Genomic DNA, 70,868 nt, shown 5'->3' with positions numbered 1-70,868 from the left:
GTCATGTTGCTTAGAGAGCTGAGCATGGCACTAACATTGCTGGGGTCAAGGGTGCGATTGCTAATAGGGCCACCACTGCACCCAGGGGTGCGGCTGCACCCAGGCCCGCGACAGTGGGGGGGCTCATCACAGGCTCTCTAAATACAAAATGGACCCCCTGGCATTCAGATGTGAATTACTGACAAATTCATTATTTAATTTATTAATAATTGTATATTTACTGTAAAGTGTAATTGTGTAAAATTAGTGCTCATTATTCACTAAATTTAATTGCATTCAGTCCATTCTGTGATGTGGCCTGGTTGGGGTACAGGGGGTTAGTGGGGGGTTACTGCATGGATAAAAGAACATGCTGACTTTTGTCAAAGTCTGTGATCAATGTTCACTTCTATGTTTTTTGTAGTATTAAGGCTGCTGCAGTGCATTTGAAATGTAAAACCAGATCACAATCTTAAATTATCAAAGACGTAATTTAAAAAATATTTCTTTAAGTATTTTCAGGTGTATTTGAACATGTAATCCATTGGGCTTAATTTATAATTATCAATTCTGGGATAGGCTCCAGCCCCTCACCCCACCCCCCGTGACCCTGAATAGGAATAAGCAGGTATGAAAAATTAATTAATGTAATGTAATTTAATTGCTAATAAATACTACAGTTCATTTGCATTTTCTAAAGATAAAATCCAAGTTATTGTCTTTTTTTCTTTGTTTTTTTTATGGCTAGCTTATTAGCATTGGTACTGTCCTTTTGGAGTGAGAGCTGTCTTCACATTCTTGGCATTAAGTCAAGCTTCTACAAGCCAGCATCAGACTCTGACAAGGATATCAAGGTGCAGCCGAGGTCTGGAGGGTGTCCAGTTTGGTGACATGAGGGTGGCATGTCTGCTGTTTGCAGATGATGTTATATCCTTTTTGCCTCATCGAACACAAAAAGTGTCATGTCCCATTCAGGCCCCAAGAGGAGGAGTTCAGGCATTCACAAGTGGGCCTAAAAGGGATGCTGAGATTGATCACTGGTTAGGTGCAGCAGTTGTAGTAATGTTGGCATTGTATAAGACAGTGGTGGTAGAGAAAGAGCTGAACCACAAAGCAAAGCTCTCACTTTACCGGTCAGTCTTTGTTCCGACCCTCGTCTATGGTCACAAGATTTAAGTAGTAACCGAAATAATGAGACTGTGGATACAAGCAGCTGAAATGAGGTTTCTGTGCAGGGCGGCTGGGCTCATTCTCCATAACAGGGTGAGGAGCTCAGCTAATAAGAAGTCTAGGAGGACCTCAGAGTCAAGCCACTGCTCTGAAGCATTAAGAGGAGCTAGTTGATGTGGTTTGGAAACCTACAGCTCCCAGCTGACCTGGGAGTGCCTTGGGATTCTGGGACATCTGGGCTGCTCCACTTGTTGCCACTGTGACCCTGACCTGGATAAGCGGCTAGAAAATGGATGGATGGATGAATGGATGGTTGGATGTAGTGTAAACTTCTGAAAGCTGCTGCTGCTCTTCTCCTCCTGCCAGTGTGCCAAAAGTGCACTCTGAATGCTCAAAGGGAGTGATGCTTTGTAAAGTACGAATAGGAATACTGACAGCTGGAACAGCCTGGTGCCAGAGTACGCTCTGATGCTCAGAGCCAATTTATGGACACACACAGCAATTAAATGCTTGCTTTGCACTAATGGCCGTGCATGGAAAAAAAAGCATCGACACCATCCCAGGAAGGTGTCAAGCTATGGGCACATTATACATTGGATAGGCTAAGGCCGGCAATAGGGTGAGTGTAGCGTACTTATGGTTTATTTTGATCTGATCTATTTTGAGTTTCATTCCAAAAAATACAACATCCACTTAATGTAAAAAATGTTGCTTGAAGTTCATCATTAAATTTTTCACTTACAGAGATGATTCCATTGTTAAAATAACTATGGTACACTAACATTATATTCTGAGTTGTACTTTGATGCTAAAAATGTGTTTGTTAGAATAGGCTGTGTGTTGCCTTTCAAATGGTGGCTATCAGTAGGAGATTAAAAAAAAACTGTGCTGCTTGTGTTGCCAGTTCCTGACTTGTTTGTATTTCAAGGCAGTGGTGTGCAGAGGAAAGGTCAGGGGTGTAATTGCACCTGCCCCTTTTGTTTGTCGTGACCAAGTCTCCCTTCCTGACTGAGCAGATAAAACTATTTTGTTTTCAACCAAGGGAACTCTACTGTCACGTTTTGCCAGGGACAGCCTTCAGAAAGAAACACAGCACAAGTCTTTTACTTGAGAAGCTGTGTGGAGGCCTATATGTGGGAAGGATGCTGGAGGGTGCCTGGGAGCGTTTGCCCTTTTAAAATAATGTTACAGACAGAAGGTGCGTCGTGACTGGTCTTACTATTCACTGGTCTCATTTTTCATTCACTCCAAAGTATAACCACTGTTGTCTCATTTGGGTATTTCTAGAGCTTCATCAAGACAATATAACCTTTATAGCCCCAATCTTTTCTTGGGAAGGCTAAGTCACATTTGAGCTACACACATCTAGATTATCAAAGATTGTAGTTTTATCACCAAATACATTCCAAATACATTTAAAGCTTAAATTAATTATCATGCAGCCCTTATCAGTCCAGATCAGCTCTGTCAATCAATTTCAGATTGACAATTGAGCCTTTAATTGTTTCCTTAAGATGTTAATACATTACAAATATGTTGCAAAACAAATCAACAAATCTACATGAGAACACAGAGCCAATGATTACACATTATCATGATTATATTCCTATTATAATCATATCTATGACTAAACAGCAAAGTTAGAACAAAGATAAATAACAACTCTTTAATTGTAATGTTATTTTAAAAATCATGGAATACACTAGAGGACCATACAAGATGCACAAGATGTACCCTCACCAAGTTCACTGATGCCACTGCTTCACTAGTCACAGCTACTCATCAAATATATATGATTGCATTTAGAAGTCTACATTATTCAGATTGTAATAATTCTGATAAAGCCATTGTAAGGGGCTGAGGAGAATCATGGTGATGGTCTGCTACATTCCCGCCCATTGGCTCCATCCAATGCTGACTGGCAGAACTACAGTGCAGGCAGCTCCAGCCTCAGGCCACACACCTCGGGCAAGTTAGGCTTATTAGCTGGAGCTCAACAGAGACAAAAGGCGGCTGCCCTCAGTGTGTAGATGGCTGTGGCAGGAGAATAACTGTGTGGATGTTGGATAGCAGGGGTGCCACTAGGAATTAACTGAAAGTCCCCCTTTTACTTGGGGTCCCCTGAAAGTGGTCCTCTTTTTCTCACCACTAGAGGAGCTCCTGCTGGGTAGATTGAGATGGAAGGGAAGGACATGACTGGAAAAAAGAAGGGGGAAAGCATAGCAAGAGTCTCCCCATTAACGCCAATTAAAATTCCTGTCTCTCCCCATTAATGCCCAATTAAAATTCATGTTTTCTGTCTCCTCCTCCTGAAGCGGTCATAATTGTTTCTGTATTCTGAAAATAAATCCAACATCTTTGTCTCTTTGTCTTGTTGTTTTTGAGAAACAAATTGCATGGCCATCAAAATCCACTTGTCTTAAGCCACTTAAAGTTTGAAAGCTGCTTGCATGCTTTGTCATATTTTCCCACGCTGTTTTTAGAGAGTTTTGTGTATTTTTAGTGCAGAGAGATGCACAGTGAATCTGGTATTTTCAACTTTTGGTATTTTTGCCTACATTAAAGAGATAAAAACTCACACAGTGTTACCAGACGATTGCTAACATTAGCTTGCTAGCTATTGTTTTGTATTTTTAACATCACAACAATCAATCCAATATAATTCCTGACCTGTTAGCATTTTGTGACCCTGGATCAAGTCACTTTTTATTTATTTTTTTTATCATTGTGCAGTGGTTGGACACCAGAAAAAGAAACAAATCTCAATTACTATGGGGTGCCACATGTGACAAAAATATATATATATTTTCAGGTGAAACTTTTCCATTATTTAAACAAAATATAAAATATCTCACATTTAAGCCAACATTAATTTATTTTCTTAGATTTATGACTATTGTGAATTTACTTTATTATGATACTTTTAATTAAATTAGTTAAATATGTTATAACAAAACAAAATATTTGATGAACATATTAACCATTTCACAACATTTATTAACCATATGGAAATGTTCTTAAATTTAATAAATGTTTGATTTTTTTCCCCAATATTTAACAAATGTGTAAAAAGGTTTTTCCACATTAAATAAATGTTTGATTTTTTACCCCAATGTTTAACAAATGTGTGAAAAGTTTTTCCACATTTAATAAATTAATAAATTGGATTATTTTCAACATTTAGCAAATGTGTATTTTTTTTTTCACATTTCATAAATTAAATGTTTTTTCTTCATTTAAAATATGTGTGAAAAGGTTTTACATATTTATTAAATGTCTGAATTATTTCTATTTTAATAGATAAGTAGTCTAGTTGCATTATCATGCAATTATTATTATTATGAACTAATTTAAATAAACACAGACACATTGACAGTGTTTGAGGTGGCACCCGTCCGCTGCCCCAGGACTTCCCATGCTGCTTCTATAGTGTCAGTTAGCACCCACATCTTCCTCTAACACCATGAATCACGAAAGGGCGGACTCTGCTGCTTGTGGTGATGCTGGCCATGGGCTGAACGCCAGCACAACATCACAGCCAGTGTTCAAGTAGTTTCCCAATCATATGTTTGGTCAAACAGCTCAAGCATTCAATCCAACTTTGTCAGTACATAGAGTCAGACAGGAAAACTAGCTGTCCCGCATTGTGCCAGCTATAAAGGATATGGTGTGATAACTCCCTCTACTGTTGCCAAGGTTACAGTTTTACAGTTTTCTAGTGTCCATCACTAGAGATGTATGTGTGTATTTTTATTAGCCAATTTATTAATGTTTTAAACATTGCAAACGTACGGAGCCCCTAAGGGGACATGGGCAAAAAAAAAAAATCTTTAAGTTTTTGGTGCGCACAGAAAACTATCTGGTGCACACCAGAAACTTTCTCTAACTATCTGGTAATAATTCAGACATTTAATAAATATATAAAACCTTTTCACACATTTGTTAAATTTTGAGAAAAAATCTACATTTATCAAATGTGAAAAAATAATTTACACATTTGTTAAATATTGGAAAAGAATGGAACATTTGTTAAATGTAACAAAATTTCCAAGTTTAGTATTTCAAATGGTTCAGATATTTATCAGATATTCTATTTTGCTATAACATATTTAAGTATCATAAATTCAGAAAAGTAATACATTTTAGAAAATTAATTTTGGCTTAATTTCTGATATTTAGCTTAAATAATGGAAAATATGCACCTTGTGTTAGATGTTTAATTGAAACTAAAAGTATGTGATGATAGACTCAGAGTCAGAGGTGAGAGTGGGCTTCTTAATGTTAGAGAACCCAATCCCTTCCCCTCCCCAGCAACTCTATTTTCTATCTACAGTATACTTTTGAACTGGACTGGAACTCTATTGAGTCCCAGCCCCTAACTCCTAATCCAGAGAGGGACCAGACATGGTCTAAAATGCCAGGTTTTTTGTTTGTTTCTTGTCCAGTTTCTTTTCTGTTCTTTTCGCAATAAAAGCTTCTGGCCATTAATCAGTGGATGCCTACATCTCTCACCATCACGTGTTTGATCATTGTTCAACCACTCTACTTTTCCCATTTGCACATTAGCCCATTAGCTTCACTGGTTCAGTGAAGAGAGGCCAAAGTGAGACCTACATTTGGTGTTAGTTCAAAGACGAGCAGCAGCATTTTTGACCAATTATAGTCGAGCCTCAGAAGCTTGGCTGAGGCAAGTGAATAAAGCATTGCAGTAGTCCAGGCGCGATGACACATAAGCATGAATAATTTTCTCTGTCTTGAAAAAACAGAGCAGGCCTCATTTTGGCAGCCTTTCTCAGCTAAAAAAGCATAATGAACTAGCTTTTTGTATGTTGCTCAAAATTCAAAAGTGGGTCAAAATATGGCAAAGTTAAAAAATGTCATGCTGTTAAGGGTCTAGTAGCTACTTCACGGACATTAGAGTTTTCTTGATGCACATCCACCCATAGTGAGCTTTTAGTGACAGCCTCAATACATCTTTGTTTTAATTACTGTTTCAATTACTGTGATTGGCTATTCACTCAAAGTGATGCTATACATCAAATTTGGTCAGATTTAAATGGAAATCTGGTAGCCTTTAAATATAAATCCCAACAGTGGTGCCAAGTATCATAATGGATGTTGAATACATCTTTGAGTTATAAGCCATTACATATATATATATATACTGTATATATATATATGTGTGTGTGTGTGTTTAGTAATTGCTTAACCAGGAGAAAGTGTACCAGATTAAATGAAATCTAGAATTATTATTGTGATCATTGTTGTCCAGAGCACATGCATTAGTAGCATAGCTTTCATTAAGACAATCTTTAGAATCAGAATCAGGTTTATTGCCAAGTAAGTTTTCACAATACAAGGAATTTGCCTTAGTATGGAGGTGCATACAATAAACATAAACATGGAGAAAAATAGTAGGGATAGGTTAAGAGGAAGTACTGCAAGTCAAAAAGTCATAAATATAAACATAAATAATACAGAATATGAAAAAGAAAATACAATAAAAACATAATAAAAAAATATGTGCAATATATCTGTTTTTTAAAGTGAAAGAAAAAGATGTACCGTTTGTGCAGGAATGTGCAAAATATTGACCAGAGAATGTGCAAAGGTTAACAGTATGGAGTATAGAGGGGGGGATAAGGGTCCGTGTCAGTGGGGGTCCCGGGGCTTGTTGATGAGGCCAGCTGCAGACGGGAAGAAACTGTTCTTGTGGCATGAGGTTTTGGTCCTGATGGACCGCAGCCTCCTGCCAGAGGGGAGTGTTTCAAAAAGTTTGTGCCTAGCTTGTGATATTATTTTAAGCATCAAGTCGTCTTTATATCAGGCCTAATTTTATTATTTTTATTTTACCTCACTTCCACAATACAGAATGGTTTACAAGAGATCTTACAAGGATCAGTCATGGAATTTCAGGTTTGAAATATGTTATTCTTTTCAGGACAGCTTGGTCTGTATTCGGGAACGTTCATTGTTGTTCATCAGCATCACTGATTATTGTATTGGATTTCTGGGAGAGAACCGCTCCTATCAAAACTACTGAGTGGGCTCTCCTATGCCATTAGAATACAAATATCATTTTTCAGTTGAGTGGTATTTCTCTGTAAGGAATTCCCCATGGTTTTCACCAAAATAAAATATCTGATCCACAATGACTAAGCCGGTTTTGTGTGTATAAGCACAACAGGGCTCCAGCAGTAATACAGAGAGAAATCAAACTCTGATGCTCTGCCACACTGGAGTTATTCTTACACGCTCAGAGCCGGTTATCTATAGTGATGATGTACAGAAACTTGCTTGCTTTCATTTTGATAGCCCTGACAAATAAATAAATAGATAAATCATGTGAATGTGACCTTGATAATATTTTTCTATCAACTGGGAGCACATTTATCAAGAAGTAATTTCACGTTTGAAAATATTGGTGACGTAAGTCAGTACAAAGCCCTCTAGAGCCATAACTGCAGATTTCCAAGACAGTTCATGGCAAAGGCAGACCATTCATAAACTTGAGTTATGTGTGCTTTACAAATGAAAATGTTTGAGGGTGAAATATCACTTTAAACTAGCATGTCCCACTGCTTGGGCCCAAATTACATGCAAAAATAATCAACATCACCAGTATAACATTACCAAAGTTTGAATATAAGATTGTATTAGAAAGGAAATTAAAGGTTTACATGTTTGTTTGTTTTTTGTTTGTTTGTTTTTTGTTATAACTCCTTTATGATGAAAAGGGACTCAAATCATCAAATCATCAAGATATTTCTTTTTTTTTGTATATATTTCCTAGATAAAGACTGCTGGAAAGAGGGGATAATTGGATAAACTGAATGACAAAAATGACCATGAGCCACAGTGCAGGCTGGAGTGCTCCACTGTGGTATGGAAATAAATTATGTCCCTCTTGCTTGAGTCAGCTGCACAATTAATTTACTGAATGGCTGATTCATTATGACCAAACTGGACAAATGGCTCTCCACGTTATACATTCATATTGTGAGGAATAATTGAAATGCCAAAGGACTCTCAGTACATCAGTATATTTGGATGGTGTGCATGCTGTGCAAAGGTCTGTGCATTCATTACATTTTTTTTGCTTTCTCATTATTGTAAATATATTGGTGTGAGAGAGGAAGACAGAGTAGGCATTGCAGAGAAACTGTAGTGTAGCTGAAACCTGACTATTGTACAAATTGTACAGTATACCTAGCACCCAGTCACAGAGGGCAGTGAACTCTGTATCTGCCACAGAAAGACCTTCAGCCTGTCTGGCCTGTGGCCAAACTAAGTGTACACATCAAGCATCAGGGAAGGCTGGGAACTGGAGCCACCCTTTCCGCCAATGGAGGGCCATGAAATATTAATCTGCACCTCTCTCCTGACAGTGAGGAATAGTCTGGCAACTAATGTGTATGTATGTGTGTGTGTGTGTGTGTGTGTGTGTGTGTGTGTGTGTGTGTGTGTGTGTGTGTGTGTGCATGTGCGTGTGCGTGTGTGTGTGTGTGTGCGTGTGTGTGTGTGTGTCCAAGTTCACATGTGTTTGTACATGTGTAGGACAATGGAGAGTAAATGGGATGTGCCAGAAAATGTGTGTGTTCATGTGTGTGAGTGGGTGAGTGTGTGTGTGTGTGTGTGTGTGTGTGTGTGTGTGTGTGTGTGTGTGTGTGTGTGTTTGTGTGTGTGTGTGAGTGTGTGAGAGAGAGAGAGAGAGAGAGATTCAGGCATTCAGGCTGAAATATAGGCATGTTCAGTGGTTGAGATACAGTCATAAGTAATAGTCTTTTAGCATTTACATTAAGTGATAAAATGGATTCCTGAAATAACACCAGGTTTTCTTTTTTCTTTTTTCTGCAGTGCTGCAGCAGCGGGGGTGGAGTGTCCTGTTCATGTTGTCTACCAGTCAACCCCTACACAGCTGCCTCTTACTCTAAACTACATAAGAAGCTACACTGCAGTGTGTCTGCATGTGTGTGTGTGTGTATGTGACAAGACTCGCAGATGCTGATTCCAAGCTAATGCTGGGCTATTAGCTGTAGAAATCCCCCACAAACATTTAACACTATGAAAACTCAGACAGCCACACAGTACCAAAAACACTCAGAAGTGACTCTGGGATTGTGCTCACAAGCGGCAGCCAAGTTTCACCAAGTTTTCATTCAAGTGTTTTTCATGTTTTTTTCTCTGAACCAACAGGAGCTTGTACGCCAATGAAGCGTGTGTTCAGCTGAAGGCAGCAGGGGAGTTTGAGGGAAGTGGCGTAATGCTGCAGCAGGAAAGCGAGGCGGCGGTTCACTTTAGGGACAGTGGTTCACTTCAGGGACACACTGAGCACCTGCGAGGCCTCAAATGATGCGATAACTACATTTCAGAGCTTCTCCAAACTGGTATTGATGAGGCAGTGGAGCTAAAGGGGCAACTGGAGACCGGAGTCAAGTGTCAGACTGACCACAAGGCCGTTCAGTTTCCCCCACTGCTGCTCCTGTGATGCACTTTCAAGGTCTCCGTTTTGAAATATCGCATTGATGCTGATTGGCCTGATGGTGTCCTCATGAAACATAGAGCACCGCTTATTGTTCTGATGTTGAAACTGGACACACACTATATTAGGTGAAATAGTGCAAAATCAAACCTTAAGCCTTAAACCATAAGGAAATATAAAGTTAGAGTCTGATTAACTAATTGTTCTGCTGTTGCACTGGGTTAGTTTTACATTTACATTTTAGGCGTTTAGCTGATTCTCTTATCCAGAGCGACTGACAATGAGCGCAACAGTGGAATAATCCTCAATTCCTCGATCACCAACATTGTAAGCAACCAAAAGTAGGGAGAGCAAAGGTCAGAGCCATAGTGCTTCTCGCAATACTCCTTTAATCCTAGAGTGATCATGTAAGAGAGAAGTGCCGGCAAAGGAAATAAGAGCTGCACTTCAAGATAAAAGTGTATTAGAGAGAGTAGAGGGGAGAGATATGGGAGACGGGATGTGATTCAGGAGGGAGAGGAAATGTGAGGTACTTTCTGAAGAGACAAGTTTTTCAGCCTACGATGGAAGATGTAGACAGCACTACATAGTATGAATATATTATCACTCCTGTGCTTTGCTTTAAATTCAAAAGCCAGATACATTTGGAAATCTGTTTTCAGTTTCATCTCACTTTCACCAAATGTCTGGATTGCACCAGAGTGCTTCATGTTCTTCATTGGAGATGTTTAATTAATATGCAAGGATCCCTAGCCATAAAATAGAGACTCAAGTATAATACTTACACAACATATAATGCACCAAACCAAAACAATACATTTATTTTTGTTTAGTAATATTTGGGTTTCAGTGCTTAATTTCAGCATTCAAGTGTGTTGTTCCAGCTTGCATTAGGACAGTTCCTTCTGTATTGGGGAACATTGCTACTGTTTCACATAATCAGAAATAGTTACCTCAATATGTGATGCCACAGTGATATACGGTTACATGGAGGATCAATTGGAAAATATGAAAATGACAACTGTAACATTACCCATGATTATTTATAAGGGATAAGGGTGCATGTTGTGGCTTGAAATGTAAAGCACTACTATAATATAATCTGGTTTGGGTGCATAAATAAGAATAATAGGCAAATTGCCTTTGAACTAAACACAGAGGCAGACTAGCAGCTTTCTCATGGGCTACCAAGATTTTCTACTGTTTTATATTGGCTGATTGTCATACAGGGGAGTGGGTTGTTTTCTATGACTAATCCCGCTATAAACGGCTCTTGTGACATACCCTATTTGGTCACACTTTATCTCTGTTGCTCTTACACTGCAATAAGGCTGTAATTAATCATTGCAGATTAGAATTCAGCATGTATTTTACATGTAGATTACAGTGAATCTGTATATTTAAATACCCCCATCCCCGTTCCACACACATTAACAACGCAGTGATATTACAACAGCAGTTAGAGCTGATAGATAGTAAAAAAACGTGTTGTGTTTTTTTGGTCTTCAAGTACACGCAGAGGTCCAGTAATTATTATTTTTCTCCATTTGAGTGTTCTTCATTTGTGATAAATGATGCTGCAGCGATCTGCCTTTGGAGCTCCTCTACCTCCCTCTCTGTATTTGGTAAAATCGCAGGTTTCAGCAGCATTCACCAGCAACTGTGCAGGGTGACTGTGTGGGTGGAAATATGAAAGGCAGAAATCTAAATGTGTCTGACACACCGTCCACTGAGCCTCGGTGGTTCCCTCTGAGAAACTCTGGGTAGACAGGCAGCAGGTATGAGAACATAATTCAGGGGTGCTGAAGGTATTACAGACAAAAATAAAATAAAATATCCATATGCCTGAGAAAAACACATTAATATAATGTCACCAGGTCTGAAAAACATCCCCCTGTCATTTCTTTACTGCGTTCTCATTTTCAGTGTCTTTCACAGATTGATGATCCAAAACAAAAGTAGTTCTCATTTCTGAAATGCCATGACAGAGAACCAAATATTAAGTAAAATGTTTGCTCGCTGGGGACTGTCACAAATAATATGAATGTTACAAAAGGAAGGTTTCATGGCCAGTGAAATACACAATTGTCTTCTTGCCTCTCAGGGGAAAGCTCAATCAGCAGCTTGGCTCCTCGAGGCTCAGTGGGACCCCCAGAATAACAGCTAATCAAAACGGCCTTTTATCCTGATTACTGCTGAGAGGAAGAGGAGCTCTTCACGAGCCCTTGGCCCTTGGCACCTCTGTCTGAAGGGTGAAGGGCAGCAACACCGGGGCTTACGCCACACAGCCAGACGTCTGGGCAGACATTCACAATTAATCCCAGAGTGATAAGACCTCACTTCACCAGCTACTATTACCTGCTGTGGCTCTGCTTGAAGGAGATGCTGAAAATACTGAGCCTGGGAGGAGGAAATAGCTGACATTTCAGGTTTTGTTTTGTTTTTCGTTTTTTAATTAAATCCGAATGCCATCAGGCTCTCTTTCATACAGTCTTAGCAGAGCGAAATGGATTTTCTCACTTCCCAGTTGTACTGATTTCTTGAGGTGTGTTTATTGATGAGAAAAGCAACCCCTAAATATCAAACTTTATAGCTGACACTGGCTTTGGAAAGTCAACTGTTAGCCAGTCACAGTGGCCACGAGTGAGTTTGAGTCTATTTTTTTTAAACTTCTACCTATCTGGGGGAGTCTTCGCCGAGTATGCATCCACCCATGGGCCATTCATGCTAAAAATGAACAGTATGCACTCATGGTACTGTAACGTAGTTATCATCCATCCACCCAATGTTATTTTTTACTTTAGTACACAGGGGGTGAGGTGCCTTGCTCAAGGGCAAGGGGGGGGGGGGGGGAGCGCGATACTCGTCCTTTTTTGTCAGTTTGATAAATGGTTATTGTGCACTGGGAATAACATTAAATACTCAAGGTTGCTAAAAGTTAGCAGCCCCTTGGTTTGACATTTTTACCCATCCCATAGTGCAAAACATCATGACAAAACATATTCCCTTCAAATTTTGGACAAAGTTTGGAAACACTGGGTGTGCACACACTAATGTGGGATAGCTAAGGTGAGAAGAGGCCTCTGTTTTCTGATTCCTCACTGAGGCGTAATCTAGCTAAAATATGATATAATCACTTTAGTGTGCCTCTACTTTGTGTAGCTGCCAACTGTTCAAATGACTGATAAGCCTTTTGGCCATTCTCCAAAAAAGCATACATATTAGTTGCTGTATGAAATTGAGCATGTAACATCACAGATGATGAATTTTAGGGAGCGGTTCCCAACCTTTTCCCTCCAAAACTCACATTTGTCATTTTCCAGCCAGCTGATTTAATGTTTGCTTTGGTCTTCCTACTATAGATCACATACCATGATTATATTATTTGCGGTGACATATGTGGTCTTGGTCTCTAATTACCTTGCTTCAACAACCACACACACGCCATTTTATTTTACTTGATTTATGAAGTTTTTATTGGGTAAAGGCATGCAACTACTAGATCACCCAACATCTTAGAATTTGACATTTTTGGGTCATTTAGCTAAGTCATTTAAAGTGTGAAAGTTTTCTGTGAAATGACCAGATTGACATGAAATGAGATACAGTTGGGAGTTAGGCATCAGCTGACAGTGAAGCTGGGGCTGCAAGTCTCACAATATGCACAACATAAAACGTCCACAAAAGGGTTTAACCACAGATGTTTCTCTGGTAGCTGTGTTACATGGCCTTCATTCGACCCCTTTATAAAAAAAAAATAAAATAAAAAAAAAGACCTTCAGCGGCAGGTCTCCTTTCTGCATCCTAATATCAAGGTCACATGGTTTTAAATTCAATTTGAGATAAAATTCCAATTTAGCGACTGACACCAAAACAACTCTACTCCAAATTTCAGTTGTGAATTGTAGCCCAAAATTGAAAATCTAAAGGCAAAGGCCCTCATCTAAGACGAGCATAATTAAAGATTGAATTGAGTGCTTTTGAAGAGTTTCTCAGAATGAATGACATCATGGCCAATTTCCCCAGATGGGTAAAAAGAAAAAGGAAAAAACATTGTGCTCTGCCTATGTGGTTTTATGCACAGATAAGCGAACACAGAAGCAGAAGTAGCATCAGAAGGGGTGATGAGAAAACCCTGTTGCATGGCACAATGTCAGCACCATGAGCTTCACTGGCACTGAGAAAGTAGAGACCAAGATAACAAGCTCCTCCAGAGGGAGTGGCATTGGATTTACTCTCAATACAATGTCACCACATGGATTAAATGAAGTTGGACATGACACCTTTCCTATGAGTTGCAATGTGAATTGCATTGCTCGCCTCTGTCCCTCAAGTCCTTGACGCTGAATAGAAATATTATTTGTGGTACCTTTATTGTTGATTAACACAAAGCTTTTAGTATTTAGAGACCGACTGCCTTACTCTTTGTGGTTTTTATTCTCACTGACAAGGATCCATTTTAGGATCTACATTCTGTGTAACAATGGGTGAAGACAATTGGGTGTCCTTTGGCCCTCCCAAACACACACACACAAACCAGTTTCCCCTCACCAGACCAATAGAGGTTGAACCATGGCATAAACACCAAGGGAGCATCATTGCAGTGTGGCGGTATTTCCTTCTTTAAGGTTTTCGTTCAGAGAAATGTCAAATCCAGATCACTGTGTTACATCTTAAATGCATTTTAAAATGACGAGATCATAACAAAATGAGTTTTAAATAACATTTACTTGCTCACATCACACACACACACACACATACAGAGACAACCATGGCAAGATGAGAGGGCTAGCAGTTGGAATTAAAGCAATCAAATTAATGATGATCATACAGTACAGCAGCATCTCTTGGTCCATACACAACATCAGCAGTCTGCTGTGGCGCCACTCTTGGTCACATCATCTTTCAAACATACAGGCAAACAACACAAACACCTTGAGCAGCAAATTCAATCAAAACACCAGACCAGAGGCAGATATAAGTAAAGAAAACAAGAGTTTTGGACTCCGAGGAAAATTATCAAGCTTAGTATATACACAGCAAATAACACATAAATGGTAAATGTAGTTGGAAGCCCACACAGGGCAGGATGAGATCACAGAAAACACTGTTAAGGCTCAAGTGTATTTGCATTTCCTACCAAAGTCAGAGGTAATGGGTTATCACAATCAAATTGTCAACCAGAGCATAATTCAAAAACACACAGACTTGTCACTGACCAATCACCTGCTGCTAGCTTCCATTAGTACCTCCCCAGACAGACTGAACTGTTACCGGAAAACTTCACACACACCTCAAGTTTGAACACAGGCCGCGCCCGTCATCCCAACTGTCGTCTACTTGGCTACAGCAGCCGACTCAAAACTGCCTTGAGGATGGACACCTCCCCCTGCTGGTCTGCAGGGTGGAGACAACCACCACACCAGGAGCAGATGAGGCACTTCATACAACAGTAACATGAAGGTCAAGCCTCTCGGTGAAGAGAGATTGGAGGAGTTCCCGTATTCACCATCTGCTGGTGGATCGAGAAATGGCACACCATGTCCGCCGCACCACCCACCCATTCAGAACAGACCAGTCAGGTGTGGTGGTGGGACTCCCAAGACATTAAAAATTAACTTAGCAGACAGAACTCACACCAACACAGAAAACATTCAACTTCTGGACATATGAGTGAGAAGAGACTTGAAAATGGCCGATTAGACAGGTGAGAACAGAGTAGTACAGTGACCTGTGCCCTCCAAGTGCATCACTCAAACAACCAGTGCAGAGAACAGACTCCGTAACAAGATGGAGGGGTGCGGTTCAAGGACAAACGACGTGGAAAAGTTTAAGGCTTGAGAAATATTCCAGAGTGGATTTGGTAAAAGGTTTCAGTTTCCAAATACAGAGGCAGGTACATACAGCTATCGTTACTGCTGGATGGAAAGCTGTATGTCAACCAATGGAGAAAGGCCTGAATCCGGTCCAGAAAAATAAGCATACAGCAAAATACAACCCTGTGGGAGCAAGTTAGAAGAAAAAAAATAAAGAAAAAACACACACATAAACACCATCCCATTAAACAAACTACTGAACTTTTTACATGCAAATAGGAAGGCTGTTTAAAAAAAAAAAAAAAAAAAAAAAAAAAATGTTCAGAGCCTTTCGATAGAAAGAGTTTGGTTTCTTTATACTATGCAAGCCCTTTCCTTTGGCTGCAATTATTTAAATGTCATACACAACAACAGCTTTGTGAGATGTCCAACATTTTTAAAAAGCAGCCTGGCATAGTGCAAGTTATTTCAAAAAGAGCCATGAGGCAGAATAGTGGAGCCAATATGGCTGCCATTGAAAACTGCAATGGCCAAACTATCTGCAGCTCTGAACCCGTTGACACGCCACACTCAACAGGGAAAAAATGAAAACAAAAGGAAAAAAAAAAAACTACTTGATTTAATTAGCTAATTTACCATTTTTTCTTATTGTACATATACTCCAAGTAGTCAACAAAAGGGCTTCATGAAATTAAAAATCAAATTAAAAAAAGGGTAAAAACTTAATTTACTAAACACACTGAAATCATATATACAATGGGAAAAAAGAAACATCAAGAACTCCCATAGACTGGCACGCAACTGTCCGGATAGCAACAGGCTGCGCTCCCCAGCGCCCTCCAGGGGTCGCTGGCAGGAGCACACAGGAGAGGAATCAATGGACCGCCAAGCTAAAATACTGTAGTTACTGGAGGAACTCTGGAGGGTCCATCATGTCCTGGCTGTTGAATGGCTACTCATACAGCAAGAGGCATTTGGCTGTAGTTAGAATATACGCTTGCGTTTAAGATATGAGTCCGCATAATGGCCCCCCAGGCCTTGGGAGTGCTGGCCCACATAGCCCCCCTCAGGGCTCGGCTCTGGAGATGGGATCAGCCGGGAGAACACACGCTTGTGGCCACCGATGGGAGTCTAATTGGGGGGAAAAAAATAAATAAAATATTAATAGCTTGAAACTTAAGTGTAAGAAGGTAAAACTAATGTGGAAAAAGCAAAGATGAAAGAGGCAAAATTACCTTAATGCCATTCCCCAAGCCAGGTGGGAAACTATTGGTATGACTGACAGGAGGCATTCCCACAGCCTGAGGAGAAACAACCAACTCTCAGTATCCACAACTTCATTTACACATTTGTACACACCAACAGAATATACATGAAATATTGAGCAACGACTTATTCTCGGAAGCTCTAACCCTCCATTTTATCTTTTCCCATTGCTACCTTAATATTCTAGCGTTGATAATGGTAAACAACACTAACCCTAAACCCTTAAAAACACACTGAGGTGAACGCTATTGAAACATGACAGCAACCCATCAGTCCAAAGCTTCAGGCTCACCTTATTGAGCTGGGTGGTGGGGAGGCCGCCGCTCATGGGGGCCCCAGGCCCTGAGCTGAAGTACGAGGACAGGGGCGGGCTGGGAGGGTAACCGTAATGGGTAGAGCGCTCGCTGAAATCAGGGTGATGCGAAAGCTGCAGAGACACAGTCCCCATTAACATGTGCCACTTGTACACAACAACTGTCCTACAATCAGGCCAGGATGCATTTAATTTAATAACATTTTGCTCACATTGCCATCAGATGTTCCAGGTCCACTCTGGGAGATTGCCAGACTTGCACTACAATTTTCAATTCTACATAGCCTAGATAGTACTTCTGATGACCTTCTAAGAAAATAAATAGTGACAAATGCCGCTTTTCCACCGCATGGTACCGGCTCAACTCACCTCGACTCGCTTGCCTCGCTTTTGATAGTAAGGTTTTCCACTGCACATAGTACCCCCTCAATGCGCCCCACCCCCCACAGCTGGTCGTCATAGCGACGCCGCGACGCTGCATGAAATGCGACACACACAACAATGGAGGATATCGAAGGGTTGATTCTCGGTATATGGCTGTTAGTCACAGCAAGGAAACAGATTTTATTTCAGAAGAGGCTGAAGGCAGCAAGACAGCAAACTGCTCTCTGGTTGCTCAAAGGCGACACAAGAGGGTAAGCTAACCTGGTAGCTAACGTTAGCATATGTCCCAGGTCGCGATGACGGTTCTCTCCGACCAATCAGTAGTCTGCAGTGTTTTCACATCACCGTTTGGTATCGCCTCAGCTCGCTTGGAACCTTGACGGAGGTGCTACGAAACTGGTACTGGTACCTGGTACTCGCCCAGTGGAAAACCAAAAAAGGCGAGTCGAGTCGAGCCGGTACCATGCGGTGGAAAAGCGGCAAAAGATACAGCATCTAAGTCATCTAAATCCCTTTGCCAGAACAATATTTCCATTACATTCACTTAGCTGCAGTGTCTCCCACAGCTGAAAAACTGACCCCAAAGCGAGAAAAATGAATATGAGGAAAATGTGTCATCTGGCCTCATTGCTTGGCACCCCCAAAACAATGCGCATATATCATGATATAAATATCCAAATAAGAGCCATTCTTAAACTGCTACCTACTGGAATGGGCACAGGGTGAACCTAGTTCTCAGAGCCAAAATTCCCCACAACCCTCAAAAAACTTTATAAAAATAAATCTACAAGGAACACTTTACAACCAAGTGGGAATATGACTGTTTACATAGGGTGGATTATTACTTGTATTCACGTATAAGTGAACATACAGTGGCACCAATCAAAAAGAAGGTTGATAGGATTTGCATTCTGAGCCGTCATGCTGCTCAATGGCTGACTGCACAACAGCCCATGAGTGTGAGGGAGGGAAGGTTGATGCGCCATTACCTGCTGTCCAAATCCTGCCAAGGCCCCAGCATCCAGGTTCTCCTGCTGTTCATACAGGTGGGCCAGGGGATCCTGAGGAGAGACACCAGATGGGCATCGGACCGGATCACATCATACAGCCCATGTCATGAGCAGGCAATGACTGGGCAGTATAAGTGTGCATAACATTGTAAAAATCAATATGAGTCACTAAGACATTACCGAGCACAGCAGGGCTTACTAATGTGAAAAAAAAAGTAAAGGCTTTCCAAGGCCAGCTATGAATAGAGCAGGATCCCTAGTGGTTACCTGGTGTAGAGGAGGGTATTCTGGGCTGTAGGACTCCTGGTAGCGCAGGTTGTAACTCGACTGTACGCTCTGGTTTGTGCGTTGGTTGGACACATTATTTAGCGTAGGCCTCTTCCTATAGGGGTGGGCTCTGCAGTTTCCCCCTGTAAGAGGGGAAGGCAGACAGGCATGAAAAGTTATATAGCTGCATGAACCAGAGTCGACACAGAACGAGGAAGAGATTACCAAGCAGGGACACCAGAACCACAGACCGCAAAACAGCATCTCACCTGAGGGAAACAGGTTATGGACATTGAGGAAGGCGCTCTGGGGGAGATTCATTTCTTTAGGAGGATCACCAAGTATGGATACCTGATGGGAGGAAAATGTATGTTTTTTTTCTCCACAGGAAAAAAGGGCTTCCCAGTTTCACTTGGGTAAAAATGTATTGTTAGGCTAAAGGCAAGTGACCAGTTACAATCAGCAAGTCAACATAAGAGGCAGAAAGCACAGTAAGGAAATGACATGGTAGCTCACCCCTTGTGCTGCCAGGCCTTCTGCCCCCATCATGCCACCCAGTAGGGGCATGGAGATACCCTGCAGGGTGGGGGAGGGAGTCTGGGGGAAGGTGCACGCTGCTGTGGGGGACTCCTGCTCCCTTGCCAGGGCTCTGCCAAGAGACATGGGCTTCAGGGGAGCCAGAGGATCCGCCTGCAGGCCAAGACCTGGGACCACACCACCTAGGGAAAGGGACAAATGTACAACGGACACTGTAAATTAAACAGAAATTAATGTAGGCCGGGATCCCACTTAACTGTAGTTTTACCCCGTTTTATGCTAGCACTCGTTGAAGTTTTCTGAAAACATTTCATCAGTGAATCAGATTTGCAACAAAAATTGATCTTGCAATAATATTAGGGTTGTCAAAAGTATAAAAAAAATTTTAAACTGATAAAATACCCATTTGCAACAGTATCGATACCAGCAGTGCTTTCTCTTAATGAAAAATCAAACATGATTTCTCCGCCTCCACTAGCCACACACACCCTGCACCGCTGCCCACTGCCCCTCCTCTCTCTAGTAGCAGTCAGCTGGGTTGTTCCTCAGTCAAACAATGCTACAGAGCGGTGCTGACGAAGGGGGGCAACACGTCAAACTTGGCGAAGCACCTTAAGGACCGACACGCCAGTCTATATAAAGAATTTAGAGAGGATAGCAAAAGCTCCCGTTTCAACATCACTTCAGCATTAAACATTTATCACGAACATTAACGTACCCTGTACATCATCCGTTTTAGTTTAGCTAGCAAACCAAACGTTAGCTACAGAGCTAGCTAACGTTATCAAGTAGGTTTGCCAGATGCCCGGTTTTCGACCGGACTGTCCGGTTTTCAGATGCATTGCCTGGGCCCGGTCAGAAGGCTCGACCGGACGTTGAAATGTCCGATTAAAATCATTCTGTCAATAATAATCCACTAAGTCTAGCCCTGCTGATTTTGCGCTGTCATTGGTGGGTATCTGTTGCTTCAACAAGTGTTCTGATAGGCTGATGACTAGAGCAGGGTAATCTGCTGTGTAAGTGCAAAGTTTTGAATGAGTTTTATCGGGCCTACGTTATGGAGAAGCGTCTGTCTGTCTGTCTGTCCGTCCATCTGTCTCTTTTGCACCGGGATTTCCCCCTGCGTTGTCGGATATTAAGGGACTAGTTTGGTGTCTGTGTTTTTTGCTTAGTTGCTTACAGTCTATGCTGCAGAGGCCAGGAGGCAATATGATGTTTCACATGCTTGTGCAGTATAAGCTCACTCCCCTCAATAAAAAAGAGCAAATCATGACAGCAATCGAGACCTGTCAAACCAAAATGTGTTGTTTGATCTCTCTGTTGTTTGATCTCAGACAACTTTAAAATATTGTTTATGTTAAAATTCTATTTTAACATGAAAACAATATTTAAAAAAAAAAAGATTGAAAATTCATTTTTCCCCCCGTGGTATCGAAAATGGTATCGCATATCGATATTTTCCTGGGTATTGTATCGAAGTTAGAAATTCTAGTATCGTGACAACCCTAAATACTACAATCAATAACCACATCTAATATGATGTGGTCATGTGATGTGTGTGATCCTGGTATAATGCCGACCACATTAAATTATGGGTTATCTAACAGTGAGCAAAATATCATCACATGAGTAATGACCAGTTTGAGAGCAAGCACAACTAACAGGCAAATATGGCTACAGATGTTTAGCTTCAAAAGCAAAGCAAAAAATGCAGTTTGTGGCTTTAGGAGCTACGGCTGGAGTCAGCGGATGCCAAACCTTGGGGCAGGTCTCCGAGCAGATGGACTCCCTGCTGGAGAGGCAGAGCGGCCAAAGGGTTCTCCCCGATGAGTCCTGCCTGATGGCCGGAGGAGAGAGGAGAGAGGAGAGGGCAGGGTTCAGTGTCACTCAAGGGTCGCACAGCCTGGCTACAACACTCAACTGTAGGAAAACTGCAGAACTGCATGAGCACACTTATCAGCACCGAGGCTTACTCACCACATATGTAATGATGTCCTTAATAGTGGGTATTTACACTTTCTGCGCACAATGGAGTAGCACACCCACCACATCACTCGGCACCACTCAAAAATACACCACACACAAAAAACACTTTCCTAGCAAGAGCTTACCCTCTCAGGAATTTGCCTTTTCTACGGCCCCAGCGCATAAAAACATTGGGATCCATTCAATAGGCTTACCACCACCTTACACACTGATCTCCAAACTCAAAACACACACGTCATTATCACTCACACAAGGCACTAGACGGTTTTCTTTATTGTGCAGCACCTGAGCCCAGAGAAGCTGATTTCCCAGAAAGGCTTGCTAATGGTAACAAGGGAGAGAGCAGACAGTAGGGGGAAAAAAAAGTGTGCATGAGTGGGAGAGGACGAATGGAAATGGACAGACATGCTAGGAGGAGAGTGACAGAGAAAAAAGGCAGAGAGGCAGCAGTACCTGTTGGGCCTGGGCCTGGTTCTGGAGGAGCAGTTGGAGCAGGGCAGCAGAGAGGGCGGGGTTGGCCAACAGTGGTAAGGTAGGAGCCGCCCCGAGGAGACCTGCACACCAAGACAACGTCAGCCTCCACCGCACCAGACCAAATCCTTTAGGTCAATGACAACGTTAATTCAGTGTCCAGAGGGCCGGTGGGGATTCTCACCTTGTTTACGTCCCTGGGTCAGCGGGTTGAGCAGCATCTTGAGGGTGGCGGGGTTACTGAGGCCTGTGAGGATCTGCATGGCGGTGGGCTCGGGGAGGAGACCTTTCCCTCTGTTCACAGCCTTGGTGGGAGAGGGCAGAAGACATTTAGCACAAACCCGAGGGCTACTAGAACAGTAAAACCACACACGCGAATGACATCAGTTTGACAGAGTTAGAGAGGGATTTGACTACCATGGTCTGGGCAGCAATCAGAGCAGCCAACATGCTTCTTCCCGGGGGACCAGGGGCACAGAAGGACACCCGGATGTGTGCTCCGCCAAGCACCCTGCCGTCAGTGAGACGTTGCACCTCCTCGGCCATCTCCGCCGTGGCAAACTCCAACACCGCAAACCGCCGGAAACTTCCATCCTGTCCCTGAGCCAACTGCGGAGAGGAAGAACACAAAATCCCACATAAACATGACCAGCCCAAAGCTGCCATCAGAGACAAGAACAAAACAGGCTATGGTTGTATTGATAGGCTTCTGTAGTCGCTTTGAAATGTTTTCACCGCCGCCCTTGAATTTTAGCATATTCATGTACTACAAAATTATTTGAAAGCACATTTCCTTGGAATTTTCCTCCTGAAACCTTTGCAAAGTACTCTAACAAAATAGATTTTTCTGTCTGGGGGTTTCATACATCACATAAATTTACTTTCAATGATGATGCATTAAAGTATTCACCTTGCCCCCGCCTAGGCTGAATAATCTCAATTGCAAAATTTGTTAAACATTTCTCATCATCTTCGGGTCGTAAAATTCTAGATAGCTTTATTGATAAGTCGATGGATTAGAGGAAAATTAATTCCCTTGCAGATGTGCTTTCTCTTTCACCTCCGGCAGTTTCCTAGAGCCATGTTAGGCGTTTAGATTGTAAAATGTCTGTTCCTTTGTTCATTTTCTCTTACAAATACACCCAACTCTGACTTTCACATTAGGCAGTATTCTGCCAATTTCAGTGTTTTGTGCACCAGCCCTTAATTTGAAACTCAGATGATTTACTGTACCCCAAGCCCATTCCGAAAATGCGCATTACACATTCTTTTGGAAATGTGTTGGATCTAGCAAAGAAATATGACCTTTATCTTGGCTTGAAATTGCTTCAATTGTTATAAGGAAAGTCAGAGAATCCAAGATGAGCCTTGGGATAAGCCAAGCAAATGTTACTATGAAATGGTCAGAGAAATGGCCTTTTCCCTCAAGATACCATGGCAGTTTTGTGACATCCTAATGTCATTATTAGATTTTAAATTGCGTTTCGAATTGTCAGAAATTACACTGGATTTAAACAAATGCACACAATTAAGCACTCTCTGGCCCAACTGCCCAAGAGATACACTTTTTCACTCACAATTGATTGCCATTGTGAATGTGGTAGAATTTAAACCACACTTTAACCATCTTGCATTGAACCTCATGTCATTCCCAAAATTGATGGCATTTTATGTCAGTACCCCATAAAATGTTGAATCAACCTGAACATTTTTTCAAACCATCTCTTTGCCATTACAATTATGTTAGTTTTGAACCCTGATTTAATATTCCGACTGTAATACAATTATAACTGACCAATAATCATACCTCTTATTTTTGAGAAGATATTGAGCGTATAGTTTAATTCTCACAGACATAGATCCAAAAGGGCCTTTACTCAATCATCCATCACTAGATATGGCCTCGTGATTTCCTACCATCAGGTTCCTCACCTTCAACCTGCCCAATAGCAGCTTGTTGAAATGAGAGCTTGAGCACTAAACTGCTTCCCTTGAATTACCATGTGACCTCTGAATTATCACAGCCTTTGCCACAATCCTCAAATAACAGGAACCAACAGAAAGTATTACTATGCGTGTCGTGCTAAAAGGACACTGCTCTCTCTCATTCCAGAAAGGCCTGCTGAATGACACCACCTGGGGGAGTCAGGTGGTCATCGCCATAGAAACCAGCTATGCTCATTGCTATAGAAACTTGGAGTGGCCACATGAAAAGCAGGGCAAAGGTGAGAGCTATTGAGTGATCAAATATGAAAAACTATTTACAAAAAAGAAAAAGAAAAGGATTCCTGTTGCTGTCTGTAACCTATCCCCCAAAATGTTTCATTACAGCTTCAGTGCTAATTTTACACCCTTGTAGTATTAATGGCAGCACAGACCCTCCACTTAGTACAGAGAGCTTTTCAATCAATGGTTTGGTTTACATGGCCTTGCATGGCGTAAATCAACAGCAGCTGTGCAATGAAACTCGCATAAAAAGGTAAGAGAAGAAAGTATGCCAAAGGCAAGTCTAATTTCAAGTGGAAGGGAAAACATTCTGCTTGCTCAACTTTCAAGAAACTGGCACAATACGCATTAGTCATGACAACGTGACATACTGATATTTACTGGGCATTTAGTTGAGTGTGTGAGTTTGTGTGCGTGCGTGGTGAAGTTGACCTGGCAGAAGATTGGCGCGTGGGTGTCGGCCAGGGCATTGCGGAGGTCCTGGGCTGTCAGTAGGCTGGGGGGAAGGCGGTCCACACACAGGCATCTGGAGTGCAGCAGCGGGTAGGTGAGGGAGCCCACCTCGGTCCAGTGGACGTACAGCATGCGAGAGCCCAGCTGTTTCCCGAGGAGCTCCGACTTGGCCCGGGCCGCCGAGTCCTTCTTCATGTACTCCACGAAGCCGTAGCCCTTGGAGTGGCCAGTGGAGGCGCTGTAGACCAGGAAGCAGCGCTCCAGGTTACCGAAGGGTCGCACCAACTCTTCAAACTGCTGCTGGGTGAAGGCGTGGGGCAGGTTGGCGATGCACAGCAGAGCGTCTGTGGGCTGCAGCTGTACGGAGATCTCCCGGTCCCGCAGCACATGCTGGTGGAACTCTTTGATGGCACACTGCGCCTGTTCCCCGTTGAGCAGTGTCACGAATGCTGAGGGTAACGAGGGAGAGAGAACACACAAAATTTGCCGTGAAGTGAGGGGGTGACTACATTTGTGCAGCAAGCGTGAATGACAAGCTCAAAGCAGCAGAGCAAGATCTGTTTTCACAAATGTCTCAGAAAGTGAGCTTCTGTTGTGACACAAACCGTTTCTCCTCTAGCAGTGCTGCTAAAAGACAATACTGGTGATATGATGTCATTAGACACCAGCTTTCATATCACTGCAGTTTCACCACTTGAAACTAGGTTTGTTGTGATAGTGTCAGGCAGGAATCAGAAGGATTTCAGATAGATAGATAAATGTAAAGCTGTATATTTTTTTGATAACAGTAACTCAACTTTTAAAATATTATTACCTATGTGACAGACTCCAGTAACAGCATAGACAGATGTACTGGGGCCCACAGTGTGCTGTGCTCCATGTCAAGAAAGCATCATGTTAGCTACCTGTGTGCCTGCCATCTACATTTGGATACAGCACAGGAAACTTACTTTTTTGTTATAGCCACAGTGGCTGGCACACCCTAAATTGACCCACTTTCATTATTTTATCCAGCCAACTAGATTTTGTAGAATATCACCTCTAAATGATGATAGTTTATGTGCCAAAGAGGCTGGTAGCTTACCAACCATAGCATAAATTCACCAGCATTCAGCTGGTGCAATTTTCTGACCCATTTTCTGACGTAATATTATGCCGTTAATATCCAATTTGTAAAACCATTTTCCATGCATAATCTAAGCTAATGTTCAGGGTTTTTGTCCATTTTGGGGTTTTTGTCCATTCTGCTTGACAAGTCAGCTGTGAGGTTTGTAATGACAAGCTGATCTTCCATGCCCAATTCTTAGCCCATACTTTGGTGTGGGACTAGAAACTCTCACATCCTCTACTGAAAGGTCGTACTTTCCATAATTTATAAACCACATCATGTGGTTTGGGCAGGTGACAACTTTGACACATTTCATTTTGATTCCTTTATAAAAAATAGGATGTGAGAAAAGTAATATTTCCCTTTTGACTAACTTGCAAAACTACTATTTAGATTGTCCAGTTCACGGTGATTTTTCTGCATAGAATTGTTATTTGACCATTTTCAATTAAATGCCACCCATACATACATTGTTGTGTGCTAGATAACTTGCAGCTGCACCGCCACACAGCTAGAATACCTACCAGCACAAATTACACTGGGATCAAGTAATTAGGAGGTGCTCAATAAATGCGATACTGTTTAAGGACAACCAGTGTTGTTTAAAGGACCATTAACAAGTATTCAGATTGAAAACAGTGGATTATATATTTACCACAATCTACTGCTGAATTGAACAAAGCACACACAATGAATGACACATTAGACAAGCCGTTATACCAACCCGTGCCCTTGTATTTGTCCACAAAGCAGTACTTCAGGTCATAGTTGCCCAACAGCTCATGCACCTCCTGAAAAAGGATAAGAAAAAATTACCATGTAATCACATCCCAGCATTCAAGTTCAATTACCAATTCAATCATTCAAGTTTTATCAGGATATACCAGGTTAAAGCCAAGTTTTAGATTTTGGCCATCAAATAATCAACTTATTCATGCCCACTAGGAAACCAGCAACGCAAGGACACCTGTGGGGGTGTGGGAGGTAAATAACTGACTCATTGTTGTGGGAGAAATTGTTCCGCAGTGCTTTTGCCCGTTCACAAACGAATGGCGATGCTGTCTAGCATTTTCTGAAACGTTTTGTCTCCACGCCTTCCACCTTTTGTTACATTGCAACTCCCGTTCACATCTCGAACTCCCAATGCTCCCCCCTGTGAACAATGGTACCGCCCGCAGGCCCACCGTTCCCCACGAGTCAAGCACGTTCCAAAAAATGTGGCATCATGTGAAAATCTGAGGCTGCATGATACCCAAACGCCAACATTTGTAACTGGTAGAGTGATAAAGTCCCATGGTACCTGTAACTCTCAAGTAAAGACTGTAATTATTTGGCGTGACAGCTCGACTAAGCAAAGTGAACCACGCATGTTGATACCAACTGTTACCTACAAGGCCGGAGTTGGCAGGTCATACAGGCCACGGTTGACCATTATTGACAGTCATCTGGCAATCTGTTTGTTAACATAACGTTAGCCGTGTTAGTCAACTAAAACAAACCAATTTAACAGATACTGTCAAGCTATTGGCGTTCACATATATCCGTTATCTGGCTGGCAGATAGCACACTTTTTGGACATCTTGCTGATTAAAGTGAGAAAAAACACCGTATCAACTAAACGTAGCTCACGCGTTAAAAGGCTAGCAAGCTAACTCACATAGGTAGCATGGCAGGCATATTGGAGCTAGGCTAACGTTAGCCAAACGACCCCATCAATCAATCATCCGACTGTTCGAACTTCCAATTAGTTGATTGGCATTTATCAGACATACCTGATTGCTAACATCGGATGGCAGATTTTTTATTATAATTTTTCGACGATTGTAAAACTCTCGGCGAGTTCTATCCAAGCGACTCTCGATCTCTTCGGGGCTCAGTGATGTCAACTCCTCATCGACCCTCCGCTGACACTCGTGCCCCAGTGTTTCTTCCTCGTCGCCGGGCTCGAGTTCGGGATGCCCGCGGTCTCCGGACATCCAGTTTACGTGATCCACAGCGAGGTCGTAATTTTCATGAAGCGGACGGGAGGCGAAATTGAGCCCTGTATCTGTGCTTTCTTCTCTGGCAGCTGCGCTAACGGACACGGCGGCCGCCATCACTCAGTTTGGTGGAAGTTTTCTCGGTCTGGAAACACTGTCCGAGTTGAGCAGTTTAAACAATACACACATGGGCTCAGCGCCGCTTCTCATTGGACGAGAGGGGGACGCATTCTCCATGACAGCAACGTAACGGAGAAGGGGCGGGGCTACAGGGGTTCCGTGTATCATCCTTGCCTTCTAGAGCAAATAAAGACAATCCATGAAAGTGGATATACGGATGGATATGAAATGCTGCAGTGTAACCTAGATCAGTGGTTGCCACAGTAGGGTCTGCGAACCTCCGGGGGGGGCTTGAGGGGTTCCAGGTGGGTCCCCCAGCAAAAAAGATTTCAGTTTCACTCAGTCACCAGACATAGGCTATCTATTTGGGGGTCCTCTAGATTTATGAAAAGCATGATTCATAGAGGGCATTTTCATAGATCATGACAGCTACCATTCTCTGGGGCCTACCAGTCCTGACATGACCAAAAATATTTAGAAAATGTATTGAACATTAGCTTAGGTCTGCTGGGGCTCATGAGTAGTTTTGAGGAAAAAATACTGTGATTTGGAGAGTTATTTGTCTATTCAAATAAGCAAAATTATATGTACAAATAGATGGCTTCACTCTCTTAGTCCAATAGTCTCTACAATTATTGTCCACATATGATGTTATGCTCTCCAGCTATGAGCATCTTGGCCAAGCGCAAGTGTTTTTCTATGACAGTCATGGATACAGACAACACCTCTGATCTGTTAGCAACACCACTTACTGAGATAAAGGGTTTGGAGGAGAAAGATGTTAAAGTCATGTAGTCAAATCACAGAATTAAAAACATGGAACTGGACTCTCGCTGTTTGACACTTTGAGTGTGGCGGCCTGGTTTTCTCTTCAGAGAAACTTGTTCACTGAAGTTGCTTCATACCACAGTGGCAGGAGATAAGCACTTGACCTACAACCCATTTGCTCAGACATCATATTCAGACTTTATCACTATTTTTATTTTTATTTATGTGTAAAACCAGCTGCCCATTGAAGCAGGAACATCATCAGAAGTATGTGTTCAACACACATGGCAACATGGCCCTCTTATCCCTGCTTTGAAGCATTACTGTCCTACATGCATCCCACAGTTGTACCCCACATTCCTAGAGGTCACAGGGAACATTTGAAACAACATTCAGTTTTAGACAAGCTGAGGAATGTATCCACTAGGCCTACTGTGATCAGTGAGTTCACCTGACAGAGAAGTAACTGTGCTACATAGGACAGCTGGTATAATGCACATATCTGAAAGGCACATTCTGTAATATATTTGATAAGGGCGTAGTTTCTCTACTGCTCTAGTCTGAAAGCCACAACACTCTATGTATACAGTATATATCTGGCCCTCTGCAGACTGTTTATGCAAATTCCATGTGCATTTGCACACTATGTACATTGTTTACATTCTATTTTATTTCTTTATTGTTTTAGACATTTTTTTATTGCTGATTTGGTACATTGCTTTTTTCATATACTGCTTATACTGTACTCGTCTTTTTCACTATTGACTTCTATTACTTTTGCTGCTGCAACAACCAAATGTCCCCACAGGGATCAATAATATTTTATCTAATCTTAAATGAAAAGTAAGTCAAATCATAAGAAATATATGCATGGTGGAGATTTATATGGTCCAATTTTGTATCTAAAAATCTATATAAATTATATAGTTTTAGACACATGCACACAATATACATAAATCTACATTTATTTTGTTTTGCTGAAAGACAACTTATAACAACAATATATTATGCTAATTCCAGTCATGCATGAAAGGGTTGTGTGAAAAATGGTTTATTAGATAATTTTGCTCCTTTATAAGAAATGCATAGTACACATACATTCAAAAATCGTAAATTTAAACACCATGTAAAATTAAACACAAAAAGAAAGACACTAATGTTGCAGAACTTACAGGAATTCTTAATACTTACTGTGATACATGCAAACTGTGAACATGTTTGAAAGACAACAGTTCACTCTGTGAATAATGATTGCTAAAGGAATTACCTATCCCCCCCAACATAAGATGCAATTCATCAGCCAAGAAACAGACACATGGAATTTTCAGTATTATGTCAAAAGTAAGAGGACAGATGTGTGCTTTCATCCACAAGAAGCCTACTGTATGTTACACAGCTATGTGAGTGCAGGCAGGGGGCACTGCAGAGCAGGAAACTCAATCCTGGCCAGCCTCTTATATATGGTTACTCTAGAGGCAAAGTGTTGACGTGTAGGTAAGTGGGTCTGCAATGGGTCCTCCTCAACGAATTTGAGCCAAGGAAACATTCATATTAGACTGCCAGTCGTATTGTCGGCGAATGGTTTCAATTCTTTCAATGAGGGATTTGAACGATGGCCGTTGTGCAGGCTCGGCCTCCCAGCACTGCTCCATCAACACCTTCACCTGTTGGTAAAGAAAATGTAAAAAAAATAAAGTGTTAGTAAGGAACTATCAGGCGTACTGAAAATGCTGAAAATTGTATATCTTAATATGCAATATGTGTTTTACGTCATGTGGACAGTCTTTGGGACACGGCAATCTCTTCGGTCTCTCCAGTAGCTTTATCAGTACCATCACAGTCATCTGTCCCTGGACCATCCCCATCATTTCAAAGAACTTCTACAAAAAGCACACCCGAGTACATTTCACAATTAACACACAGATTCCATATTTATTTGATTACTCTCACGTTGAAAGATGTGCATGTTTGAGATTATGGCAAGAGGCCGATGTCGACATACTGTTGGAGGGCTCTGGCGATGGTCGCAGCGGGTCAGGATCTCATACATCGTGACGCCAAAAGACCAGATGTCAGAGGAAAAGGAAAACTTGCTCTCTTTCAGACACTCAATGGCATACCTATACAGCACACAAAAAAATACAGTTCACTGGCCAGAGTCGAGGCATAGGCATCTGGGAACACAGTTCAACTGTTGCATGAACCCACCAAAAGACAGGACTGTCTCCATCCTCACGGACGCGGTAGTAGATCTCTCCTTCGGGGATGTACTTCGTCAGGCCGAAGTCTCCGATCTTCACCAAGTTGTCATTCTCCACCAGGACGTTACGGGCAGCTAGGTCTCGATGGATGTATCGCTTTGAGTGCAGGTACTCCATCCCCTTTTAGGGAACAGAATAACAACCGGAAGAAAAGACAGAAGGGCAAAAATGATAGAGATGGGGCAAGAAGAGGATTTGAATTAAAAATGTATTGGGTAGACACAACACAATACAATGAAGAGAATGCTTTTTAGAGGAGAATACCAGTGTCATTGAGACTTATACCTCATTTACATCTGTCTATGTCTAGTTTATATTTCCCCAATCATTTTACAAAGCATGAATTAGAAAAACAAGACCTGATATCTCTAGCTATGCTAATTGTGTGCAGACACCACTAGGAACAATGTAAAGGAGAGGGGCAACATAGATGGTTGGTATGTCTGAAAAAAGTCTCACCTGGCAGATCTGCTGGGCAAAGAGGAGGCACTGCTGCATACCCAGCTTACGTTTGGGAAGGTACTCTTTCAGACTGCTCAGTGGGAGGTACTCCATTATGAGCTGCACCACCTGCCCTCCTGCCAATGTACAAGAAATGCATTTACATCTGAATTGTTTCAAATGCCAAGACTGAGCTGTTGCCTATTCTGTTTTAGCGCTCTGCATGCTGTGTGTTGAAAGTTCAAAATATTAAAAAAAAGAGTTGCACTTCAAATGGATTTTCAATATTTGCACAGGAACAGCAGGAGCCATAATTATCACTTCCCTTAAGCATCTACTGAGCGCTGCGAGCTAAAAAGGAGGTGCCTGTTTGAGACATGAACAAACTCTCCTTTGCACATGCACACACTGTATGTTAAAGCATAGCAGTAAACATATTCAAACCAGATGGTGTAAAGCAGACAGATGACAGTTGAGTGGCTAGGACTCACCCAGCTCAGTGCAGCAGCCCTTGTACTTGACAATGTTGCTGTGGTACAGGGACTTGAGGATCTCAATCTCCTTCATCCAGCCCTCATGGAGATGGCCACCTTCTTGTTTCAAAGCCTTCACTGCCACGCGTTCCCCTGTCCCATCGTTGGCTGGGTCATACAAGTAGAGTGTCACTTTTCCAAAGTGACCCTGAAACGGCACAAAGTGCAGTGAGTTACTAACTTGGAAAGCTTTGACCACAGAGGGATAAGTACATTCCACTGGTGATGTGCAATAGGAACTCACCTCTCCCAAGTCCCGCATCTTTTTCAGGTAGCGTTTGAGGAACACGCTAGGGTCTGAGTCGGGGAGAGCCTCACTGGGGGATATATCAGGATCTGAGCACAGACATGAAACAGCCATTATTCATTATAATGGGACAGGTTGAAAGAAAAGAGGAAAACATGGTTAAGTAGGCGAAAACCTACTTTTGATCATGATTTCTGTGAGTTCTCTGAGCACAGTGCGGAAAGAGGGCCTCTCCACCGGCTCATAGGTCAAACACATGCTGATGAAGCTGGCCAGTTCCTGGGAGGACGGTTCAGCTAAGCGACCCTTTTGCTGATAGAAGCGCTCTTTCTATTGGGGGATATAGAGTCACAGTTAGAGGTCAGAAGGACAAAATGAGCAAGGGTGGCGTGTAGCTGTTGGCGGGACACCGGGGGTGACGGCAGTGGCATGGGCCTACCTCAGACAAGGTGCTGCCACTCATGGGAAGATCGCCATTGTTGCAGATCTCCAGCAGTGTGACACCAAAGCTCCACTGGTCGGCGGCATTGCCAATGGGCGCGCCACTCTGAATACATTCAGGGGCAATCCATGGGATCCGCTCAAGACGCTCTGCAGTGCAGACAGTGATGATAAAAGTGTTAGCCTCAAAGGTACCTCAAAAGCCTCAAAACACTTTGATTTTATTTAACCTTTATTTAACCAGGTAAAGTCTCATTGAGATTTAAAATCTCTTTTGCAAGAGAGACCTGGCCAGGACAGCAACAATTTAAACATACATAAAGTTACAGATAATACAACAAAGAAAATAACTTCCAAAATAGAAACATAAAACTATATCATGTCAAATACAAATTAAAAACATTTTAGACACAGTCGCAGTTCCCTATTGAATGTGTTTATTTTAAAAAAGTTTTTAAATTCAACAATCTCAATGATCTCAAGCTCAGAGTGTTCTACAAAACCTTTAAGGGGAACTCCACTCCAAAGCTCAACTCATAAATCATCTTAACCAGTTCAATAACATTCAAAATTGGTGAACATTGTGAACATTTGTGAACAAATGGTTACATAAACTATAATCCAGATAATCTTTGTGGATAACATGGCTGTTTTATATAAGAATGACCTTAATTCCATACAAGTGCTAAGAGTTCTAAACCAGCAAAGTCCCCATATTCATAGCACATCAACCTGAGGACTGTCAGAGTCTGCAAAGTTGGTTTCTTATTTGAAGTTAATGAGAACAGTTGCAAAAAGTGGCACTTCATGATATCAGGTCTCTTTTGTTAAGCTTTGGAGAATACTTGTTCATGCCCAGCCAATTACACTATCCAGGATGACTGAAATAACACTTGTAGATTTGTTTTTAGGGGGAGTTTTTGCTTTTGAGAGCCTCAGCGGTACATTGTGAGCGGATGAAACTGCAAGACAACAGGAAACGGGCATCAGGAAGTGGTCTGTGTGAAGTTTCCTGTGCCTTTATCTGATTAAAATAAGGCAAAACACAAACACAAAAATAGAGAACATCTGAAGCTGAATATATGACTTTTTACTGAAGTGAGGTTTGGTTAACAGCTGCTGGTACTGACCTTCCCGTGACAGGACATTCAGGGCGATGCCTGGGTCACTCAGCTTGATGAAGGGAGAGGTGTTGTGCTCCAGACCACGACGTGCCACCAAAATGTTCTTGGCACAGACGTTCCCATGAACGAGCCGCTTGGTCTCCTATAATGATCAAATTGGTACTCACATTAAGTATCTGGAATGCAGTTTGTGATTAAAATAATGGCAACACCAGCTAATATTAAACACAAATTATCAAAAACCAGAGTAGAAGATTTCTAGGGTAATTACAAGAATCCAGAAGTAATGGCAAATTGACACAACAGGTGTGAGGCACCAGCACATAAAGACAACGGTAGACTTAGGTCCACTTATTTGGGCCTATGATACGTCAACAGCCATCTGTGCATAACGCAACCACAAGATTGTCAAGATGGTTGTGCTGTGCAAGATCAAGATGGAGGGCCCAGAAATTCACTTGCAACACTTTATTTTAGTTGTGATCATTCAGTTAGAACATGAGTGAACCAAAAACCAAAACGAGGCAAGAAGAAACTGGAATGTTTGTTTTCATCACACCCTGAACACACAAAAGCTAAAGATGGAGATGAATAAATTTGAATCTGGTGGTGTTGGTGGTCAAAGCAGTGGAATATCTGGTGGTCAAAGCAGCAGAATATCTAGTGTTTAACTGCCCTATATTTGCATAATCTCTATGGTGTACAAAGAATACAGAGGAGGGTCAACTCACAAGATAACTGAGGGCACTGGCAAGTTGTTTTGCAACAATGAATTTCCACTGAGGAGTCACCGATGCCTTTTCTTTGCGGAGGAAAACATCCAAAGGCCCAAACTCCACAAACTCCTCTACCATGATGTCTGTGAAGAAGTCAAAGACAGGAACTGTTTGAGAGGGAGGCCCAACCTCTGGCATCATATGCAAAACACAAACCTCTGTTATGCAACAAAGGGATTAGCTACAAGTGTGGTTGTGTATTTGGTTTGCGTTTCAGTTGGGAGAAGGATCAGATAAACTCAACCATAAACACTGTTCCTATGTGTGATGGGGAAGTAGCAAACAAGGAAGTCACACACCTAGAAGTAGAAGCGAGGTAATGAATTTGAATAGCGTTATTGCTCTTACTTTCGGATCCTTTGACAGATACGCCGTGCACAAACACCAGGTGACTGTGGGATACCTGACTCATGAGACTTGCCGTCTCAAAAAATGCCTATGAGAAAGAACGAGGAAGGATTAGTGAAAGAGCAAACAGCAAATACATAAAGAGATAGGATAGTACTAGTCATCCACACATAAAATCCATGTTCATATTCAATAAACTGCCACAGTTACTCATTTGCACAAGTCTGCTAACATTATTATCAGACGCTGAGCAGAAGATCATATGGCTCTACTAATGTCTGCTTACTAATGCAATATCTTTATGGCTTTGGTCTAGGATCTTGAGAACCACTCGGATGCCTTTGCGGTCAGCGAGGTTGTTGTTGAACTCGTCCTCGTCTTCGTTCTCTCCTCCGCCCCACACCAGCAGACGCCCCGAGTAGATGTTGGTCCTGGTCCCACGGCCCAAGTGCTGTTCCTGCTCACAAACACAATGCCACCCGGTCAGTCACAGCACCGAGAACACAGAGCTGGTCGGGTGAAACAGATGCTCATACGGAGGCGGCGAGCGGGTCTCATCACCTGCACGATCTCTTTGTCTTTGATTTGATGGAAGCGCAGCTGGGTCATGTTCAGGGTCAGAGAGTCAGGGTGAACGTGGCGGTCTACACCTTGCCTCATCACTAGCAGGTTGGATAGCTCTGCATCACACACAGACATATATACACATACACATGAATATCACAGAGGAACCTGAAAATACACTTGATGAATTTTGGGAGGAAGCAGCAACACATGACTCGCACCGAGATAGAAATAGACCGTTGTGTTATATAATATGCTTTGAGGGTCTAAGGCTGGTGGTGCCAGGGTAGGTTAGGCTTTGTAGAATAGGTAGGCTGTCATATCTTGCTATAATCTGTTTTTCTCTTCTATGGTGGATTGTTGATCTAGTTAGGCTCATTCTCTGTACAGTCCTTTAAGACATGCTCGTGATAAAGGGCTAGATATAAACAAACTTGAACTTGAATTTAAATCCCATATGCACAAACCTGCCGATCTGGGTAGACAGCATTTCTTGACAGTGAAGCTGTCTGTGCCAGACCTGAGCACAAAGGTCTTGAGGCTGTCGGTGAGCTCCTTCACACTGGAGAATTTTCGATCCCAGCCTTCCAGACAGAACATCGAATCCTTATGCAGAATCCGAAACTGCTTGTGGCTCGGCGCCAATCCGTTCTGTGGGCCGCAAGCGCGCGCGCACACACACACACACACACACACAGACACACACACACACACACACACAGGTATGCATAGCTGAAATTTCTCACCACCACTGTACCGCAGTAATTTCCAGAGATGGGTGTGGGTGTCAACTTACCTGATTTCTGTTCAGGACAGCTAGTATGATGCGGTGATAGTCGAGAGCACTCCACCGTATGAGGAAAGCTCCCTCCTCTGCTGCCTCCTTTTTCAGCCTCAGCAGCACAAAGTCATCGCTGGAAAAACACCAGAGTTGTGATATAACGTGCATGTCGTTACAGCCTGTTTGTTTGTATGTACGTGTGTGTGTGTGTGTGTGTGTGTGTGTGTGTAAGGGAGAAACTCACTGCATAGGCCCATGCAGTCCATTTGTTGCACTCAGCACTACCCTTGGAGGAGCCACCTCATGACAGAGATAGTGGTGGGCGTCTGCAGTCAGCCGGAAGTATCCATCTAGCAGGGAGATGAAGGAACGGGCCTCCCGGCTGGAGTTCATCTGAACCTCCTACATACACATACAGAAACACCACCAGATTACCATCAGAGCTATGTAGAAATTCATATAAAAATTCCCAGAGCATACCAAAACCCAAAGCTCTCACACACATGAACATCTAAAACTGCAGAAAATAAAATGTGTGGACCTTGGCATACATGCATACCGCACATTCAGATACTTTAAGGAACTAGCATTCTGATGAGTACAACGACCAATACACAGTATATCAATTAAATTAATGCATTTACAACCAACCAACATTTACCAATTAAATTAATGCATTACAGCCTTCACGGAAAATTGAAAGTGCTCTCACCATTGAGTGGTTGTCCTGCGTGCTAATGCACACATTAGCTCCGTTGATGGCTATGTGCGATATTTCAGGGAAGTCACAGAATGAGGTCCATTTATTGGGTGTGTTGGCATTTGGCTGGCTGGGCTGCTTCTTTGTTTTCTTCATGTAACCCATGTAATCACTCCTGTAGTAACTGTTTGCCTGAGCCTAGAGAAAGAGACACTGAATCTGCCAAGAGCACACCAGCAGAAAACGCAACGCACCACAGAATGAGGACATTAGAGGCACATAATTGTGTCTGGACGTACCTTTTGCCCGGACGCTTTCCTCCACTGGATCCCCTTGGTGCCGGATACCAGTATTTCGTGTGTGGCCGGAGCTGTAAAGTTGTCTTCAGAGCCCCCGTGGGCGTGAGTGTTGTTAAGATAAGAGCTGCTCCCGTCCCCGTCCTCCCTCAGCTCCAGGTGGGACACAGGGAAGGTCTCTATGCCAAAGCGGGGTGCCAGGTGCTCGAGTGTAGAGACATATTTATACATGACCTCCTGGGAGCCCAGACGCCCCTTATCCACCGTATGCTGCTGGAAGGTACGCACAAAGTCTGCAAACACCCGCTGGATCCTGATCTTCGTCAGGAAGTTGTCCTTGGCTATGTGTTTGGAGAAAGACCTTGGGATGCAGCGCAAGAAGCTGTGAAGAGAGATCGGCATTTTATCGGCAACCAGCGGTTAAATTAGATTAGATGAAGCTTTAATGATCCCCGAGGGCAAAATGGGTTGTCACAGCAGCAGAAAATAGGATATAGATAAGAATAAGACAAATGGAGTATTATGGAGATAATGACACAAATAATTACAACAACTGAACATGTTGAAAATAATACAGAAAATGAAACTGAAATCTTTTAGACAGATATACAGGTTGAACAGGATGTGCATTGCAAACTATTCACAATGGCACGTGTACAGATGATACAAGTGATAGCTTGAATGACAGATACCAAAGCCAAACCATCTTCACTCTTCAGCAACTAATTACCTGACTTTTTTGGCAACTTCTTGTAAGGTACAGCCTGTCTGCATGGCCTGGTGTGAGAGGTGAAGGACAGCCATCCCCAAGCTCTCATTCTTGAAGCGACTGAGCTCCTCCTCCGACTGTACCTCATCCAACGGCACTATGTCGTTCACAAAATCATATTTTGCCTATTGGGGACACAAAAGGCAAGGATTTTACATCACACAAATAACATGAATACGATAAATACACAGTAAGCCACGGATACCGCGCTAAAACACACACCTGGGAGAATAAGTATTCCAAGGAGGTCATTTCTAGCAGAGGGGATCCCCCCTGCTCTGTCCCAGAACGCAGGGCATAGCGGGATACAGCTGACTCCTTCTCATTTAGCCCGTGCCAATTCCGGAAGTAAAACCTGGGTATGAGGAAACAGTTAGTGGACGTTCCTGGAGCTCACTGTAAGTGAACATGCTCAGTGTGTGACAGAAATGCTGACTAACCTCATTCGGTAGTGAAGTACAAGGCAGGAGTTCTCCTCTGGACTGAAAACGTGGTTTGGGCTGAACCAGCAGTGGGACTCTGGCTCGTAAAGACCAAACAATGCGTGGCAAAGAGGCGTGATCCCTGGGAGTAGAGGAAATACTGAGGTTACACGTCTCTCAGTGCCAGAAAAAAATACCAACCACCAGCCAAACAGCATTTATCTGTGTGTCTGTGGAGTGAAGGCCGTCAGTCTCACCTATAGCCTCTGCGGCGGAGACGCACAGCTCCTCTGCTGTGACCTGTCCGACTGTGTGGGACAGATAACGTTCACCTTCCTTTGTCCAGAAGAGGCAGACATGGATGCCCCGGCCCTGAGGAGGCTCACACAGACCAGGACAAGCCCCAGGCCTTGATCTCTTGGAAAGCCCCCTCACAGACATGGTAGGGGCTGCTGAATCACACACACAAACACAGACACACACACACACACACACACACACACACACACACACACAAGTCATGTAATGTACCTGCAGTTGGCCTATGGCTGTTAGATAGCTGTTGTGAAAAAAAAAAAAGAATAAACACATGCAGGCCTACAGACACACACGTGACAACATTTTTAAAGCTACCTATTTCTCCACTCCATGCGTTTATTGAAGATCCATTATGCTCCTGCTGATTTTTTTTTTTACACAGTTTAGAAAACGAAAGAAAGTGTCCGGTTAATAAACTGTAAAAAAATAAATAAATCATGTTAACTAGCAGGAAAAATGTGCTGGCCCGGTCAATCGGATCAATTTGTCAAAAGGCCTTCCGGATTGCAGCCTGTTTATTGTTTACATTATAGGTAAACACGATAGCAGCAGCCTACGGCTCAGCAGCAAAACGACGTTATCATTACAATATGCCTACAAATTTATATCACATACACACTTGTCGCTGCGTCATCGAATGGCCCAAAAACATGATGGGACCTCCCTTACTTTACAGCAGTCGACCCGATGCCACAATACAGAAAGTAAACAACATTGCTATTTCTAAACTTTAAATGTGTATCGGTGAAAATCAAGTATCTTACCATTTAACGACGAGCTTTTTAAAGATGTGATGTAAAGCCTAACACGGTCAGCAGAAATTACATTCAGTCTTCATTATCTTGTGAGCGTATTTCCCCCCTCGTCTGCTGTCATGGATTCTCACGAACTACTGCGTGACGACAAGGTTGCTTCTCGAAACCAGTCTGGAGCCACGCCCTCCCCTTCCCTCCAGCACACGCACGCACGCACGTGTACACACACACACACACACACACACACGCACGCACGCACGCACGCACGCACAGTCCCATGCGTTAGTACAGGATACCCACACCCAAACCCAGTTCAGCCACCTCTCTGGGCTGACATAAAGCTTTGAGAAATAAGTTCATATACATCATTGTAAGTCGCAACAAACGTATATATGATAAGTGTCTTCTAAGGGAAAAAATTGTAATAATTCTGAAAATAGAGGCTACATTTTTACTATTGGTGGTTATTTGCCTTGTGATGTTCACCGACTGTTTATTTACCACCAGTTCACTGATCAGACCAAACTAATTTCATTTGTAAATAACATGCATTTGTCAATTACGCCCCAAAGCTATGGATCACACTACCTATAGATATCAGGGAAGCCAGCTCGCTAAATATTTTTAAAAGAAAGCTAAAAACTTATCTCTTCACTTTAGCCTTTAACTGGCTATGACTTTCCTGATACAGGCACTTGCTTCGCACTTACGCACTGCTGCACTTCTTTTAAAATGTTGTATTTTACTTGATTTTATGCATTCTATGTACTCTATTTCTTAACTTTATTTTTATTATTATTCAGTGGGTTTTATTTTCCATCTTATGTTATGCTCATTCTGTCTATTTTCATGCATGTAATTTCTTTGTTGTAAAGCACTTTGAGCTGCATTTCTTGTATGAAAGGTGCTATACAAATAAAGTTTATTATTATATTATTATATGAAAAAAATATGCATATGCACTGTTGCCCTATATTTAAGGCAGTGACAAATACAAATACCAACCTTATTAATACATAATACTCTCATGTAAAGGCTGCCATTTTAGTCTTATAGGTTTTAGGACACCGGCTGGTTGAGTTCTCAGACATAATTGCAACAACTTGGCCTTTCTTGAGAAATTGAGAAATATTTGTGTCAACCTCTAGTTTGCTTGAATCATCAATTCTAGGAACGAATCATCTAATATGTGATTCACTCATGCATTAAATGTGCACATCCCAACAAAGTCAAGAATTGGACATTATAAAACATATAGAAGTGATTTTCCTGAACTGCACAATCACACAAATCAGTTAGATAGTGGGTTAGACACACACACACGTACAAAGACAAAGAGACAGAAGTATAAGCATAAATGTAAGAATACAGCTTTACTGATGTCCAAACAAAAAAAAGGTTTAAGAAACACCAAAGGCAAATTCATTTCCAAGCAGGTGATACTGATGCATGATTGCTGTGCAGTTTGGTGAACACTATGACAAATCCCTAAACTCAGAGCTAAATATCTTTGAGCAGTTGTGTCATTGTTCCAAGACTCGGGCAACAAACTAGTCATACACATAGGGGAGTAGCAATACAGTGGGCGAGTACATTTTGCGAAAACAGTCATATCATAAAATCAGCATTGGTCATTCCTTCTTATTTTCTTCCACCTCCTGTTTCACCTCCTCATAGGTCGCATCTTCCTCTTTGTCGTCCCCGTCGTCTGTCCTGGAGTTGGGGACCCAGAGCCCCGACTCTATGCATCTCTTCATGTGGGCCTTTGCCTCCTAAAGAGTATAGAACAATCACAGTTATTAACCGAGCCAAAATAGGACATCGCAAAAATACATGTATAAATCTTATCGCCATGTATTTATACAACTGTGATAGGATTCCCAACCGGCTGTATCATGCATAAAACAAAATTAATCCTTAACAAAACCCCAGACTTTAACAAAGCAACTGTTTCCAACCTACCGTCGGGTCCATTTTGCTAATAACATCCTGTAACATTTGGATGTCCTTGTCATCAAAGCATTTCTGCATCTCCTGCAATCGAGAACATACTCAGTTGAGCCATTTAAATTTAACAGTAGAACAAAAAGGGAAGATTCTGGGGCAATTTAAAAGCAAGGACTTACGACTGGCAGGGACTCGTACACATCAACAGGATCGAGCCCTCCAGGTCCCAGGCGCTTTTGTCGCTCCTCCTCCTCATACTCCTTCATGGCCTTTTCTATGCGGATCTTAGCCCTGCCGCGAACCCGCTCCTTGAATGAATCCAGCTCATCATTGAAAGCATCCTGGTACTGCTGGTCTGCCGTCTGCAGGGAGACACATCACTTGGTTAGGTAGCGACCATGAAATTGTGTGTTAAAAAACAATCAACATGGTAAATATTAATTCAGGGCTTTAGAAGTACAGCAGAAGAACACATACAATTCTCCAATCCCTGATGTACAAGTGTACTTCGTGCATGTGAACTCTTTGACAGTGTGGTGTCCAGTCAACCACCCTAATTTCTTCAATAAATCAAGTTTTCTTCGATGATGTAGCACCCAAGTCACACATAATCACCTTAATCTTGGCGAAGAATTGACGAAAGCACCCGCGGGGGTCCACCTTAAGGCTTTTTGCCAGCTCCAGAATGAACTGCATGACTATGGTCTGATGAGCCACTTGCTCCATCAGTGCGTGTTTCTATAAAAGAAGTAAACAAAGCATTTTTAGAATAGCGTTTATAGTGAAATATGTAATGGATATAATGGCTGTGCAAAGGTAATGTCAGCAGGTCAAGGGAAGTGAGGGGAATCCCTGAGCTACATACTATAAACTACCTTCAACATTATTTGCATCCTAAAATGCTTGCAATGCCTAAAACATGAGTGCCTTGATTATAAAACAGTGAGGAAGAAATATTTTTGTAGCTTTTACCTCCTCAATTTCAAGGTCAATGCACATGATGACCAAGTAGTTGGCAGTCTCCTCACATACTAGATGAGGGTTGTCAGAGAGGTACTTCTGGCTGTCATCCCAACGTCGCATCATGCCTGCAGCAAAGATGACACTGAAGGACCCTCACTATCCTCAACTACTAAAACTCTGTAACATGCATTCAAGAATGGCTCTGAGATGCAGCAAAGAATTGTGCGACACCAACAAATGGCAGTGATTCTTACCAAAATGTTTGATCTCCTTCTCATACTTCTCCACAAAGGTTTTATGCTTTTTCTCTTTCTCCTCCTCAGTCTCATCACTGGGGTCTGGCTTGACATTCACAACGCTCTATGGAAGAGACACAGTAACAGAAAGTTGTCACCAGAAACCATCTACTGCCCTGATATCTGTTGTTCACTTCATCCACTGACAGTTTATTGTTACCTTGCTTATTGGCATCACTTATGACACAACCTTTTTCCAACTGTTAGGATCCACTGGTAATTTTGACGTGCATATTATCAACCAAGGAGCACTTACCTCATTGAAATTAGCCTGCCTGTTACTACTGTATTGTTATTGTATTCTTACAATCTTCCACCGAAATACACTGTGGGCCGTTAGTGAGTACTGTAAATCTTACAACTTGTCGTTTGGTTGAAATAAGTGCTGCTTGGTGAATCATGTGTACGCTAATTTGAAAAAGGTCTTAAGTCATGTTTTATTAGGCATGTTTACCAATAAGTATGGCAACATTAAACTGCCAGATTTTGCAGTATGATGTGTCATTCTCTGCCAAACAAAAAGAGAAAGAGAATGGGGCTACAGAAACTAGGGGTCTCCAGCAGCCAGCACTTTCCCAAACTCGTTTCACCTTGCTGAAGCCCTCCTTGCTGAGCGTGTCCACGTTCCACGGCATCTTCTTCTCATCCCGCCGGTACTCCTCCAGTTTCTTCTCACTATCTCGTTCTTCTTTTTTCAGTTTCTTCTCCTCAGCCTGGGCCTTGCTCAGCTCTGCTTTGGCGTCATCTGTCGCTGAATTGGCCAGTTCTCGTGTTTTCTTCTGTGCATCTGCCAGCTTACGCTTGGACTCAGCCAGTGCCTTCTCCAAGTCTTCTCCCCTTTTCTGAAAGTCTTCCATTCGCTCCACGCGAGCCTTAAGGATGAAAAATCAGCAGATGAGACATTGAGTCAAAACCAGAGTTACAGGTCTGAACAAGTATGTGTGTGTCCAACACATCTTCTAGCTTGTTGATGCACTATTACTACTACTACTATTCCTTTCCTTTGTGTGTCTGGCTAATTACTATATATAGCTTGAAAATCCTAATAATTAATATACTGAATCATATATAATTGCATGTAATCAGTTCCAATTCTATATAATAGTATACGTTTGGAACTGGTTATCTGTAACGTTAGCAAACGTTAGCCTGTTAACGTAAGTGACTGTGTATCGTGCACCCTTTTCTAAACAGAAATAATCACTGCAACACAACTTTATAGAGCTGCTCCGTGTCTCGGTACAGTACCTGGTGTCTCCATCTGAAGAGGCTGGGTGTGTCGATGTTTGGGTGGGTGTCGTCTTCATCATCTGAGACCTCAATGTGGTCCCACACGCTGTAGTCTATTCTAGACATTATGCTAGCAAGATGCTAACGTAGACAACGTTAGCTTGCAAGATTATTCGAAAGGCTGAGTTACTGGGCTAAACGTAGCTTACACAAATATTGAGTGAAAATGTATACGGCGTTAGAGACGTTAAAGACGTCCTGAAAGGTGTTTTGATTTCAATAAAGTGGATACCAGTATTTTGCCAAGACTAATTCAGGTAAGCCTATCTGGCATCAGCTAGCTACAGGCTGCTACAAATTCTAGAAAGAATTGCTTCACATTTCCGCTTTGACGTCACCACGTAATCCTTGTCGCATTGACGTACGGCGCCAGGATCTCAAAAAGCTTCCATGTTGTCTTCACCACTACATTTTCCTTTCATCCAGTTACTAACTCAAAAGGTGCATTATTTTCTCCTCGTTTATTGTAATATTCTATTATTTGCTCTTTACATGAAGAAGAGGATGACGTAATTGAGGAACTCTGATGTGATGTGAGGTGGTTTGGGAAGTGATTTATTTATTATTTGTCAGTATTGGTAGGCTATTGTAGTTTAGATGCTGAAGCAATGAAGAGGCTATGGTGGGTAAGAGGAGAGAGCTCACCTTAAAGGAAAATTCCACCCTAAAACACTTTAACATTGTTTAAAAAAAAACAACAACAACAACAAAGAGCTGTGGGTGATGTACCTTGCATTCCTGGGTCTATTTTGTTGTTTGGTGGTGTATTTTTCTTATTCTCTTGGATAGGGCTTAGTTGGCTAAATGTAGACGACGTCAGTCCCTCAGAGTAAGGGCTTCTTTGTAGACGTTCAAAAAAAATCCCAGAGAGAAATTCATTGTTGAAGAGGGAGAATTACCAATTTCTCCATCGACAATAGCCTCAACAGTATTAAAATCACATCAACATATCGCCTGGTGACTTATGTATCTTTATGAATTTGATGAATTTCAAAATGTAATGCTTTATTTACTGTCAGTTGATCTTTGCATGTAAAATAAAACCCTGCTATATTTTGACCTGCATGCCCAGTGACACGAACGTCACTTAAATTATGCAAACCAGATCCCTGAAAAACTGGAATGTCCAAGATCTTTGCAACTTGCTTGACTTTGTTGTCCTAAATTAACACTATATTTAGTTTATTTAGAAGCAGCTAGCCCGAATCAGTGTATTTAAATTAGTGATGAACTATCTCATAATTATGACAGTATGTCATAAATATGACTCTCATAATTATGAGATAATTACTCATAACTCATAATTACGAGATACTAAGTCATATTGACGAGGTTTCTCATAATTATGAGGTATCTGATAAATATGACTTAGTAGCCTATCTCATAATTATGAGATAGCATGAGAGTAATAGGCTATGACTTAGGCCTGACTTAGTAGGCCTATCTCATAATTATGAGAAATTTTATCATCGGTATGACTTAGTAGGCTGTCTCACAATTGTGAGATAGTCATAATTATGAGATACTTAAATCTCATATGATGATTTTTTTTAACCGTGGCAGAAATGGATTAGCAAATTATGGAACAAATAAAACAAATAAAAACAAATGACTCCACCGATTGCAGTTTACTAACACAGGGATACACGTGAGATTTCATATTCGATACAACATTGATACAATGTTATATATTATTAAACTAATATTGTTTCATGCTTCACATCAAACATATGATCTCATCACACATGGAGCTATGTGGTGCTTCTGTCCTCTGCGGGCTTCTGTTCCCTGTAGAAACCCGAGCAGCAGACGGAGCTCCCGGCAGCCTGCGCCTCGCAGCATCGACGCATCTCCCTGATCACATCCTCACACTGGCTCTCCATGTATTTGTTAGCTGTTGGAGGGGAAAGCATGCTTAATTTGGCTTTAGCTTTTAGCAAAATAAAATAACATCTACAGGTGACAACTTTGTGTACCTTGTAAACACTTCTGAATTGCGCATGCTTGCTTTTGACACGGGTCTTTTGGTGGCATGCCTGGAAGAGAGCGGACATACTACAATCATTATTTTTGATGGTTGCAGTAAATATTGAGGCAAATGCATGTTAGGTACGATACTGTACTGTTACAATATTTGTTGCATAGTTTGATATGTTTTTAAATAAACGTATTTTCATTCATAAGGGATAATACACTTTAACGAATAATAAACGTCTGCAAAACAAAAGGACCCGAGCTCGAGTCCTACCTTTGTCTGAGTTTGCTGCTAAGCTAATATCAAAAGTTGGCACTTCCTGCTACAAGGTGATGTTTGATCACGTGACGCCGTAGAACGCCAATGAGATCATCGGTACAAAGTGCAAAAGAACTTGCGCGACAGCGACATCTGCTGGTCTTTCAGGCTAGTAGGACACGGAGTGGAAGGCAGAAGTGCTTGAAGTGCCAAAACAAACTCCACTCTGATCTCCTGCTATGAAAAAGAATAGTCAGCACAAACGGAAAGGAGATAAGAGTTACTTTGAACAGGAAATGTTTGTAAATGTTGAAGCAGTTTTCAAACCAAAAGATAACGACCCGGGTGATAACCTATTTGTACGTGCATAGCATGATGAGAGACTGCTCTAGCATGTTTACAGTGTAACCAAAGTTTTAGCATTGATCTGTTTGTGTAGCCGACTTTTTATTGTCACTTGAAATGTGAGAACAGGAAAGTAGTGGCAGCCATATCCAACAAGAACATCATAATAATGATACCGTTCTTAATGTAACTTTTATTTATACAGATAAGCAAATTAAGACACAGTTTGTATTTACAATGATGGTCTGTTGACATTTAACATCAGTTTTGAACTTTAGGCCTATCTATGCCGGGATATTTGTAACATTAATAACATACTGCATTTATTCAATATTAATGTTCCAGTATTAATAGTTCAACAGCAATCATTAATTGTAATGTAATTATTATTACTACATTAAGAGTACACATTTGTAATCTTATAGGGTGACTGAATTACATTAATATGCCAAATGAGTCTTAACAAAAGACAATATAAATTAGCAAGATTTCTCCAAACAGGATATCACCTGGCAAAGGCAAACGTGTGAGCTGGGCTATATCCTATCCTAAACCAACAAACTAGTTCACAGAATACACTCATGTTAAAATACCCAAATGACAATCAATTACCAATCACTAATGAGTCTATTCAGGTCATTTTCTTCATGAGGTCTCATTCTGGGTGAGAAACAGGATCTTCTTAAATATCTGTTGAGCCATGATTGCTTTATAATCTCCGTCCTCAAACAGGCTAAAATCCCCTTTAGCTGAATTTTCCTTATATTTCCAATGTGGTCGTCTGATGTTATCATAAGATTCCTTGTTTTAAACACCTGAGTAAAAACAACAGAAGATGCAGGCACATTAGTATACAATGTATGGTGATAACTTGTACAAAAATGCACTTCCAAGTCCCTCCCCCCTCCTACCTTTGGACTTTGCCTTGATGGTGAACTGCTTGCTCTTCTTGCCAAGCTTATTGGAGGCAGTGCAGGTGTAGGTTCCTGGGAGCAGCGAGGAGGAGGAGAGAACAGCTTCGTCCTCCATCTTCTCCTGTATGGGATGTGAGGACTGCCAGGTGTACACAGGTGTGGGGTGTCCTGCAGCGGTGCAGTTTAAGGTGAGTTCAGCACCCACTATAAGGTCCAACATTTCTGGTTCAGGACTGAGGAAAGATGGGGGATCTAGGGAGAAGATCACAGGGGTTAGATGTTGTTCCAATTATATAATTTTTCACTGTGAATATGCGTAAAGATTATTGCTTCACTGTTGTATCCATAATCACAAGACAAGGAACTTTTAATAAAGCAGTTACCAATGCATGAGAAGTTTCTTCAAAGTGGTAAACATACATTTGATCAATCAGATTGCTTGGCTGAAAGTACTGGTTTGAAACGATACACTTTTTAGGAGTGGGATTGGCTCTGTGACTTGTTGAATGTCAGTGACTCACAGTATACAGAGGCATTAAGAGGCTCAGAGTTCACAGCTGGAGGAGGGTGTGGTCCCTCCGGTCCGAGGTCCAGCTCTGCTACACATCTGTACTGCACCCCGTTGTCGGCTTTGGTCGGAGTGATCATGAGAATAGAGGACACTTGGACAGGTGAGGAAGGCATGAGCTCTGAGAAGGAGTGGTTATAAACCTCAGTCTGCCCTCTGTACCACCGCAGTGTGAGGTACTGGACAGGAGCGATGTTCTGGATCTCGCACAGCAGCTGGTACTCCTTTCCTTCCACCATCGGACCAGTGTGGTTCACAGAGACGATGGAGACGCTGTCTGGGGTTTCTAAATGAAAATACACAGGGGTGATGTGTAACAAATTTCATCAGTGGTGATCCGTTTTTACACCAGGCATTAAAACAGGAGGTTGACTCACTGTAGAGGACGAGGTTGAGTTTCTCCTCGCACTGTCTCGGAGCAGTGAAAAACACTCCATAACAGATGGGCTCTTCTATCCAGTCAATGAGGCTGTCTACCTTCCACTGGACAGACATGTCCTGCTGGGTGTGTGCTGCACCGATGGCGGACTCCCAGCCAAGAACACGCACTGGGCGAGCTGCTTCACAGCTGACTGACACCGGCTCCCCGAATCCCACCACAACCCTGGAGGGCTTGAGCACCAGGGAGCAACCTTCACCTGACACTGAGACATAGGCATCATCATCATCGTCATCATCATCATCACCATCATCATCAGTGTCATCACTGTCCTCCATGATAGCATTTTCATTTATACAAGCCATGCAGGCTATACCTATTATGTAACTCTGCTACAACACACACTAAAGAGTAATATTCCTATAATACTCCTAGGACTAAATAGTGAGTTAAAAGCTACCTTGCCAGACTTATTGATATTTTTTCTCCTATGGCATCACTATAATATTCCTACAGGAAATGTATATAGTTTGCCTCATTTTGTTGTGATATTTGTTAAATGTATAATAGGATTGGGTTATAGGGTTTTAGCTGTTTTTAAGGGACGCACACACACAATGTAGAATGGGCTACAATGTCAATTAAGAAATGCAAACCATGGCCATGCATACCCTATAGTTTATTATTATTTCAGTGGCAACTGAGGGACATGACGCAAACGTGAGTAGCCTAAGCCATACTCAGGGGAGGCAGGCTAACCTATTGATCCTCCTATTGTATGACTGACAGCTGATTAACGATTAGCGCAACGTGACCCTTCAAATAGTTGCGCTCACCTTGCTTGCCAGAAGGAAAACACAGGAAAAGGCACCCGATGCGGGTTATGTGGGATGTGGTGGAGGGTAATCTCATCTAAACGCACTTTAGCCACAATTTTATTTGCGGAATAAAGTGTAGCCACCTTTTATCCTGATATAAATAGGTCTATTTATGACATATAGGCTATTCATAATGCACATCATACTACATAGTAACTAAAGAGTAACAAAATGGTGTAGCCTAATTATACAAGGATAGAATCTAAGGGAAAGGCATAAAATGTTAATGTGTAATTGATTTTTCCTTATATTGGTGGTTGTGATGCCCTAATGATCACCGACTGGAGGTTTACCCACCTTTTCATTTACCTACATCACTGTCGATATGCACCATCATAAGTAGGCTATTGCACCAAACAGCATCAACGATTCCAACAAGTTAAAAAAAAACATGCTGCCTATTGCATCTTACCCGAGTAAAACTGGCAAAGCGCTATAATCCATTTCAGAAAGTTGTTTCCCATGTTTTCACAGTGAGCCGTCGATTGAGAGAAAGGAGAAAGAAAATTCCAACTTGACCGTGCTTGGCAACTCTGAAGTGAACTATGTTGGAACAAAAGGGCTCCCTTCATCCCGGTTGACTTTGGGGGTGGGGGGTAAAGGGGAGAGAGGGAAATTTGACAGGTGGTGGTAGGCCTCTGGAAAAGACAGACTCTAACGAGGAAGAACTGCAGGGATCGTATAATACATGTTTTGCAGGGTAATATACAAATACCGAAGCAAAGGTCCCCACAGGAATATAAAAAAAACTGATAGGCTACCATAGGAGATAACGCCATTGTAAGCTCACTGTTGACTACCACAGACACCATGAGTAACGCTATGAGTCAGTGTAGGAACAATTTTTTTTTGTCAGGTGTAAGACTAATAGGCCTACACCCATTTTTATTTGTTATAAAAAAAAAAGGATGAGGGGAAAACACAGAAACATGGTCAATAAAAGGCACAGTCATCTAGGGTATTTCAGAAACTTGCACAATGATTACACTACATCTGAAAAATATTCATAATGCTATACAGTGACCCCTGCATGAAGTTAAAAACAGAAAGCTAGTTCTGTACACTAAACTTTCAGTTTTTCTTTATAGCTGAAAGAGACCACTTTGACCCAGTCAGTTTGTTTGCCTATAAAGATCCAGTATTATTATCCAAACTACATTTCATTACATTTACATCTGTTGATTCTGGGGTTTGATGTGTTTAATATTAATAAAACACAATACTAACATTTCTCCAAATGTGTGCCTCAGGTGCTGCCATTTTACCGTTGTCAAATCAGGGATTGTATCCTATCTTTACAGCTTTGTTGTCCAACTGTAAGTCCATGAGAACAAAAGCTTATTTTCAGTTCTGCTTGCATGCTAGACTCCCATAGCTTCTGAGCTCCATGCTTTGTCAAGTCCCAGCAGGCAGGACTGTTGAGCTCTCCAGCATGTAGCCTGTAGGACTCACACTGTGACCAGAATGCTACACAGCATATCAGTTCTGGCCACAACTGAGGTGCCAGTGAGCAAGTAATTGGATGCTTATTGGTGTATTTATGGAAAGCACAGCTGCTAATCTCAACGTACAGATATCTTGTTCGCTTTTGGTTATGCTGCCCCTTTCCAAGTTCTCTGCAGAAATATGTTAAGCTTGTGCGCCTATAATAAACCTTTTTTTACTCCAAGACAAATTGAGCAATATCCGCTCTGCCAGGTTGTTATAGCAACACAGTCAGAGCATACACAAACAGTGTTTTCTGGCAAGGCCTTCACTGGGAACGACAGGGACTAAACATAAAGAACACAATTTTAGAAAAAAAAAAAGATTTATATTGGCCAACACAGGCAGGATAACAAATGCTCTGCTTTACATTCACATTGTTTTGCACTAATTAGTATGGCAGTCAAAGCACTGTATAATGTATGCCAGATAGAATGGGAGAGAGGTCCAGGGGGTTGACAAAAGGTGGCAGGGAAACATAGTTCAGTGAAAGACACCAGTTTGACTTTGCCTCAATCAGTATTCTGCCTAAGGATATCATTGACAGAGAAGTTGGCTTAAGCTTAAGAACGAATCAGTGCATTTTAAAAACTACATTTACATACAATACATTGTTATGGTCGAGATTTTTGTCCCTTGAAAAATTACTTCTCTCTCATTCTATAATTTTCACTCTCACAATGACAACAATAAACAAAAGTACCAGTACACCAGACACATCATGGAATTTCCCGGCTCCAATTAAGGTAATTTCAAGGAGAAACTAACTGTCTAATAGTAAGAAAGCCTACACGTGTCACAAAAACCAGTTTGTCACCAGTTTACAGTAAGGGTGTGGCTACAGTTTTCAGTGCTTTGGCAGTGTACACTTAGCAACACATTCAAAAGCCGTTAACAGTGCATATAAAAATCATACAATGGGAACAAATTAGCATAATGTATGCTTAGTTAAAACTATAATTAACATACCCAAAATGTAAAAAATAAAATAAGATAAAATAAAATAAAAAAGAAGCTCACCAACAGCATTTTAGCCCATAGCAGAAACACCTGACAAGATCTCATAGACCTCTCAGGTAATTATTGTAGCTCTATCATGCAAATGTCTATGGCAACTCTGAAGTAAAATAGACACACAGATGATACCTGAGTGGATAAACACAATAAAGGAATGGCTCAAAATAACTTTGGTCCTATGTGCAGAATTAATGCTATTGTGCTGTTCAACTCCTTAACCGATTACTGAGAAACATGACAACACTACAGAATGCGTCATTAAAAGGGAAACAGGCAATAACGTAACAATGCCTGTTTCAACAGTTGTGTGGTTTCCATTGAGGCATAATGCAATTTGCGTCAATACATTCCATATCATTTGTCATCAGTTTTTCAAGTAAGAAAAAGTTAATTGACTTTTTCCACAAGGTTGTTCTGTATACAGTGACTTATTGTCAAAAAGGTGTTACAAGTGTACAAAGCAGTAAAGTGTTAAAAGTCAGTTACTGGGATCATGCATTCTTAAAAGCTAAAGTGGCCAAGCAAGACTGGAAGCAAAATCATGAGTATGCGAAAACACACCATGCTCCTAGGCCATCAAGAGACAAATGTACTTGGCATGTTTCTCCTCATCCGAAAAAAGGACCACAGAAGGCACCATTGTCATTCAAAAGCCATGCAGAGTTGCATTTAAAAAAATCAGAAGTCAGTTTCATACAATCCCTGATGAGGTCCTTCCTCCAGGAGAGCTGCCTTTTCTGGTAGAGATTGTTCCTTCACGGTTTACAAAAATGACACCGGCAATGAAGAGCAGGACACCCAGGGCCACTGACACTCCAACTATGGCTGAAAATGTTGTTCGATTCCCTGTGGGAGAGCGGAGTGTTTGTTACATTCTCTCTCTCAGCTCACCTGTCCAGACTCTAAAGGTCTTGCGACAGAAGACTTTCTCTGTTTTTGATAAACCACACAGGCCAAAATGAGAATAAAAACAGACAGCACAGTCACTAAAATCCCAGCAGTGGTCCCAGGGTGACTACCTGATGGAGAACAACAGCATGGAGGAATTATAGAATTATAAACACTGCAAAGGAATAATGAAGCAGCCTAGAACAAGCTGAAAAACTTGACAATTTCTTACTTGGACTTTCAGCGATAATGAACTGCTTGGTCCTGGTGCCCAAGGCGTTGGAGGCTGAGCAGTTGTAGGTGCCTGGATGCAGCATGGAGGAGGCCAAAACGGCCTGATTCTCCGTCTTCTCTTCCATGGGATGTGAGGACTGCCAGCTGTATACAGGCATGGGGTTTCCCACAGCAGTGCAGTTTAAAATGATTTTAGCACTACCTGCAATGCGCAGCGTCTCCGTTTCAGGCCTTACGAAAGTTGGAAGGTCTGAGGAGTAAAAAAAAAAAAAAAAAACATTCAGAGAGAAAGGTAAAAGAAACCCAATATTCTCCTACAAACTTGAGTATTCTTATGGTTATATAAAGAGGGGATTAGAAACTCACACTGTACAGTCAGTTCATGTGGTTTTGATTTCATCATGGGAGGATTTGGTCCTGATGGTCCAAGGTTCAGCTGTGCCTCACAGAAGAGCTGAGCACCGTTGTCATCTCTATGGGGGGTGAACTGGAGGGCAGATGACTCATTCACTGGAGTTTTACTCAGGCCGTCATATGACTGAGTATGGATGATGTCATTTCCTTTGTACCATGTCACAGAGAGGTTCTTCACTGGAGCGACATCAACAATGTCACACTGCATGTGGTACTTTGTGCCCTCTACCATCGGGCCCATATGACTCAACGGAGAGATGGACACACTGTCCGGCATTTCTGTAAAAAAACAGGATGTGGTGAGAAGCACCAGAGAGTTTACCTTAAATGGTGACAAATTATTTTTCACACTTTGTGCTTTTCATCGCAACAGGAAATAATAAGACATGCGTCTGTGGTTTTGAATGAAGCGGTGGGCTACTCACTGTAGATGGTGACTGATAGTTTTTTCAAACACTGGTCACCAGCAGAGGGATTAAAGAAGCATTTGGGTGCTGCTGTCCAGTCTTTCAGAGCTTTTACTGTCCAAATAAGAAATGTCACATTTTCCTGCAGGCCTGTGGCTCCATAGGTGGACTCCCAGCCCATCCCTTCATGCTCTGTGGCTGATGTGCTGCACGTCACTGAGACAGAGCCTCCGTATCTCACCACCACGCTGGGGGTGCTCAGCTCAATGGGACAGGAGGCACTCACAGGCCCTGCAGGTACACAGCACAGGACAATACAGGGTAAACAAAGAAGCGGCCTACAATACAGTGAGATACAAATGGTAATAAAACAATATCTTCAATAAAAATCGAATCCTATTCTGGTGTGATACAAATTAATATTTCTCCCATTGACTTTAAGCATAGGCTGTAGGTTTCTTGTGTGTTGCTGCCCTCTTTGCCAAGCAGGTGGAATTAGGGATCTCAACTTTAAAAGTTAAATAAAACAAAAGTTAAGTAAATCATCATCAAGTAAATAAACAAGAAACCATGCGATGATTAAAACAACAGCCTGACCACTGGATAAAAATTTTTTTAGCTTTCAAAAAAGCCCAAACGAGACTAACATAAGCAAAACAAAATGGAACAACACCACCAATAAATTAGCCTTTTCTATGAAATGGGCGTAGGCCAACCTGTTTGCTTCCTATCAGAGAAATAACCCTTACATATCATGACACAGTGTTGGGATTTTGTCTCCCGTGTAGCCTAAATGTGATCTGGATAAAAACCTGACACAACAGAAAACATTGTTTTACCTATGCATGCCATTATTCCGCTGAAAATAAATAGGCCTAACCACGTCATTGTTTCCCCACAATTAATCAGCGCAATATACACTTTTACGGTTTTAAAAAAATCCAAAAGTGGTCGCGTTGAACAGGATTATTTCCAAAAGTTTTTCCCTCGTTGGTACACGTTGCGTCGCTCTTGTCTCCTGTTCTTCTTCTGGGCCCAAACTCCCCAAAGTGTGGACTGAAAGTACCCTATGCTGCGTTCACGTGTTTCTCGTAAACTCCTACTAGCAAATAGCAGTTGCTGCGCATTGAAGCTACTTTTGGGCGGAACTAATAACAAAACGAACACCGGAACAAAACATCGCTTAGTCAGGTGACACAGAGCTACTAGGTGTCATAAATCTCCACTTTCCCAGTCGTGGATACTGCCCAAGGAGGTTCTATAGTAACTATATATTAACTACTGCCATGGAAGTGTTTTCGGCTACCGATTTGTGAAATCGTTCGTGTAAACCTAAGTGTAAGTCATAATTCCAACAGTCCCTTAACGCAACCGCCTCGCCACACCTTCCAAACTTGTAAACCGTCCCAGGAAGTATGTGGTTCCAAGAATGAAAGACAAATCTTATCTGACTGAAGGGAATCAAAAGAGATAATGTTTATTTGTTTCGTCTCGTTTTCGTGTTGTAGAGCACAATCGCTCAGGAATGTGGATCTACTTGACATGAAAAGTTAGGGAACCTGTGATGTAGGCCAGTGATTTTCAAACTCTTTCACATCAAGGACCCCTAATTTAGTACCCATTAGAGCCACGGACCCCCATTTGAGTTTGTCTCTCGGACCCAAATATGAGAATATTTTTATTGTGACATTCATGAGTTACCTATCATGCCAATATGTCTAAACAAATTTATACTTTTTTAAACTTGTAGCCTATGTATTCATTTGAGATGATGGAACTGTTAATATAACTTGGAAATGTTTGTATCAATTTGTAAATTAAGGAAGAATAAGAGTTATTTATGAAAATGCCATTCCATTGTGATTTGTTTACACACAGGTAGATCTTCTTGTTTGTATGCTTAACCATATTTGGAGTATATCTTTTTCAGTAACAAAGCAATTTCAACATGGAAAAGACAACTTTTTAATATTAAAATACTGTTTCACACCAAATGCTCACAAAGAAATTACAGCAGTATTCACAGGTGGGTTATAATGTTGTCCTCCAAAGACCTGTAATTATTTTTTCTCTTGGACTTTAACTCAACTTAGGCCACAACCTTTTCACACCAACAACTGGCCTTCCCATTATTTGCAGTTATTTACCTCAACAAATATCAAGGTAGAGAAACAGTATTTTACCTTAGTAGCACACATCCCTTCATGCAGTCAAATTTCTGCTCCATTTTTATTGTTTTTCATAAATAAATATAAGGTTTTACATAAAATATTCATCTGCCTGTACAATTCCAATAGGCATTAGACTATCAGTCATTCAGTTGAAGCATACAAATGAGGCAGAAGACAACATGCCCTATAACCCAGGAGCCTGACACAGTATAGCACAACAAAGGGCCAGGTACTGAGAGGTGCCACAAACTCAGAAAGAAGTGCATAAATTCCCAAAGTGTGGACTGAAAGTACCCTATGCTGCATTCACGTGTTTCTCGTAAACACCCCCCCCCCCCCCAGTAAATAGCAGTTGCTGCGCATTGAAGCTACTTTTGGACGGAACTAATAACAAAACGAACACCGGAACAAAACATCGCTTTGTCAGGTGACGCAGAGCTACTAGATGTCATAAACTCTCCACTTTCCCAGTCGTGGATACTGCCATGGAAGTGTTTTTGCTTACCGATTTGTGGATTTGTTTGTGTAAACCTAAGTGTAAGTCATAATTCCAACAGTCCCTGAACGCAACCGCCTCGCCACACCTTCCAAACTTGTAAACCATCCCAAGAAGTATGTGGTTCCAATCTTATCTGACTGAAGGGAATCAAAAGAGATAATGTTTATTTGTTTCGTCTCATTTTCGTGTTGTAGAGCACAATCGCTCAGGAATGTGGATCTACTTGACATGAAAAGTTAGGGAACCTGTGATGTAGGCCAGTGATTTTCAAACTCTTTCACATCAAGGACCCCTAATTTAGTACCCATTAGAGCCACGGACCCCCATTTGATTTTGTCTCTCCGACCCAAATCTGAGAATATTTTTTATTGTGACACTCATGAGTGACCAAAGACATGCCAATAAGTCTAAACAAATGTATAGGCTTTTTTAAACTTGCAGCCTATGTATTCATTTGAGATGATGGAACTGTTAATATAACTTGGAAATGTTTGTATCAATTTGTAAATTAAGGAAGAATAAGAGTTATTTATGAAAATGCCATTCCATTGTAATTTGTTTACACACAGGTAGATCATCTTGTTTGTATCCTTAACCACATTTGTATATGTTTCAGTAACAAAGCAATTTCAACATGGAAAAGCCAACTTTTTAATATTAAAATACTGTTTTACACCAAATAGTCACAAAAAATTTACAGCAGTATTCACAGGTGGGTTATAATGTTGTCCTCCAAAGACCTGTAATTATTTTTTCTCTAGGACTTTAACTCAACTTAGGCCACAACCTTTTCACACCAACAACTGGCCTTCCCATTATTTGCAGTTATTTATCTCAACAAATATCAAGGTAGAGTAACAGTCTTTTACCTTAGTAGCACACATCCCTTCATGCAGTCCAATTTTTTCCTCCATCTTTATCGTTTTTCATAAATAAATATAAGGTTTTACATAAAATATTCACCTGTCTATACAATTCCAATAGGCATTAGACTATCAGTCATTCAGATGAAGCATACAAATGAGGCAGAAGACAACATGCCCTAGGAGCCTGACACAGTATGGCACAACAAAGGGCCAGGCACTGAGAGGAGCAAGAAAAGTGAAGGCATCACAGGCACAGTGGACTTGGTCTGCGCACAAAAAATGTCCACAAAAGGGTCGCAGCTGACATGCTCTTTCAGAGAGTCAAAGTCATACTTTAAGGGAAGCGAGTAAGAGATAAAAAAGGAAATAGTGCACCTCATGTTAGTGGAGTTCTGCAAACACCACACCAACAATCTGCGGGTATCACTTGCATGCTAAAATCATGTGTGGTTTGTAATTACATACATTTATCAGAGTTTGTGTGTGGTGGCTGATGGAGCAGAATCCACAAAAACAAGAAACGTCAAACCAAAGACATCAAAGACATTCATTTGTACATTAGATTCCCTTTGTGCTCATGAAAAAAACACCAAACCACTTTCTCTGACAACACTGACTTACACTTTCAGTCCTTGCACCTCTTCTTCTTTCTGCCCACTGAAAACAGTTACACTCCAGTAGTATACAAGACAGCCTACATTATGAGCTGAGGCTATGTGACTTCAAGTCCCCATGAAATGAACTCCCACTTCGTTTTACTTCCTGGAAAGCACAGTATCTTTAATGGTGACCTGATGCTGCACTCGTCGGCCCAAATAAAACCAATCAAACCATCAGATTTTTTGAACAATCCTTCCACTCCGCACCCCTCCCATCAGATAACATGTCCTTTCTCTCCCTGACTCATATTCCATTGTTTTAGACTTTTGAATGACGCCTCGCTGCATTATGTCCCGCCCCAATATCCTGTTTCAACAGGGAATGCATCGAATCCAGGAAGTAAAGATACCAATTCATGGGGTCTTTCATAATTACATTTTTTAAGATCGTCTTTAACCAATGATATCTCTGACCTGAGATTGGTAGAGAGAGTCAATTTTACCGAAAATGTCGGTTTTGAGGGAGCCCATCATGGATTGTAGCTGTTCCACAGTCAGTGTTCCCGTGGGACCAACATTAGCTGAAGCACTCGACGGTGGGGGTGAATCAGGAGAGGGCGCAGGCCTGTTGCGGCCTGCTTTTGCAGTCTCTGTTTTTGGCCGAGTAGATGTCATTACAAACGTAAATTTCTCAAATTTGATCTGAATTGTTTAAAGGTCTCTTCAGACACCCGACCAAGCAGAAATATATACAATTTTGCAAGGGTAAATGTATAAATTTGGTCACTGACTCAGGAGCGATAGGGAGACGCGTCCTACATCCTCGGCTTCCAACAGCGCCCCGGGTCTTTCATAATTAGATTATTCAATAGAAGGTAAAACAGAGATTATATATGAGCACTAAAGGCTGATTTATAATTTGCAGTCGAAGTGTCAACTTTGCTACCATAGACTGTTAAAAAGGAGGAGGTAGTGAGTGTGACATCACCCATAGGTTTCTGAAGGTCCGTTTTGAAACCTAAAGATTGGGTTTACGATTTCATTCTCTGAAACCCAGGTTCTGCGTTATTTCTCACTACAAATTCAGTGACATCTGGTAATCCTTATAATTTGAGGATGAGGTGACGTACAAATGAACATATTTCCGAACCTCCTCAGCTAGTCTCTCTTCGATCTGCTTCAAGTTGTCCTCAGTATCGGCGGACATCAACAGGGATACCTTACAGGTAGGAGGAGCGACCCAAGCGGGCCAGTGGCAGTTCTTGCGGTCTTGGGGAGGTGCCACTGCAGCCCATGCCGGCACCACAAAACACCTACGATGTAGCTACGGCAACACTTTGATGCAGAACCATAAATCAGCCTTTAAATGTGAGGATAACAGAGTGTGTTAAGTATAGGAGGATTGAAAGAGATACTTCCAAAGGGTCCAGAGTCCAAAGTCAGCCAGCTGACGGAGTGGTATTCAGCCCCTTAACCACTGTAGTCTCTGGTGGCAGAGCGGGACTGCTCATTCAGAGTGGTCAGAGCTCTCCATTTTGTACTAGAAATAGATGCGCTGCTAAGACAGTTTGGTCATGGGGAGCTGTGTCTCCCAGCCGTTGTGAGCTACGTTGCCATTCTGGGTGCTGAGTCTGGGGTTTTTAAGACTGTAGCGGCGCATCTTGGTGTTCTTGTAGTAGATTGAGTAGATGAAGACGAAGATGACGGAGATGATCACTACTGTGACAGCCACGAATCCTGCTATGAGGGGCAGGTAGTCCTCTGTAATGAAAGAGACAAAATCAAACGGTCAACCCATTAATGTTGCAAAAATTCAAATAGTCTCCCTCTCTGACATGCAATGACGCAACATCTGAACCAAGATTCCAGTTATTACTCTACCAGTGTATCAATAGAGATGCAACTATGCTACCTATAGGCAGAAGTGCGAATCAAGATTATGAAAACTTTGCTAATTATCCGCTTACAAGGTTAACATGTAACTCTGCGTTCAGACAAGAAGCAATGCAGAATATTATACTCGCATGAGTGGTATGGCGACATGCAATCACGTTTGATGACACCACTTGATACAGAAGTAGCAATGAATGTATAAAAAGTAGCTAAACATTCTTGACAAAACTTACCCGAACCTGGCCTTCTGCCATGCCCTCTCCTTTTTGTTTCTGTCTCCGCATGTGAACGACGTTGAACGGCGCACTTCTACAAGGAGCTCTTTGGCCATTTTGGAAATAAATTTAGAGGCGCCTGGATAGAGACCCGCTTGAAGCTGTTCGGCTTTCGCTCTACTCCATCAGGTGAATTTCTTGCTCAAAGTGAAAAATTTCAACTCAAGCAAACGCCTCTTTGCCTACATGTGCACCGTCTAGAGTGCAATTGCGTCCATGTCACTCTGTTTGCCTCTTTTTATTGATTATTCGTGTATTTGCGACACCTCTAATTATTTTTTTTTTGCATTTTGTCTGAACGTAGGGTTACAGATTACAGCCGCACCATGTAATTGTGGGGAAAAATGACTCACAGTAATCATTTGCAAATGTTCAAACCTCATAAGAAATCAAAAATAAGCTATTGAGCCAACAGTAACTCTTGAAAATGATTTCCTCTGTTGTATTGTAGGGAAGGAGTGTGTAATTAGCTTCAAAACCATCTTCCTGAGATCCTCTTTCCCTAATGGACCACTTTGGGGGAAAGAGCAATTATAGCTCTTCGGCAGAATTTCCTTCCCAAAATGACACAGTGGAGTTTAAGGTTAAATGTGCCGTTACCTTTTAGAATCACCTCCACCACCAGGAAGCTGGAAGCGACATCGTTAGTGGCGTTGCAGGTGTAGGAGCCCGCTTCAGAGACAATGAGTGTGCCTCCAGACACACGGACCACTTTCTCTGAGCTGTAGAGCCACTGGATCCTTGGTGGCGGGTGACCCTCGGCTTCGCAAACAAGCTCTTCAGGATAACCTCTGAACACTGGTATTGTCGTCGGAAGCTTTGTGCCGTTAATGACGGGCTTATCTGTGGAGACAGAGAGGCAGAGCAGTGTGACGTTAGAAACGATTAAAAGGCTGTGACCCAAAATGTATTACAATACTTCTGGTGGCTCTACATGACAAGAGTACTAATATGTCAAGTTGATCTTGGCAAGTGATAGGAATTACATAATTGTAGGACTGGGCAGTGAAAAACATTTCTTTAACCTGAATCCCAGAGCAAGACAAATATTTTCAAACCAGGATCACAGAGTAAGACTATTTTTTGGGTCCCAGGCAGAAGGCTATACACTGAAATATTACAAATCTCACATTAAAAAAAAGAGTATACCATTCTTGTAAGCATAAACATTTCTGGCAATGATTCATAAGTATTGGCTCAACCAGTATTTGTGAACATAAACAATCCTCTACCGGAGCCAGAGAGACAAGACTCAAACTAGTGATGTCTTAGCGATGTGCAGCATGATGCTGCTCCATTCATTCATTTATTATCTGAACTTTGACATTAAAATGAGCGTTGTATTATCATAGCGGTGTAAGTGTTGAGTCAGAAAATGTTCCCATATCCCTATAAAATTATTTTAGTCAAACCAGAATATTTTCGAATACGTTCTCTCAGAGCGGTATATCAGTGTGACGCCACAGATTAGGGGGCGGGACATACTCTTCTCTGGTTTCTGGTTATGGGAGACAGGAGTGAAGGTTCACAAGTAAAGGCTCGACTGCCCGAGGGCACAGCAATATTATATTTCAAAGTTGTAGTCAGTGGTATTCACCTTTAACTCCCCCCCAACACACACACACAAACACACACACACACACACACACACACACGGTAGACAAAACTATGGATCTCACAATAGACAGTGATGTTGAGAGAACTGGAGCTCATGGATGAAGGAGACTGTGGTCCCAGGTCCAACCGAGCCTCACATCTGAAGTCGGCTGCATGTTGATTTCTGCCCAGAGTGACACTGATGGTAGACGACACATCCACCGGTGTCCTGATCACATTGTTGTCACAGTCCGTCTTCTTCTGTGGTGGGCAACTAGTCACTCGCAGTGTGCCTGCTGGTAAAAAGGGGGAGAAAAAATTGAAGAAAGAAATTGAAACAGTCATCCAATCACAGTCATCTTTATATGGTCACAAGCTAAATTCAGATGATTCCCTGGCATATTTTTCACAGCAGGCTGCGCAGGCTGGTCATTGAAGCGAATCGACTACAAGTCGCATGGGTGAAGGTAAAAAAAAGGCATTTAAAGTAACTTCCTTATCCAAGTGAAGGACAGTTTGTGAGCAATTACGCATTAACGACACATTATCCTGAACAATAATAGACTGGTTTATATGAAGAATTACAGTTTATAATGAGAACATTATCTTATCTGTGCTGCATTTTCATTTAAATCTCTCTTGATAACATACTGGTTTATAATAGCCTCGAAGATTTTATAGCCTTTCCTTCGTAAACCTTCTCTGTACTGTGCTCCTCTAAATTGTGTGTTTTTCTTTCATTTTTACTTCATTTTTATTGTCATTTGTTTTATTCTGATAAAGTACTTTGTAACTTTGTAACATGACTGTCACTACAGCCCATGTGAAGAAAGGTTGCCCACCCTTGCTCTTGATGGTTTCGTTCCCTTGATACCACCGCACAGTGAGGTTCTGCACAGGAGCGACGCTGATGATGTCACACTGCACCTGGTACTCCGTCCCCGCCACCATCGGGCCAGTATGGTTCACAGACTGGACGGAGACACTGTCTGGTGTTTCTTGGGAGGGGTAATTTTTAAAAAAAAGTGTCAAACAAATCAGAATTATTGAAAACCTTTTTGAGAGATCTGTTTAGATGTAATGACGGGGCAAGTACAAAAGAAAAAGAGCAGGAAAGGGAACTTATCAGTACTTACTATACATGGTGAAGTCCAAATGTTTCTGGCACGTTCCAATTCCCTCGAATGTCGCAGTACAGACAGGCCTCGGGTCCCAGTCCTCATGGCTCCGATCAAACCACTGGGTGCCGTTGATGACGCCCTGCGGAAGCTGCCAGTATATTTCTTTCACGTTGCTGGATATGGTGGATGTTGGCGTGCACGTTGCCAAGTCTTCGCGTTGATATTGTACCACCATCCTGTCTGGAGTTATCTTGAGAGGGCATTCGGGTTTTGTACCTGTGGCACGCAGAGCGAGGGGGGGGAGATGTATTACAGTACTATTCTATATTATACACATATCTCTATCATCATAACACAACATTTCCTAGTCCAGCGCTGAGAAAAAGTGGTGAAATGTCACATGTCTGTAGATTGTAGAACAAAAGCTGTGACTCAGAAGACTAAAAATACAGGAAAAGGGTCAGGAAGGATACCCCCCCCCCCTTAGGAAAGGGGGCAGTTGCAGTCTTTGTCAAACTTTTTAACAGTATTTCTCCTCCCAAACTTAAATAAATATAAATAAACCCATCATATCCTACCCAACTCAAATTTAGTTATGAAAAAGTAGAAAGATATAAATAACACAGCTATTATACAGGAATATTGTAGTGATAGCAGAGGAGATTAAAACATTTAGGCTTTATAAACTCTTTATAAACTCACTAATGGGTGCCATAGACACGCCATACGCCCCTACATGAATATTTTGGTGATTTTGCATTAGTATTCACACTTCCAGACAATTCGTTTCTATTCAAAAAAAGCACTTTATAATGATTGTGTCTCATAAATTTCAAAGACTTTCTCCAGTCTATTTCACATGGCTGGAGCGCCTCTCGTTTCAACGCCGCTGCGTGGTTTCACCATCATTCAGCAACAGGCCATAACATAGGCAAAAAAAAAAAAAAAAACATTTTATGTGGCGTGTTGCGCTATTTCTATTCGCTCAGCCTACCTGGGGCCATTTCAATCTCGCCAGGAAAGGGAGCGTGCGGTCTGGCGGTGCCACAGAAACTTACTTGATTCTGACCCGTTAGAAAGCGACAGCAGCTCCAAAGTCAAGATGATTGAAAGGAGACGAACAGAGTGTAAATCCTCCATTGGAAGAAGAGTTTTGTTTTCAATCGCTTCCGTTATACTGAGTTCCTCTAAAGTTTCCCCTCCTTCCCGTCAAGTTCACGGGACGCGCCGGCAGAGTCTTGTTGACTTTGGGAGAAAGCTAAGCTAAGCTGCGGCTCCCATTCACCGTATCGCTGCCTGCTAAACATCACAGGAGAGGAAACAACCCTCCCCCACACTGGGCTGCAGACACCGCCTGCGTCTATAAATGTAAGCCTATTACTGTATAGTCTATCCAGTTGTGTTACAGGATACACTGTAGGCTACACTGATGGGTTGGTGTTCAGATTTTATTAAATGGCTTGACCGCCACAAAACAAACATACAAACTTTAGCTAACTAACATTCAATAGATAGATTTATATTTCCAAATCTACTGTAAACTGTTTATAAAAATAACAGACAAATCACAGGACAAATCACGGTCAGTAGCGGGGGGATACACTGGGATACATTTCACAAAAGTAATACAATTAACCTACTTACAAGTTAAATAATTAGAATTAATGAAGGTCTATCTCACATCAAGGACTATATTGCACATTATAACCCACTTAACTGTCTACCCTTTCTCATTATACAAAATGTTAAATGTTAAGCAGGCTGCCAATGCCAGACAATCTGTTTACATTGTCTGGCACCAGCCTGCTTATTGCATTATTGTTGTATTAATTATATTGACCTTACCTTTAACGGTGACCCTGGCTGTTCGAGAGACGATCCCGATCTCGTTCCTGGCGTAGCACGTGTAGGAGCCGATGTTGTTTGCAGTGGCATCGTGGATGTGCAGACGGGACACTCCATCTTCAGTTTCCACCTTCACGTTGTCAGCCTGGTAATGACTCCAGAGATATTCAGGTCGCGGGTTGCCCATGGAAGAACACTTCAGCCCCATGGTAGACCCGAACTCAACTTCTGTGTCCTCCAGCTCATTTATCTTCGATGGTGGGTCTAGAGACAACAATATGAAGAGTGTGAGTGTCAGAGCAAAAGTAGAATCACACACTATTGATCTGTGTTTGGGATCTTCATCACAGTAACTTACACAAGACATCAATATCCACTGTGTGACTGATGCTTGAGAGCTGGTTTGAGGCAATGATCATGTACTGTCCTGCATGACTCCTGGTTAGCTTCTCTGGAAGGTCCACCTTGTCCCCGTCTTTGTAAAAGGTGATGTTAGGTCGAGGATAGCCCTCAACAGTGCAGGTGAAGTTGTGAGTAGCATACTCTACCGCAGTGTAACTGACTGGACAGCTTAACTCGGGCCCATCTGAAACAAAAAGATTGCTTATATAGTGGAGTCAATGAATTCAAGCTTGCATCAAACAACATCGGACTGTAACATGTTCTGCATGACGTAATGTCGTAATGAGTTGGGTTTGTGGGTCATGTGGTCCTGGCTGATGTAAACACTGAATGTGAAACTCACACAACACAGAGACCCATATGTTTCTGTCGATGACGATTCTGCCTTCAGCTTTAATGGTGTACCACCCTGCATTGTCCCTCTCCAGTGGGACTGTAGGGTCTGTGGGCTTCCCATCTTTCAGCCAGATGACGTTGGGGGAGGGATTTCCTGCCACGGGGCATCGCCCCTCCAAGGTCTCCCCTTCCAATATCGAGATATTGGAACAGCTTATATCTGGTCCAACTAAAGGGGGGCAAATACAACAACCACGTATGCCATATTATATTTCTTTCTAGAGTTCAACAGATAAAAAGCAACTAAGATGTAAATTATCCAGTAAGGCACGAGAACTGGCTGAAATTATGGTGCTTTCCCCTTTTAGACTTGTGTGCCACCAGTATGTGACTATTTGGTCTTATTACAGCAGTGTGGTCCAACAGAAATTACAGTTGTAGTCCGAAAAACTACAATTCCCCAAAGTAACAACATCCCATTATGGGATGCAATTATCATGGATGGCTTGCCGCTGACATAATATCTCTTATAGTGCTTACTATGGAATAGTAAAACAGAGTAACAATTTTTATCCAAACTCTGTGTGAGATAGCTGTAGCCTGAGGGTCTTTAGTGAAGTTATGAGGCGGACTCAGAAGGCGATTTGAAGGTCCCACAGCTGGACATTTATTTACAGTGCAACCCAAAAAAAACAAAAATAAAAAAAAACCTGAAGATTTACAGAACAGAGGATAACTCAACTCATACCAAATCAAAATAACAGCATGTGCACTGGCATCTGCACTGCCTGACCTTCCTTCTTAGCTGCCTCAGAACTACTGTTTAAATACAGCCATCAATTTCCAAGACACATCCCCTGGCCTTCACCAACCTCACTACAGGGGTGAGACATATTATAAGCTATTACATGCATAGCTTTTACACATTATTAACCACAGTACAATTTTCACAGTATTCCATTTTCCGACTGTACCTGAATGCATCACCAACCAAATACAGTAAATGGCCGCGATCTCGCACAGCAAAACAAAAATACTCAGTGACACAGTAAAAACCCCTCTCCGACATGCAATAGGCCATGACATCATCGATGACGTCATCAACCACATAACACACGCAACAAAGAAAAGGTAACTATAGACTACAATTCTGAAAATCCTGTAACTAAAACAACAATAAAGGTAAATGAAATGGCAACAATGTTTGTCTGTGATTATTGTGTTAAACTGAAAATATGGAATGTGGAAATCTCAACAAAATATAACGCTAAACACAAACAGACCCGGGATAGTTATGTGCGTTTGCGTTACTCAGTGAAATTACCGGTCAACTCCATACATGATGTAATTAACAGATATGTAGAGATGTAATGGGCTTAAGTTATGAATAAAGAAATACTGTGAAACAGTGACAAATGAAGCGGTCATAGCCACTTTGTCACACTCTGACTTATCAAGCATTCTATTCAAGTGTTCTAAAGGTCAAATATAAGCTATAACACAGTAATATGCCTTTCTTTCTGAGGCCCATTTCACTTAAACCTTCCCTCCAGGAAAATTAGTAATATGTATATGGTATACTTACAGTGAACTGTAACAGGATACTGTGGTGAAGTGACAGAAAGAGAGGGTCCTTCTGGCCCCAGGTCCAAATGAGCCTCACATCTGAACTGGACTCCATCATCATGTCTACTAGCTATAAATCTGAGGACAGATGACTGATTCACTGGTTCCTTACTGGGATTGTTAAAACTTTTGATTGTGGTTTCACTTCCTTTGTGCCAGGTCACAGTGAGATTTTGAACCGGAGCAATATGCTGGATGTCACATGTGAGGGTATGCATTTCCCCCTCATTCATCAGACCAGCAGAGCCGGCGCTGGAGCTGAAGGCGACACTATCTGGAAATGCTAGAGACAAAGTAGAGGTTATCAGAAAAACAGCTGTAGAACCAAAGTATCGTTCTGTTCTGCACAAAGCGGATAAAAACAAGACTTACTGTAAAGAACCACTGGTAGGATCTTTCGACACTGATCACCCTCCTCACTTGGATTGTCTGGTCGCAGGTTGATGTAGCATTTGGGAGCGATGCTCCAGTCTGTTAGTCTCTCCACAGTCCAGGTCACATTGTTGACATCAGGAATAAGACCTGTGCCTCCACGCGAAGCCTCCCAGCCCATGCTATCAGGCAGTGTGGCTGATGTGCTGCAGTTGACTGAGACGTAGTCTCCATATCTCACCACAACACTGGGGGGGCTCAGCTCAATAGGACAGGAGGCATGCAAACCTGCAGGACATGGTGGAGTGCAGATCCATGTAGTATTTGCACACTTGCCTTAAGAGAAACATTTCATTTGTGCTGACACTTTGTCTTATGTGTCTTTTATGTATCGTCAATGATGTAGTGGTAAAATAAAAAGGTGGGTAAACTAGTCATGATCATCATTTGGCAACAACAATATAATTGAAAATCAATTATACTTTAAGTAAAGCATTAATTGATGGTTGTCCCTTGAAAGACCCTATATCTTTGTATAACTTACATCACTTTGATACCATTTACTATCATATATACAATGAATCTTGGTCATAAATATGTATATCGCCCTAAAAAGGTGGGTAAACTGTGTTTAGGTGCCTTTGCCCTCCATAATCTGTGTATTATCTCTGTAAACCTATTGGAGTATGACAGTAAATGGCTGAAATGGTATTAAAAGGATGATCTCAAAAATCTAACCATCCTGTAACAGCAGTAAAACATGGCGTTTCAGTACACTCTGAAACTATCAATTTTAGGATTGTAATATAAATGTAGGCTAATCAAACTCAAGTTTGATTACATTGACTGGAACCTTGACCAAGATGAGCCACAAAGCAGTAAAAGGTAAATCACACAAGTTAAAGAGCAATGTGTCCCCAAAACTGAGATACTGATATTCCTTTAATCGTTAGAGGTTCTTGGTACTTCACTTTAAAGGCTTCAAGTGGGACCCATCTAGATTGTGAAACGTGTGGTAGCCTATATTCCTGTTTGAGATGTTGGCTGCTGCCTCTTGCATTAGAATACATGATTGTCATTTTATGTATTGCCTCATTCAGTTCAATTCAATTTCGCTTCAGTCTCAAATCCAAGAAATAAATCAAGAAACTCGACGCTGTAGCACTGTGAAACACGTTATAGTACACTGTAGGGTTTCTTTTCCACTCTATGTGGCCCAACATGCCTTACATGACGTTTCTTAGCTTTTCACAACTTCGTTTGTATAATGTGGTTATGACAGCCCATCGCTGTCACTGTGATATCGCCCTCTTCTGGTTGAAACAAAGTTCTGCACCTTGGTATAATGCCTGTTTCAACCTGCCGCTATTTCATTGTTACTGATGACTAAACTTCTATGGAAAATAAGATGCTCATACAACGGGGTTTTTTGTATTATTATAATTTCCCCTTTCTATATTAGGCTATGTTTCGATCCAAGATTTCAGGGACGAGCCAACATAATTTACCTTGCTCAAAAACATAAGCCCGCTATCGAGAGTACTTTTTGAGAATATTATTTTTGAGAAACAAAAATAATCGTAGCATGATATAGATCCATTTTTTTCCCCATTATCAAACAAGCAACTGCTGAAAAAAAAACAGCCTACCTGTCGCACTGAGGAGGAAACCCACAACAAGTCGAAGAAATGTACTTTCACTCATTTGATTTGAACAGTATTCCTTATGTATTTTCTGTCGTCCGTTCGGCTCAGCGGCTCATTTGGCACTGCGTCCTCGTGATCTGTCATAAACCGATGAAGTAAATCTAGAGGAGAGACAAACAGCAAACACATGCCCCGTTGGAATAACCCTACACTGTGAAAGACATGCTCTCTCTCTCTCTCTCTCTCTCTCTCTCTCTCTCTCTCTCTCTCTCTCAGTGTGCAACAGTTGGGGGATTGAGATTTGTGTGAATATGTCAAGGAACAGAGATATGAAACACTTTTTATGACTCAGAGGGTTACATGCTAGAACAGTGACAATAGGACTGTAGTCACATGTTTTATTATAAAGCATTCAATTTTTTGTGTTTACATCTAATTAGAATTATTTTCATATTATAGTTATATTAAATTATAAATTACAATTTAATGTTCTGTCAAACCTTTTATTAGCAGTTCTAAATAATTACAGTACAGGTAGTCTAGATTCTGTCTGAGGTTTAGGATTTACTGGTGGAAAACAAACTTCATAACTTTCAGGTCTATTGTAGCTAAAGGTGAAATGGTTACAAACAGGACATATTTAAACATCCTTTACAGTGTTGAAATACATTTAAAACTCATGTTCAGCTGCTACTTTCAGTCTTTCTAATGAGAGCTCAGCAGATCAGTTTGATAGTGGAAAAAAATGTATCCAATTCAGTGACATAAACAAAAGCAAAACTGGGAGGCGACAAACTTGGTGACAGTTATGGCTTCATATTCCTTTTCTGAAGTGAGCCTAAAATGCCCAAAATGTTTTTCTATTCATGCTGGAAGGCTTCATTATGCCCACATTTCTCCAGGTCACCAGTGCAGAGATTTACTCCCACACACACGCATTTGGGCACAGTAATAGTTTGCTCTACCAGCGCCACATTTTCATACTTTAGCCAGTAAGGTTTCAGATGATAATTAGACAATCTATTTGTCAGTTTTGGATTTTTTTTTGCTTTGTTACAGTCAGAAGAATGGAAATGGTTGCATTCGTTCAGAAATGAGATTATGTCTTGTGTGTGTTATGTTGGGACTCATTAAGACCGGCTGTCACCACAGTATCTAATGGGGCTTCCTAATAAAACAAGTATGTTGGCTTAGTTTCTAAGAACCAATTTGTGTCACTCATCATAATTACATTTCAGGAAGAAGCGAATCTGAACGCTGGAATTCCCACAAAATTTCCCAACATTTCCAAACATCCTGTTTTCTTCCCCTCTCTCTTCCGGTACTTTCAATTTTCAGAACTGCAGGATATGGATACTTGAAATGAGTAAAGGTCTGAACATGAGCTCTGATAGAGCAGATGCAGGAATGCTGATGATATAAGTCACCTTAGGGTGATGAAGCTGTGGGAGACTGTAATAGCACCAGCCATAAATAACAAAACTGGAGGCTGAGACACACATTTTGTAGGAGGACATAGAGCGCGTACAGTATAATCAGGAACTCCATGAGCTCTTGCCGTTGTTAAAAACTGAAGCCCAGGGAGATATTGATCACAAACTGTTTATTTGTAGTTGTAGTCAAATGGTAAAATAATCTGTTTTTCCTGTCCTAGCACTTCCTCTGATAGAGCTCCAGGTAACTTCAGGCAGACCAGTGGAAAGCTGCAAAGGTGGCTGAGAATAAACAGCTGCACACGGCAAGTTGTCTTTACTCCAGTTAGGTTCAAAGGTTATTTGAACAATCTGTCAGATGGGAGCTGAAGGAGAGATAGAAGATGATATGCAGGGAGGGAGTCCCTGAAAGACAACAGGGGGTTTGTGTTGAGAAAACAAGCATTGGGATTCCAGTCATGTCTCTAAAACACTCCCTATTCACTAGAAAGTAAAAACAGGCACTATTTTGCCTCTGCTCTCGCCCCATTGTTGGCGGTTCATACACCCTCACATAACAAACAGAGAAGATTGTTATTAGAATTTCAATAAATTGCCAATGGACACTTGCCAATAGCAAAGTTTAATCTCCCAACAAGGGGCCTGTGTTTCCAAGCAACAGGGTCAAAGGAACAGAAAACTAAACAAACAGTGCTGCCAAACAGGACTGAAATGTTCAGAGGCTTATGCTTGAGTCTCCAAACGTTATCCTTGCGTGCTGTGTGATCACTATCTAGCTTGATTTTCCAAGGGTACTTCCTATTCATTTCAAAAGACACG

At 41.7% G+C, this 70,868-nt stretch overlaps 5 protein-coding genes across 9 annotated transcripts; all 5 read right to left on the bottom strand.

Moving 5' to 3' along the window:
• Nucleotides 1–16,431: 16,431 nt before the first annotated feature.
• On the bottom strand, nt 16,432–27,564 carry raver1 (ribonucleoprotein, PTB-binding 1). Of its 5 annotated transcripts, none has more exons than XM_071533433.1 (15): nt 27,241–27,564; nt 26,193–26,259; nt 24,340–24,809; nt 22,099–22,290; nt 21,866–21,986; nt 21,664–21,764; nt 21,460–21,531; nt 20,983–21,061; nt 19,204–19,406; nt 18,957–19,038; nt 18,688–18,830; nt 18,400–18,471; nt 17,006–17,140; nt 16,683–16,748; nt 16,432–16,578 (listed from the first exon to the last, which is right to left on the bottom strand). In XM_071533433.1, the coding sequence occupies exons 1-15, from the start codon at nt 27,562–27,564 to the stop codon at nt 16,432–16,434; spliced, it is 2,274 nt and encodes a 757-aa protein (XP_071389534.1). The 5 variants fall into 5 exon arrangements, with proteins under 5 accessions (XP_071389534.1, XP_071389538.1, XP_071389537.1 ...); XM_071533437.1 differs by having other exon boundaries at nt 18,394–18,471; nt 21,496–21,531; XM_071533436.1 differs by having other exon boundaries at nt 21,496–21,531.
• A 1,806-nt stretch (nt 27,565–29,370) lies between these two features.
• tyk2 (tyrosine kinase 2) lies at nt 29,371–39,240 on the bottom strand. Its single transcript, XM_071533446.1, has 24 exons — nt 39,121–39,240; nt 38,296–38,490; nt 38,057–38,180; nt 37,839–37,971; nt 37,578–37,741; nt 36,851–37,229; nt 36,564–36,749; nt 36,096–36,253; nt 35,867–35,984; nt 35,538–35,721; nt 35,068–35,186; nt 34,793–34,963; nt 34,507–34,594; nt 34,114–34,241; nt 33,389–33,524; nt 32,257–32,408; nt 31,997–32,147; nt 31,815–31,906; nt 31,529–31,718; nt 31,056–31,174; nt 30,544–30,716; nt 30,338–30,455; nt 30,105–30,215; nt 29,371–29,999 (listed from the first exon to the last, which is right to left on the bottom strand). Exons 2-24 carry the CDS (start codon nt 38,477–38,479, stop codon nt 29,856–29,858), a joined length of 3,522 nt encoding a protein of 1,173 aa, XP_071389547.1. The 5' UTR covers nt 38,480–38,490; nt 39,121–39,240; the 3' UTR covers nt 29,371–29,855.
• Nucleotides 39,241–40,457: 1,217 nt separating this feature from the next.
• On the bottom strand, nt 40,458–43,901 carry LOC139655981 (hsp90 co-chaperone Cdc37). The gene is made up of 8 exons (XM_071533429.1): nt 43,566–43,901; nt 42,908–43,189; nt 42,276–42,381; nt 42,031–42,146; nt 41,674–41,796; nt 41,238–41,420; nt 41,074–41,145; nt 40,458–40,883 (listed from the first exon to the last, which is right to left on the bottom strand). The coding sequence occupies exons 1-8, from the start codon at nt 43,671–43,673 to the stop codon at nt 40,743–40,745; spliced, it is 1,131 nt and encodes a 376-aa protein (XP_071389530.1). The 5' UTR covers nt 43,674–43,901; the 3' UTR covers nt 40,458–40,742.
• Nucleotides 43,902–45,228: 1,327 nt separating this feature from the next.
• cmc4 (C-x(9)-C motif containing 4 homolog (S. cerevisiae)) lies at nt 45,229–45,916 on the bottom strand. The gene is made up of 3 exons (XM_071533443.1): nt 45,856–45,916; nt 45,584–45,643; nt 45,229–45,501 (listed from the first exon to the last, which is right to left on the bottom strand). The coding sequence occupies exons 2-3, from the start codon at nt 45,639–45,641 to the stop codon at nt 45,359–45,361; spliced, it is 201 nt and encodes a 66-aa protein (XP_071389544.1). The 5' UTR covers nt 45,642–45,643; nt 45,856–45,916; the 3' UTR covers nt 45,229–45,358.
• A 495-nt stretch (nt 45,917–46,411) lies between these two features.
• On the bottom strand, nt 46,412–68,846 carry LOC139655987 (hemicentin-1). The gene is made up of 21 exons (XM_071533441.1): nt 68,620–68,846; nt 66,971–67,258; nt 66,558–66,881; nt 64,980–65,201; nt 64,593–64,820; nt 64,235–64,498; nt 62,405–62,665; nt 62,111–62,266; nt 61,352–61,564; nt 60,273–60,515; nt 59,070–59,265; nt 58,729–58,817; nt 53,388–53,660; nt 52,915–53,241; nt 52,547–52,798; nt 52,124–52,272; nt 49,337–49,505; nt 48,045–48,311; nt 47,621–47,953; nt 47,097–47,351; nt 46,412–47,000 (listed from the first exon to the last, which is right to left on the bottom strand). Exons 1-21 carry the CDS (start codon nt 68,672–68,674, stop codon nt 46,993–46,995), a joined length of 4,572 nt encoding a protein of 1,523 aa, XP_071389542.1. The 5' UTR covers nt 68,675–68,846; the 3' UTR covers nt 46,412–46,992.
• Between the last annotated feature and the right edge of the window lie 2,022 nt (nt 68,847–70,868).

This window comes from Centroberyx affinis, unplaced genomic scaffold, assembly GCF_046629955.1.
Source record: "Centroberyx affinis isolate AG114_WGS23_722 - 3 ecotype Tasmania unplaced genomic scaffold, CSIRO-AGI_Caff_v1 ptg002364l_1, whole genome shotgun sequence".
Lineage (NCBI taxonomy): Eukaryota > Metazoa > Chordata > Actinopteri > Beryciformes > Berycidae > Centroberyx > Centroberyx affinis.
This window is presented reverse-complemented; position numbering and strand designations above follow the sequence as displayed.

Bases quoted from the DNA above. Each gene is read 5' to 3' on its own strand.
- raver1 (XM_071533433.1), bottom strand. From the start codon at position 27,564: ATGGCGGCCGCCGTGTCCGTTAGCGCAGCTGCCAGAGAAGAAAGCACA. The intron at 19,407-20,982 runs GTTTGGCATCCG...CCCTTTCCCTAG, and splicing joins GCTCGGAGACCTGCCCCAAG to GTGGTGTGGTCCCAGGTCTT. The intron at 19,039-19,203 runs GTGAGCTACCAT...TCCTCCCATCAG, and splicing joins AAGGCCTGGCAGCACAAGGG to GTATCCATACTTGGTGATCC.
- tyk2 (XM_071533446.1), bottom strand. From the start codon at position 38,479: ATGTCTGTGAGGGGGCTTTCCAAGAGATCAAGGCCTGGGGCTTGTCCT. The intron at 34,595-34,792 runs GTAAGCAGACAT...TCTTTCTCATAG, and splicing joins GCCATAAAGATATTGCATTA to GCATTTTTTGAGACGGCAAG. The intron at 30,216-30,337 runs GTATGTCGACAT...TGCTTTTTGTAG, and splicing joins ATCGCCAGAGCCCTCCAACA to AAGTTCTTTGAAATGATGGG.
- LOC139655981 (XM_071533429.1), bottom strand. From the start codon at position 43,673: ATGTCTAGAATAGACTACAGCGTGTGGGACCACATTGAGGTCTCAGAT. The intron at 41,797-42,030 runs GTAAAAGCTACA...CTTCTTTTATAG, and splicing joins TTGACCTTGAAATTGAGGAG to AAACACGCACTGATGGAGCA. The intron at 41,421-41,673 runs GTGATTATGTGT...GTCTCCCTGCAG, and splicing joins AATTCTTCGCCAAGATTAAG to ACGGCAGACCAGCAGTACCA.
- cmc4 (XM_071533443.1), bottom strand. From the start codon at position 45,641: ATGCCACCAAAAGACCCGTGTCAAAAGCAAGCATGCGCAATTCAGAAG. The intron at 45,502-45,583 runs GTACACAAAGTT...CCCCTCCAACAG, and splicing joins AATTCAGAAGTGTTTACAAG to CTAACAAATACATGGAGAGC.
- LOC139655987 (XM_071533441.1), bottom strand. From the start codon at position 68,674: ATGAGTGAAAGTACATTTCTTCGACTTGTTGTGGGTTTCCTCCTCAGT. The intron at 62,666-64,234 runs GTAAGGTCAATA...TGCGTGCCACAG, and splicing joins AGCCAGGGTCACCGTTAAAG to GTACAAAACCCGAATGCCCT. The intron at 49,506-52,123 runs GTATGAAACTGA...CCACCCCCAAAG, and splicing joins GAAGGACCTCATCAGGGATT to TCAACCGGGATGAAGGGAGC.